Source organism: Geotrypetes seraphini, chromosome 3 (genome assembly GCF_902459505.1).
Source record: "Geotrypetes seraphini chromosome 3, aGeoSer1.1, whole genome shotgun sequence".
Classification (NCBI taxonomy): domain Eukaryota; kingdom Metazoa; phylum Chordata; class Amphibia; order Gymnophiona; family Dermophiidae; genus Geotrypetes; species Geotrypetes seraphini.
The window spans coordinates 362,718,250-362,790,338 of NC_047086.1; positions in this window are offsets into that span (position 1 = coordinate 362,718,250).

A 72,089-nucleotide genomic window follows, 5' to 3' on the forward strand; every position below is an offset into this window, starting at 1 on the left:
CATAAAGAGAGGTTGATCAGTACAAATTGCTGTTAACATATTTGTGTGTACATTGGCAGGCACCAAAATATTTGGTCGATAGTATTTTGCCGTATATGCCATCTCAAAACTTACACTCGGCCGCCTGTGGACACCCGTACATAACAACCAGGAAGTAAATTACATTACATTACATTAGGGATTTCTATTCCGCCATTACCTTGCAGTTCAAGGCAGATTGCAAAAGAATTATCCAAGATGTATTACAACAAGAACTTACAAAAAAAAAATAATAATTGGTCATTTTCAAAAAGAGTAAGCATGAGATTGCAAACAACTAGAGTAGGAGCTTTTTCCTGTGTAGGCCCTAATAACTGGAATAATATTCTGCTATATATAAAACAGAGTGACTTGAATACTTTTAAAAGATTTGCTAAAATGATATTTATTCTGTAAAATGAAATCTGGGTTTAGAACGCTTTCATTTTGCGGTTTGAAGCTGGACGTTGCGACAAAGGGGAGAGATTTATAACAATTTGCATTTATAGGGGATGTTTGCTATCTATATTATGGGTGTAACTTTGTAACCCACTTTGTTAAAGGTGCTATAAATGAATAAACTATGCTATAAATATAAATGTGATGCAAGAATTACTTGGGGATAGAGGGGTTATATGATTTTGTCGTTAAAAAAAAATGTTGCTAGTATAGAAGGAGTGCTATAATTGAATCTTTCAATCGTGTTCTGCAGCCCTTTTTTTATCTATAAGAGCTAACTGAGCTTTGCCACCACAGAGCCCCAAATTTAAATCTAATGTGCACAGATGTCTTTGAAATGGTTGCGCTAATTTTTCATCTCGTTCTTTACTTGCAATTAGTCTTTCCAGCCCACATTTCTATTTAGAGTTTAGCATCAGTGTATATTACAGTATTACAGGCTTCCTGAGGCAGCAGGGCTTCAAAAGGCATGTGACTCCTGCCGAGGGAACGGCCTCTGCTGTTCCTAGCTTCTCCGGACCGACATTTCTTCTCAGTGTTGGTTCTACAGACTGAATGCACTGTTCATAAAAGAATGGCGTTTCATATGTGCAAAAGTACGGTGGAACGTAGTATAATTCAAAGAATGAGAACGTGCCTATTAAGTTAACAGCAAAACCTAGTTGTGTGAGTTCAAATCCAGTTAGTCTTGACCTATTTAGTTATCTACTCTAATCATATCTCTGTGATTATTCCTTTCCTTCTTCCTTCCACCCTGTTTCTCCTTCTCCCAACCAAATCTCATTTACTGCCAGTTATTCTGGGGCCTTCATTCAATCACCAAATATATCTATTTATTTATTCGATTTTCTATACTGTTCTCCCAAAGGAGCTCAGAACTGTTTGTATGAATTTATTCAGGAACTTGAGCATTTTTCCCTGTCTGTCCCGGTGGGCTCACAATCTGTCTAATGTACCAGGGGCAATGGGGGGGGGGGGAGGGCTTAACTTGCCTAGGGTCGCAAGGAGCCGGGTGGATTTGAACCCACAACCTCAGGGTGTTCAGGCTGCAGCTTTAACCACTTGTCAACTGCATTGAACTGTGAGGTACTGCAGTCTTCAAAAAAGGTTATTATTATTATTAAGTGGGGATAGAACTGTACACATCAACCAGGGATACACAAGTAAATGAATATTTATTAAGTCAATAAAACAGTCTTTAAATCAAATATTGGTTGCAGACTCAACGAGGTTTCGGCTTTAAAGCCTGCCTTAGGGGTACAAAGATATCTAAACAAACAAACATTGACACATATTGATAAACATAGAGAAATGTATAATATAACACTGGCCAACATTCATTTTGGTGCCTCATATGTTAGACCTGTTTCCTGGTATATTTGACCTGCTGATTCAAAAAATGGCACCAGTTTTCTCCTATCAGCTCTAGATTATGAGATACAGAACATGTGCCATATAACACTCTTCACTCTGCTCGCCATTAAAAAATCTGAATATTTTAATATGCTGTTTAAATTAATATCTTCGCTGATTGTAAAGCGCCTCAAATTTTTATGGCTTTGGCGGTATATAAGAATAAAATTATTATTATTATTACTTTTAAGCATGAAGGAAACATATTAAAAATTAAAAGAAAAGTGTACAACATGAAAATCTACTTATTTCATACCAAAAGCACAAGTTTATGATATAAACTTTCCAGTTATTTGGCACACAAGAAGCTCCTTTTGTAAGATTTCCAAGAGTGGGATCTGCCAGGACAATCCCAACAATAATCTTCCATCATGTGTGCATCCCATCTTCCTTGGTATCCGGCTTCCATTGTTTTTATGTCTTGATGAAACCTTTCACCTACTCGCTTAAGTCACCAAGGTTCTCTGGAAAGCGATCTAAGTGACTGTGCAAATAATGGACTTTAACACTTATGTTACATCCAAGCCTGTTGAAATGAAAGAGCATATCCTCTACTAAATTGTGTGTAGTTGTCTGCCTTCTTGTTGCCAAGAGTTTTTCACAACAAGAACAAATGAAGACCAGGAACATGATATGATTTCATTCATTGATGCTATGAAATGTGGGTCATTTTGTAAGTTGTCTGATCTGCCTTCAGTTTTTCCATGATAAGTCCAGGTAACATATTACATTACATTAGGGATTTCTATTCAATTCATGAACCATCTTTATTCAAAGCCTTTACAAATTATTTCATCAGTCCTAGCTTTATATGTAGTAGTGGCAGTATAATTCTTTCTCGTATTACCAACGGTTGGTTCAATGATTACATTTTGTCCTCCAACCCTTGGGAGGCCACCGGTCTGTAATTCGCAGCCTCTGTCCTGCATCCCTTTTTGTGGAGTGGAATGACGTTAGCTGTTTTCCAGTCCAACGGGACTCTTCCTTTACTTAGGGAAAGATTGAAGAGCGCGGATAATGGTTCCACCAGGACATCACTCAACTCCCTAAGCACCCTGGGGTGTAGATTGTCTGGTTCCATGGCTTTGTTCACTTTGAGTCTTGATAGTTCACAGTAGACGCTGCTGGGCGTAAACTCAAAATTTCAAAATGGGTCTTCCGAGCTTTCCCTTATCTGCAACTGTAGACCAGACCCCGGCGCCTTGCAGGTAAAGACTGAGCAGAAGTATTCATTTAGTAGTTCGGCTTTGTCGGAATCTGATTCTACATAATTCCCGTCTGGTTTCCTAAGGCGTACTATCCCATCTGTTTTTCTTTTTCTGTCACTAATATACCTGAAGAAGGATTTATCTCCCTTCTTAATGTTCTTTGCTAGATTCTCTTCCATTTGGAGTTTGGCCTCTCTGACTGCTGTTTTGACAGCTTTAGACTTGGCCAGATAGTCTTCTTTTGTCTCCCTTTTTCCTGATTGTTTTCAGGAGATAAATGCTTTTTTCTTCTTTTTAACGAGGTCCGAGAACTCCGCAGTGAACCACTGAGGTTTACTGTTTCTCCGCTGTTTGCTTACTGTTTTTATATAGCGGTTAGTTGCTTCATGTAGGGTAGATTTCAGAGTTGACCACATTACCTCTACATTATCGGTTTCAGCTTGGTTTTGCAGCGCCCGATGGACAAAATCTCCCATGCATTTGAAGTTAGTGCCCCAAAAGTTGAGGACCTTTGTTGCTGTGTTTGATCTAATGAAACCTTTCCTGAGGTTGAACCATACCATGTTGTGGTCACTGGAGGCCAACATATCGCCTACCGAAACCTCTGTGACGCTTTCTCCATTGGTGAGTACCAGATCCAGTATCGCCTGATCCCTAGTGGGCTCCAATACCATTTGTTTGAGTCGTGCTCCCTTTATGGAGGTTAATAGCCTTCTGCTGCCGCTGGTCATAGCGGAAAGTTTGTTCCAATCTGCATCAGGCATATTGAAATTCCCTAACAATACTGTGTCCCCACGCAAAGTGATGTTCTCTATGTCTTCAATTAATTCTATATCCTTGTCTTCCTGTTGTCTTGGAGGTCTGTATACTACACCAAGATACAGGCATTTATCATTTCCCCTGACCAGGTTCACCCAGAGGGATTCCCCGGTGTACTTGACATCTGCGATTCTGGTAACTTTGATGTCCTTTTTAGTGTCTAGTGCTACCCCTCCTCCTATTTTGCCCTCTCTGTCTCGATGAAGTAAGTTGTATCCCGGTATAGCCATATCCCACTCATGTGAATCCGTGAACCAAGTCTCAGATATCGCCACCACGTCTAGGCCGTGTTCCTTATTTCCTTCTCCAATTCCAGAATTTTATTGCCTAAACTGTGGGCATTAACATACATAGCCCTCCATACCTTATGTTTGCTAAGTCCCTGTGGAGATTTTCCCGCCTGAGTTAGTGTGACTCCTATAGTATTGTTTTCAATGTGTGTAGTTACCTCGGACTCAGAAATGGAGTTGCAACTTACCTCGCCAGGATGGTTCCTTACCATGCCGGTACGTGAGTCGGTACCCTCCCCCAACTTACCTAGTTTAAAGCCCTACGAAGCAGGCAGGCTAGTCAGTGTCCAAAGATGTTCTTACCCCTTCTGGTCAGGTGGAGTCCGTCTGGTCCCTGTAGTCCCTGCAGTGCCTCTCCATGGTTTAGGAATCCAAAGTTCATCTCCTTGCACCATCCATGTAGCCACTCATTTGTCCTCTGGATACGTTCTTCCCTGGCTCTTCCCTTACCTCTCACTGGGAAGATCGAGGAGAAACCACCTGCGCTTCCATCTGCCTCAGCTTCTCACCTAGGGCTCCAAAGTCTTCAGGTATATTCTCCGGGGCATTCCTGGCAGTGTCGTTCGTTCCGACGTGGATGAGAAGCATGGGGAAGTGGTCTTGGGGCTTGATAAGTCTATCTAGGCAGGCGGTTACATCTCGGATTCTGGCTCCTGGTAGACAGCAAACCTCTCTTGATTGCATATCTGGTCTGCAAATTGGACCCTCAGTGCCCCTCAGCAGGGAGTCCCCAATGATTACCACTCTGCACTTCTTCGGGGGGAGCTGATCTGTTGTCCCCGGAACCGGAGCCATCTGTTGGACATCTTCCTGTACCTCATTGGCAGTTCCTTCCTGTAAAAGCTGGAATCTGTTCCTCAAGGTGATTTGTGGGGTTGTTGTAAAACTGCCCAGTTTGCAAGAAAAAGAAACAGAAAAAGAGGAAGGTCTTCTGTGCTTGCCTGTGGAGGAGGTTACCAGCTGCCAGGAGTCAGCGTCTCCAGGCTCCTCCTGTACCCCAATCGTTGGTTTCAAAGCTGTAGGTTTGGTCAGTTTGGGCATCTTGAGGATGGTCTTGTCTTGTCTTGCGCCTGCTCGGTGATTTGGGACAGCTCCTGGATGACTCCGTCGATGAAGGCCTCGTCTTCCCAGATGCTTCTCAAGTGCTTCACCTCCTCCCTTAGGCTCCTCAGTTCCTATAAGATGTCTCTGTCTAGCTGGCCCACCTCTTCTGTCTGTGTGGAGACTGTAGTGTACTACTGGGGGGTGGCCTCGGTCTGCACAGAGACCTCTGTCCACCGTCCTGGGTCATCCTTCGCCTGTATGTAGACCGTGGCCATCCCCTGGATCTTTTCGGTGACTGGAATGCCGGTCTTGATTGTAGTCTTGGTGCTTCTAGTTCTCCCTGCCATTTTCAAGTTGTTTTTTTTTTTTTCCTTACTCCTACTAGAGTGTCTGGTAAGGTCTGCCTGTCAGTTAGTTGGAGAGGACTGCCTGTTAGTTAGTTAGTCTGCCTGCTTGTTATTTAGGACTGCCTGCTTGTTAGTTAGTTAGAAAAATCTGCCTGTTAGATAGTTTGAAAGTTTGAAAGATTAGGGTGACTGGTAAGGTCTGCCTGCTATATAGTTAGAGAGGTCTGCCTGCTTGTTAGTGAGATAGAAAGGTCTGCCTGTTTGAAAGTTTGAAAGATAGATGGAAAGTTTAAAAGATAGCTTGAAAGTTAATTAATTAGTTGTATGTGCCTGGTGGTTGTACTCCGCCTTGTTGAATGCAAGCTTTTCTTCTTTACTTAGAAGGTTTACATTTAAGTGTAGAAAATAAGCACCAATGTGTGTTTTCACTTTCGGGTTTGCTCAGACTAGCATACATTTATTTCTCGGTACTGGCACTTGCAAAGGCCACACAAATTTTTAACTGAAAATCAAAAGAAATTCTCTCTTCAAGCCCCCAACGCCAGCTCCAAGCTGGTGGTAGGTTTCCAGTTGTAAAAGCGGGGCTGGCTTGTGAGCTGTTCCCTGAGTATTGGGAGGGCACCACAAAAGACTTCATTTACATTCATTTGACTACATTTAAATTCAATTAGTGGCCATCTCTGGCACACACGTTGTTTCCTGGGCTAAAGTCCTCTGAGCATTCTGCACAGATTAATGCATGCACCATGCCGGCTCTAACTGACCTTAATGCCGGCTGTAGGTTTTGAGCATCAGCCCCTGTGTCTACGAGAAGGCCCCGGACAGAGCAGGATGTCGTAATGTTATCAACAAGGAAATCCATGCATCTGATTGCATATGCAGTGTAATCACAGAAAGAAAGAAAGCTACAGAAAGAAAAACTGGCTGAAGTTTGACTCTTCCTGTAATGTCAAGAATTTTTTTCATGTGATAAGAAACAATTATAAAACATGAACTCCCACTCCTTTCATTCTTCCAAATTAATTTGTTTCAGCGATATTATTATCTAAGCTAAGGCACATTTTGGTTTTTGGAATTAGTGATCGCTTATGGATTTGCCGCTTGCAGTCAATTTCCACAATGTAATTACCCCGTGACCTTGCTTATCTTCCACTTCAAAAAGAAGATTTTGTGGTATATAAACAGTCTACAGAAAGTTCAAGTTAAAACTTACAAAGGCAAGCTGCTGTTGCTGCCATGATACTGTGGTCTTTGTTAGTTCCAACGCTGTCTTTTAGAAAATTCTAGGAATCCTTTCATGTTTTGGTCCTTAGAAAGGCATGGGCTATAATTTATCTTCCGCTGCTCCTTGCAGCAGTTCCTGACTAAGCAACAAACAAGTGCTCGCTAGGTTTCATTCTGCCAAGTTTGGAAGAATGTGCAGCCGGAAAGTTTGTGTCATTTCCCACGTCGTGTACGAGAATTTCCCCCCCCCCCCCCTCATTTTTTGCTACAGGAGCAATATCGTTGAGAACGTACTCTCTTTTGCAAAGAACGACGCCCTGTCGTGAAAAGTACGTGCCCTTCCAAAGGAGCGTGCGTTCTTTTGCAAGAGTGTGCGCTTTGCACTGGTTGCAAAGAGGACATACTCGTTCCCGGTAGTGCATGCATGTGTGAAGAAATGTGCACGCGCAAATAGTGTACATATGCTCACATTATTAGGAAACAGTGCACGTGCTTTCCAAAAGTGTCCACTCTTCACGGCGCACACGTTGGGCTAGATGCAATAAACGGAACTCGAAAATTGGAGCTGAAAAAATCGGTGCTCCGTGCTACTCTGCAATGGGCACTTAAAGATGAGCGCCCATTAAAGAATGGGTTTAAGTGCTGATTTTGGCAGGAGTGCAACCTCTGTAGAACCAGCAAGAAGACCAGAGACAGCAAAGGTGGTCCAAGGAGAGAGGTGTTTTTGTAAAGGCGTTCCAATGCAGAGCTAGCGTTTTCCGAGTTGCTTCTCGATACAGACCTCTTAAACCATATGTGATCCTCCTTCTTATTTCCAGATGTTTTAAGGAAAAAAAAGAGCCCCCATCTGAAGCGTAGCAGGTATATGTAACATAGAAACATAGAAATAGACGGCAGATAAGGGCCACGGCCCATCAAGTCTGCCCACTCCATTGACCTTCCCTATCTATCTTTGCGGATAGATCGCACGTGTCTATCCCATCTGGCCTTAAAATCCGGCACACTGCTGGCCTCAATAACCTGAAGTGGAAGACTATTCCAGCGATCAACCACCCTTTCAGTGAAGAAGAACTTCCTAGTGTCACTGTAGGAGGAAGTTTTTCCTTCTTTCCTGAGTCTCTTTCGTTGAGTCCAGAAACATCCTGATTTGACATCCTAGAAATGAAGTCTTTCTTTTCTTAAAGAAGATTCGGAGAAGCCATTCGCAAATCTGACGGCAGTGCCAGTGAAACCACTGGAGATGCATTTTGCACCAATTCAGGGTCTTAAGACTCAAGTACAGGATATCAGAAATATTGAGAACATCACTATCTTGACTGAATTGGAGCAAGTTGTGGTCTTCATTACTCCTTTTATTTTTTTTTTTTGGCAATAGACAAATAATATGTCTGAGTAAGCCGTGGTAATGTTTCCTGAGGTATTACGGTAATAAGATTTGTTTAAAATGGTGAATTTGCATGTCTCTTGCTATTTATTTATTTATTTAATTTTATTTTCTATACCGTTCTCCCAGGTGAGCTCAGAACGGTTTTACATGAATTTATTCAGGTACTCAAGCATTTTTCCCTGTCTGTCCCAGTGGGATCACAATCTATCTCATGTACCTGGCTGGTAGCTTGGGAAAATCTATCAAACACAAATTGGAATACCTCATAGCGTTTTCTAAATGTTCAAGTTTGCATTTTAATTCTGTATTTGCCTTAAGCAAATTTGAACTCAGCAATTGAGAATTTTTTTTTTAATAAGTTCAGCATACACCAATTTCTACCTGCACGTACGTGTAACATCGTGTGGGAGTGACACAATAGGTACAAACCCCTTCATTCTATAACTTGTCGTCTAAGGGCTCCTTTTATCAAAGTGCGCTAGAGGGTTTAGCGCGTCGGACATTTCATCACGCGCTAACCCCCACGGCAAGCCAAAAAACTAATGTCTCATCAATGGAGGCGTTAGTGACTAGCGTGGCAAGCGGTTTAATGCGCAGTATTCCGCGCGTTAAAGCCCTGCCGCAGCTTGATAAAAGGAGCCCTAAATGTTGGTGCCATTTGAGTGCCCAGATTTTTAGAATACTGTCATTTACTGTATGTGCTTACGTGTACACTTACATGCACAAATGGAAGCTGTGTACTCAGTGCTATTCTATAATATACATGAAGGTGTACCACTTCCTTAGAATGTAGATACAAGGGGATGTCAACAGGGGGGAGCAAGGGTGGGTCACAGGCATGTTATATGGGCAACTTATAGATTACGGTATGAACACAAGAATAGCCTTACTGGGTCAGACCAATGGTCCATCAAGCCCAGTAGCCCGTTCTCATGCTGGCCAATCCAGGTCCCTAGTACCTAGTCAAAACCCAAGGAGTAGCAACATTCCAGCATCTCAATGAATAGCAAGATTCTGGAACCCCAATAAGAGCAACATTCCAGAGCTGAGATTGTGATGTCATAATGCCTCATTCAACAGTGCCTCAGAGCCAACCTCATCAGTGATGTTACAATGGCTTAATTGTCCTATACTTGGCTCACGTAAGAACACAAGAATAACCTTACTGGGTCAGACCAATACATAGAATACATAGAGTATGACGGCAGAAAAGGGCCGACAGCCCAACAAGTCTGCCCACTCAAAGATCCCTCCCCCTAAAAGAACCCTCCCCTAAGCATTTCCCCGGAGTGAACCCACATGTTTATCCCATCGTTTCTTGAAGTTGAGCACGTTGCTGGCTTCAACTACCTGACGTGGAAGACAATTCCATCGATCAACCACCCTTTCAGTGAAGAAGTACTTCCTGATGTCGCCATGAAGTTTCCCATCCTTGAGTTTGAGCGGATGTCCTCTTGTTGCCGTGAGACCTGTAAGGAAAAAGATATCTTCCTCCACCTGACCTCACCTCAATGGTCCATCAAGCCCAGTAGCCCGTTCTGACACTGGCCAGTCCAGGTCCCTAGTACCTAGTCAAAACCCAAGGAGTAGCAACATTCGAGCATCTCAAAGAATAGCAAGATTCTGGAACCCCAATAAGAGCAACATTCCAGAACTGAGATTGTGATGTCATAATGCCTCATTCCACAATGCCTCAGAGCCAACCTCATCAGTGATGTTACAATGGCTTAATTGTCCTATACTTGGCTCACGTAAGAACACAAGAATAGCCTTACTGGGTCAGACCAATGGTCCATCAAGCCCAGTAGCCCGTTCCCAGGGTGGCCAATCCAGGTCCCTAGTACCTAGTCAAAAGCCAAGGAGTAGCAATATTCCATGCTACCAAGCAGTGGCTTCCCCCGTGTCTTTCTCAGTAACAGACTATGGACTTTTCCTCCAGGAACTTGTCCAAACCTTTCTAAAAACCAGCTACGCTATCCACTTTTACAACATCCTCACATAACTGACATATTTAAGAGGAGTGGAGAAGTAGCCTAAAGGTTAGTGCAGTGAGCTGCAATCCTGGGGAGTTGAATTTAATTCCAACTGCAGCTCCTTGTGACCCTGGACAAGTCACATAACCATCCTTTGCCTCAGATTTAAAAAACCCCACCTTAGATTGTAAGCCCACTAGGGACAAAGATGGTACCTGAATAGAATGTGTACAGTGCTGTGTAGTCTAGGAACACTGTAGAAATGATTAGTAATAGTATTTAGGCATGCCTATTTTGTGCCTAGCATGTGGGCATTTAGGCTCGCTGATTCCAACATGCTAGTAATCTATAATGCCAACTTGATGCAGAGAGGCTAAATTATGACCTTTGAGTTATGGAATTTACCCCATAATAAAAAGCAAGAAAAACAGAGGCAGGGTTCTACCCAAAAAACAGAACCACAAAGATGGTTTAAAATAAAATATATTTATTACAATGTGTATAATAAGACATTACCCGTGCTGAAAAGTTGATCTTGCCACTGAAAAACAGCAACAGAAAATGTGATGAAAGGGTTTTGGTTTGTTATGGGGAATTTTTTTTTTTTTCTGCTATTGCTATATTGAGACATCGATTTTTCAACATGGGATAATACAGTATTTTAAACATAACAGTAGATAAAGACCAAACGGCCTATCCAGTCTGCCCATCCACAGCATCCACTATCTCCTCCTTTCCCTAAGAGATGCCACGTGCTTGTCCCACGCTTTCTTGAATTCAGACTCAGCCTTTGTCTTGACCACTTCTACTGGTAGACTGTTTCACGCATCCACTGCTCTTTCTATAAAAAAGTATTTTCTTAGATTACTCTGGAGCCTATCACCTCTTATCCCAAAATTACTAGCTGCAGATACAAGACTCTTGCATTTCAAGTAAATAAGCATCAATCCTGATGGGGGTAATTGTATTGGAGTTACGCTGTCTTATGGCGCATTTCAAAAAGTAATTAAGTCAGCGTTGTTTGATAAATTAATTTCCTAAATGTGGATATTACTGTTAACAAAATTTTACATTGAACATTTTTAAGAAACTTGTTGTATTTTAATTATTTGTATTGCATTTCGCTGATTGTCCAGCTTTCTTTTGTGTAAACCGCCTAGAAATTGTTTGATTATGGCGATATAGAAGAATAAAGTTATGTTATGTTATCAGGTTTTTGGGGGTTTTTTTTTACCTTATAACCCATTGTATTATGTAACATCTTTCTTCTCTCATGTATTCTTTCACCATGTTTCTCCAATTCATGATGTAACTTCCTTCTTCTTGCATTTTGTAATTCGCTGATTGTCCAGCCTTCTTTCTATGTGAACTGCCTAGAAGTCAGTTTGACTATGGCGGTATAGAAAAATAAAGTTATTATTATTATTATTATTCTGTGGTCTCTCACTCTGGAGTTTCCTTTCAAATAAAAGAGACTTACCTCATGTGTATTTATGCCACATAGGTATTTAAACGTCTCTATCATATCTCCCCTCTCGCGCCTTTCCTCCAATGCATACATATTTAAGCTGTAGTGAAGAGGCTAAATGTGCTGTGCTTCAAAAGGAATCATTTTTCCAGGAATCTGAAGGAATGGAGACACAAATCGATTACTGGGAAGAGACAGTTAAGCTATGTAAGAGACTTGTACAGGCAGAATTACACCTCTTTTAGAATACCGCAGGGTCTGTAGAGTCCCAAGAGGCTTATGCATTCTGAAGGAACAAAAGATGTCCTTTAGAAGATGAAGAATTCACTAAAAGTTGGAATACAATACTAAACAAATGCTCCTTGGACTTTAATGGTTTTGCTTAGAAACACATCAAAGAGAAGAGCAGATGGTGTGGGGGGAAAAAATCTAGATCATGACATGGATTTCTTGAAAGAAAATGATCTTTGTTATGGTGTGTTGTTGCATGAGTATAAGAAGAAGAAGAGTTGTACTGATTTATGAATAAGGTTTCATCTGTTTTATGAAGTGGACAAAATCTTATTAGAACTGTAATAAATATATTTTATTTAAACCATCCTTCTTGCTTCGATCTATCTATCTATCTATCTATCTATCTATCCAGGGCCGGATTAACGGGTAGGCCCAGTAGGCATATGCCTAGGTCCTGAAACTGTCAGGGGGGTCCGCTGAAGGAGGGCACACTGACTCAGCTTTCCAAATTTTTAAAATTATTTTGGGCAACGGCAATGGGCCCTCCCCCCTGGCATCGACTGCAACACAAGACCCCCTCGGCATTGGTGATCACCCTGGCCCCCCCCCTGTCCCAGCATCGGCACTCCCCCCTGGGCCCCTCCCCTGGCATCAGCACAACTGGCAGGTTGCTAGTTACCCGATCCCTGCCGTCACAATTTCCTCTCTCTATAGGGGTGTCCAACCTGCGGCCCCGCTTGAGGGCGATGCAGCGTTTTCCTCTGCCGCCTGAGTGTTTAGCTTCTTGCCAGCTCCCTCCTCCGTCTTGCTGCAGTGTTCACTCAAAACTGCGGGCAACGACTCCTACGTGCCTCCTGCGGCTGACCCGGAAGCGTTCCCTCTGATGTCGTGGGTGGTTTGGGGCAGGGGGCAGTGGACTTGTGTGCCTAGGGGCCTTCGATGAATTAATCCTGCCCTGTATCTATCTATCTATCTATCTATCTTTACAGAAGAGCCAAAAATAGGAGAAGATGGTGTATTGGTTAGCGCTACAGTCCCAGGTTCAAAACCCACATTGTTCCTTGTGACCCTGGACAAGTCCCTTAATCCTCCCCTTCCCAAGGTACATTGAATAGACTGTGAACCCACTGGGACAAATAGGGAAAATGCTTGAGCACCTAATTTGTTTACCATTCTGAGCTCCTTGGGGAGGACAGGCTAAAAATATATATACTTGTAGTTATCCTTTCCGCATCCTTTTTTCTCTCTCCTTTTCTGGTTTAGTCATCACTGTCTCTTTTTCCACTCTGTCCCATGCCAAGTAAACTCCTGCTACTTCCAGCTTGAAGAATGGAGATCCAGGTCACAGATCAGAGGTCTCATGTGGTAGACCAGAAACTGTCACTATATGCAGCATCTTTGCAGTGTTACATTGGCAAAGAGGAAGAAGGCCCGTTCTGAGTTCTCTGGGGAGCATGGGATATAAAACCAAATAAAGGCAGTCTAGCGGTAAATGTACATCAAGTAGGGATTTTACAGATTCTGCAGATGGTACAATGGCTAGGCTAGAACAAGTTAAATGATCTTCCTGCAACCCTGCCTCGTGCAGAACCGCTAGCTGATTGGCTGTCGTACGTTTTCGCGGGACATGTGAGAACTTGCAGCAGCCAATTGCTCCTATCCCTGCTCCCGCTGGACCACCAGGGATTTGAAAAGTACACGGTCTTACCTCAGGCAAGGCATCGGGAGGGAGGAAGATAGAGGGTACAGGGCAGGGAGGGAAGAGAGGACAGGGTGCAGACTGCAGAGCCTGGCAGGGTTGGGAGGGAGGAGGCTGGGAGGGAAAGAGGGAGGGGGCTGGGTGCAGAGCTTGGCAGGGTGATGAGGAAGGGGGACTGAGTGCAGAGCCTGGCATGGCAGGAGAGTGAGAGGGGCTGGGTGCAGAGCCTGGCAGGGCAGGGTACTTGAATTTAACACACACCCCTGGTTTATATTCAAGTCAACCTTTTTTTCTCCTTTTTGGGGAAAAAGGTTACCTCGGTTTATATTCGGTTTGGCTTACCTGTTTGACAAATTTTATAAATGAATCTATTATTTGCTATGCTTGTATAGCTTTCTTTTATCTTTGTAAACTGCCTAGAACTGAGAAGTATGGCGGTATACAAGTAGATTTTTATATTATGTTACTAATACTGCTACTACTTAGCACTTATATAGCACCGAAAGACATACACAGCACTGTACATTTTGACATAGAAACATGATGACAGATATAGGCCAAATGGCCCATCCAGTCTGCCCATCTGGAGTAACCATTATCTCTTCCTCTCTCTAAGAGATTTCACATGCCTATCCCAGGCTTTCTTGAATTCAGACACAGTTTCTGTCTCCACCACCTCTTCTGGGAGACTGTTCTACGCATCTACCATCCTTTCCGTAAAAAAGTATTTCCTTAGATTACTCTTGAGCCTATCACCTCTTAACTTCATCCTATGGCCTCTCATTCCAGAGCTTCTTTTCAAATGAAAGAGACTCAACTCATGCGCATTTACATCACGTAGGTATTTAAACATTTCTATCATATCTCCCCTCTCCCGCCTTTCCTCCAAAGTATACAGATTGAGATCTTTAAGTATGTCATCATACGCCTTAAGACGAAGACCATGCACCATTTTAGTAGCCTTCCTCAAGACTGACTCCATCCTTTTTATATCTTTTTGAAGGTGCGGCCTCCAGAATTGTACACAATATTCTAAAGGAGGTCTCACCAAAATATTATACAGGAGCATCAATATTTCCTTTTTCTTACTGGCCATACCTCTCCCACCCTAGCATCTTTCTAACTTTCACTATCACCTTTTCAACCTGTTTCGCCACCTTAAGATCCTCACATACAAGTCCCGCTCTTCTGTCATGTACATAAGCTCTTCACTCCCTAATCTGTACTGTTCCCTCGGGTTTTTGTGCCCAAATGCATGACCTTGCATTTCTTAGCATTAAATTTTAGCTGCCAAATTTCAGACCATTCTTCAAGCTTTGCCAGGTCTTTCTTCATGTTATTCACACCATCTGGGGTGTCTACTCTATTGCAGATTTTGGTATCATCAGCAAAGAGGCAAATCTAACCCGACAGCCCTTCAGCAATATTATTTACAAAAATGTTAAAAAGAACAGGCCCAAGAACAGAACCTTGAGGCACACCACTGGTAACATCCCCTTCCTCAGAGTGATCTCCATTGATCACTACCTTCTGTCGCCTTCCACTCAACCAGTTCTTGACCCAGCCTGAGGGCACTCAGTTTATTTATTAGATGTCTGTGTTGAACACTGTCAAAGGCTTTGTTAAAATCTAAATACACCACATCTAGAGAACATCCTCTATCCAATTCTCTGGTCACCCAGTCAAAGAAATTGATCTGATTTGTCTGACAAAACCTACCTCTAGTGAATCCATGTTGCCTCCGGTCTTGTAATCCACAGGATTCCAGAAACTTGACCATTCTCTGTTTTAAAAGTGTTTCCATTAATTTGATTACCACAGAAGCTTGTAGTTTCCTACTTCTTCTTTACTTCAACTTTTGTGGAGAGGGATCACATCTGCCCTTCGCCCTCCGGTACCACTCCTGACTCTAGAGACTCGTTGAAAAGGTTAGTCAGCGGAGCTACCAGAACTTCCCTACGTTCCTTCAGCACCCTAGGATGTACACCATTCAGCCCCATTGCTTTGTCTACCTTTATTTTAGCTAGCTCCTCACGAACCCAACCTTCTGAAAATTGATCAAGGTCTATTACTCCTCCATCCCTATTCATGTTTGACTTCTGCAGTCCCGCTCCAGGCACTTCAGCCATGAACACAGAACAGAAATATCTGTTAAGCAATTCAGCCTTTTCTTTATCAGCTTCTACATATTCCTCCCCTTCACCTTTGAGTCTCACAATGCCACTTTTGCACTTCATCCTATCACTAATATATTTAAAAAATTTCATGTCTCCCCATTTTATCATGTCAGCTATTTTTTTCTTCCATTTGCATCTTTGCTTTCCTGACTACTCAACCAGCCTCTCTTAACTTTTCTAGATATTTTTGCCTATCTTCCTCTTTCTGTGATCTTTTGTAGTTTATGAAAGCTAAGCTTTTATTCCATACCTTCTCAGCTACTACTTTTGAGAACCTAAATGGCCTTCTTTTCCTCTTACTTTTACTTACTTGCCTCACAAAAAGGTTTGTCGCTCTTACAATAACTTCTTTCAGTTTTGCCCACTGCATTTCCACTCCTTCCAGACGTTCCCATCCAGACAATTCCTTGACGTAATCCCCATCCAAACAAAGTTAGTTGTATAAAAGGCTAGAACCTTTGCATTTGAATGAGCCCTCTCTATACCCATCTTTTTTTTTTTTAATATAAATCTTTATTAATTTTCAAAGCTAGTACAAAGTGCTATGAATTATACAAATATTAATAACAAAATAAGCACTTAAATTCCATTAATAACAATGCATAAGATAAATATCCCTCCCATCCAACAATTTAATCAAGAAATAAACCAAAAAGATATCCTTCCCATCCACCCACCCACCCATCCTGTCCTGGATATATATAACAATAAACAAAAAAAATTTAAACAAAAAAAATTAAATAATTTACTATGCCCCAACATATCCGCATTCATCTTTTCGTATTTGTACCCTAAACATAAACTGGCACACCAAAACGGAAAGTTGAGGTGATCGCAATTCTTCCAATTGTGTGTTATCATTTGCATACCTATCCCTGTCATAATCAAGAAGAGCCTGCCTTTGTAGCATACCCATCTATACCCATCTTAATATTAAACTGTACCATGCAGAGATCACTGGATGCCAAATGATCACCCACTGTGACATCAGAAACACTTTCCCCGTTTGTAATCACTAAGGGTTCCATTACCAACTGCTGGAATAGTTCTCCTTGTATAAGTCTGAAATTTTTTACAAGCTTTAACAATCTGTATATTGTAATTCGCTGCTTTTTAAGATTCTGCATACTGTAATTCACTGACTATCTGCATATTGTAACTCACTGACTGTCTTCAATGTGAACCGCCTAGAAGTCACATGACTATGGCGGTATAGAAGAATAAAGTTATTATTATTATTATAGGAAATCCAGGATCTCCCTACTTCTAGAAGACCCCTCAATAGGGATATCCCAATCAACATCCGGCATGTTAAAATCACCTATTAGTAAAACTTCCCCTTTTTAAGATATATTCTGAATGTCTACTATTAAATCTCTGTCCATCTCTTCCGTCTGTGAAGGAGGCCTGTATATCACACCAATGTAAATATATTTACCATTCCCTCTTTCCAAATTGATCCACAGTGACTCTTCCTTGCTCTGCAGATCCTGCAATTGTGTGGCTTTAATATGATCTTTAACATATAACGCTATTCCCCCTCCTTTTCTTACTACCCTGTCTTTCTGAACAGAGGAATTTTTTTAAATTGGAGACGCTAGCATTGTCTTGGAACTCTAATGGAATATTTATTTCATCTAAGACAATTTCTCTCGCATATTGGCGGCATATAGCAGGAGCATCAGGAGGGCGGAGCGACTCTCCCATGCCGGCCCAACCTCAACATCCAATCATTGGATGTTCTGGTTAAGCACTATTCTTTTTTTTTTTTTTTTTTTAATCTCTTTATTCTTTTTAAAACTTTCAACAAGTAATTCATTATACAATCATATACACTATAATAATACTTATTAATCATACATTCACTGAAATCAAACTATAACTTCGCCCTCCTATCCTTCTTCCAATATAATCATATAATTTTATACATATAAAATCCTCCCCCTCCCCCCCTTATACTTCAATAATCAAAAGGAGAAAAATAAATTATTAATTACTCAATTATAATTAATCCTTACAATAATTTGTTAAGTACTATTCTATAAAAAGGCACAAAAACTTCAGCGCTTTCTCTTGCAGTACATATTCCAGGTCCATAGCCTCCTTCGTCCTTGCTACCAGGGGCCACTTGGTATCATGTATGCCTCTACCCTTCCGCAATGCCTTGGCTCTTAGGCCTGAGCTGGTGCAGATGAGACAAACCACTCTACTACTACTATTACTATTTCTATAGCACTACCAGACGTACGCAGCGCTGTACAGAGTCACAAAGAAGACAGTCCCTACTTGAAAGAGCTTGCAATCTAAACAGCCAAGACAGACAAACAGGATGTCATGGATACAGTTAAGGGGAACGGTTAATCTGCTGGCTGGGTTGGAGGGCAGACGGAGTACAGGACAATCAAGCCATTGTGACATCACTGATGAGGCTGGCTCTTAGGCATTGGTGGAATGAAGCATTATGACATCACAATCTCAGCTCTACTTCCCAAAGACTGAAACTCTTCACACTACTACTACTATTAATTATTTCTATAGCGCTACTAGACGTATGCAGTGCTGAACAGATTCACAAAGAAGACAGTCCCTTCTCGAAAGAGCTTACAATCTAAACAGCCAAGACAGACAAACAGAATGTCAATTAAGGGGAATGGTTAATCTGCTGGCTGGGTTGGTGGGCAGTGGGGAGTAGGATTATGGATTGAAGGCCATATCAAAATGGTGGGTTTTCAGTCTGCTTTTAAACAAGGGAAGGGGTTTGGCGGACTAACTCAGATAATTTATTCCAGGTATAGGGGGCACTAGATGAAAGGAACAAAGTCTGGAATTGGCAATGGAGGAGAAGAGTACAGCTTCTCTGAGGAACGGAGTTCTCTGGGAGGTGTATAAGGAGAGAGAAGAGAAGAGAGATATTGAGGGGCAGCAGAATGAACACACTTGTAGGTCAGCAATAGGAGCTTGAACTGTATGTGATGGCAGATAGGAATCCAGCGAAGTGATTTAAGGAGAGGGGTGACATGAGTGTAGAGAGGTTGGTGGAAGATGAGTCGTGCAGCAGAGTTTTACACAGATTGCAGGGAGGGGGAGAGGCAGCACTGCGGGAAACCAGTTAGAAGTAGATTGCAGTAATCTAAGCGTGAGGTTACAAGAGTGTGGACAAGGGTCTGGGTAACATAGAAACATAGAAGATGACGGCAGAAAAGGGCTACAGCCCATCAAGTCTGCCCACTCTGCTTACCCACCCCCTGTCTATGCCCTAATGACCCAATTTCCTTATCTTGACCCTCGTAGGGATCCCACATGGGTATCCCATTTATTCTTAAAGTCTGGCACGCTGTCTGCCTCGATCACCTGCACTGGAAGCTTGTTCCAATGATCAACCACTCTCTCTGTGAAGAAATACTTTCTGGTGTCGCCATGAAATTTTCCGCCCCTGAGTTTGAGCGGATGCCCTCTTGTGGCCGAGGGTCCCTTGAGAAAGAAAATATCATCTTCCACTTCGACACGTCCCGTGAGGTACTTAAATGTTTCGATCATGTCTCCCCCTCTCCCTACGTTCCTCGAGAGTATAGAGCTGCAATTTGTTCAGTCTCTCTTCGTACGAGAGACCCTTGAGCCCCGAGATCATCCTGGTGGCCGTCCGCTGAACCGATTCAATTCTGCGCACATCTTTACTATAATGTGGCCTCCAGAATTGCACACAGTACTCCAGATGAGGTCTCACCATGGGTAGTGTTCAGAGAGGAAGGGGCAAATTTTGGCAATGTTGTAGAAATAGAAGCAACAGGTCTTAGCAATTTGTTGGATGTGCGTCGAAAATGAGAGGTCGATGTCGAAGTCGACTCCAAGGTTCCGAGCAGAGGAGACTGGAACAATGACAGTATTATTCACCAATGACAGTATTATTCACCATACTAAAATGAAGCATAAACAATATCAAAAAGATATAAAACATCATAAACCTGAAATTAAACCATATAACAGCAGAAAACATTTTCTTTCCATGCAGTAGAAAAAAAAGAGCATCATGAAAGATACTTTTTTTCCCTTTCAGAAAGATGCAAATCTTTTTTTTCATAATATTTTTTCCCCAAATCTTTATTTATGTAGCATCCTTTGAATACTTTTATATGAATTGCTAATAATTTCAGCAAGAACCATCAATTCTATTCTACGTACAAATTCGTTCATGGAAATGAGAGTCAAGAATCATCATTCCGGAGGGCTTTAAGAGTAATGGACTTGTTCCCGGTCTCTGGAATGACTACTGTGACAGCTGTGAATTGTGGTCACCTCTGTGTAACCCATCATCTCTTCATAGAAGCTGAGGTAACTCATCAATCCCCTAAGGTCAGAGGTGAGAACTCTTTTCCCAGGCTTATTCCCACCCTCAGTCCACAGCAGGAAGGTAAGCAAACTCCCCATGTGTTGTTTTCACTCAAAAAATCACTATGTTCTTGGAGGAGCTAAAGTGACAGATTCAACAATGCAGTAAAACAATGTGAAACCCCGTTAGAAAGCTGCAGAAAGTTAGGTTATAAAAGAACTGAAAAAGGATTTAGATCAGAGTTTCCTTAACCTGGTATATATTACATCCCCAATATACAGTATTCCAGTATAGTTCATGTATTTGAAGGTAGAAATCCTGAAACCCCCTGGCATTACTGTTTCCAAATTCCCAATCTGTGGAATTGAACCCTTTTAACTGAGTGTTATCATGTATCCCATATGTGATCATGTATTTTTCTGATCAATGACCTAACAGCAATGCCTGAAGTTTAATAGACCAGATAGCAGGCATTGTAACCTTTTGGCAGAAAAGTTGAAATTCATGGCTCAAATCTGCAGCTCAAGAGGTCCAAAATACCTCCAGACAGTGGTGAAGTTTCACATAACCAAAACGTCTTTATTCGGAAGGACAATTAATAAGAAAGACTCTCTGAGGTTTTGGTTGCTTACCTCAATGAGTTTTTTTCCTCTCCTGTTTGTCTCAAATCCACAGTTCCATAGAAGAGACAAGGAAGGGAGCGAGAAATGATGGCCTGGTCAGTAAACATTTACAAATAATGCAGTTGGACATCATCTGCTAAGAATTAAATGTCAAATCCAGTGCTACAGCAGTGCTGTTCACTGCTCATTCTCTTTCCTTCCTGTTCTGCTTAGGGACAGGAAGTACAATAGAGGGTTAATTGTGATAGCCAAACTTACATAGGAAGTTTTAAATCATTCTAAAGCAAGAACTAAATCATATCATGGCTTTTGTCCCCACCCCTTTCAACATCTTCCCTCTCTTCCAATGATATAGGAAAAATTAGATGTCTATTAATACTTCAAAGGTGATTTATGTCTGTGGAAAACTAGGATCCTAGAAAAAAAAAAAATTGAGAAACTTATTTGTTAACCTTTGTGAATCATATCTAGACAGTTTCATCTAAGATGTTGTGACCACAGGAATCTTTGGCTTAATTGTATTTAATTAGGGTCTGAAGAAAGGACTTGGGTTATTGTTGCAAACTGTGAACAACATATTTTGAAATGTAAATTAAATATTTAGGCTGCAGAAAGGTTCTGTTTCCCTGATATTCAGCTTGTGGCGGTCAATAGTTTTAAAAACCACCCACCTCCGTGGGCTGAAGTTAAGCAGGATAGTCGGTGCTGGAACCATATCCAGGCACCAGCATTCCACATCTGGTTCAGTCATGGACCCAGGAGTTTTGCAAGTGCCGGCAACAATATAGCTAACTGTGTAGAGATGGGTCTTATCTGGCTGCTCAGCTATCTGGGCGCCGGCACTCATTATAGCTGAAGCCTACATAGTGACATAACATAGTAAATGATGACTTTTATTTTATTTAGTTCTTATATTCGTTTTTCTATTTAAGATTCTCTGTGCTCTTAGCCCTAGCTATTTGAATGATTTTGTAATAATCTTTACACCCTCAAGATGTCGCTGTTCATTAACTGAAGTGAAGTTACTCTTATCTAAAGCTCTTCGTATGTTGAAAATGATGGAACAGTAGTAGGTAGAGGATCTGAGCTTTGGAATCTTCTCCTGATCCCTATTAGGAATATTAAAAGTTATATATCATTTTGTCTTAGCTTTAAAATCTGGCTTTTAAAATAAATATTTATTTATTTTACGTTCTATACCGTTCTCCCAAGAGAACTCAGAACGGTTTACATGAATTTAGTCAGGTACTCAAGCATTTTTCCCTGTCTATCCCAATGGGCTCAGAATCTATCTAACGTACCTGGGGCAATGGAGGGTTTAAGTGACTTGCTCAGGGTCACAAGGAGCAGTGCGGGTTTGAACCCACAACCTCAGGGTGCTGAAGCTGTAGCTTTAACCACTGCGCCACACAATTTTAATTGAATGATATGTACTTGATATCAATTCTGTGCTCCGTAATCCTTTTTGTTATATAATCCACTCAGAACTGTCCGATAGAGTAGAATATAAATATGTGGAATTAAATTCTTCAAGGGCACCTTCTGAATGAGAGACAGACTACAAAAAAAGTTAATATTCATGCATCTAGTCCGATTTATATGTATAAAATTGCCTCCTAATTGTGCAAGCAGAGTTTTCAAACTACTGTTACCAAATCACTTACATTGCACTACAAGATGCACACAAATAATTAACCCCCCCTTTTACGAAACCACGATGGTGGTTTTTTAACACAGGCCAGTGCACTGAATGCTCTGTGCTCCTCCCGACATTCATAGGAACTCTATGAGTGCCAGGAGCAGTGCCAAGTAGTGCTGCCTGATTTACGATTCGAATCGGTTCACCGATTCACTTCAGGTGAATCGATTCGAATCGATTTAAATTTAAAAAAAATCAGCTTCCCGATTCGGACCCTCTCCCCTTGTCCTCTAAAGCAGGAGCAGCTCTTGCTGGCTGGCCGCTGCCGCACCTGTTTTAGAGAGCGAGGAGGGAGGATCAGTCGGGAAGTCCTGCAGTCCGGCTTCCCTCCTGGCTTCCCTGAAGGACTGCCTCCCCACCCGAAAGACTGCCCCCCAAAGACTGCGCACCCTCACCTGGGAAGGCCTCTCCGAACCGTTTACCTTATTGCTGGAGCCTGCAGCTGAAGAACGCGGTTACAGCGTTTTTGTGCTCTGAGCTGTTTCCTCCACTGCGATCCTACCTCTGACGTCAGAGGAGGGCGGGACCGCAGCAGAGGAAACAGCTCAGAGCACAAAGACGCTGTAACTGCGTTCTTCAGCTGCAGGCTCCAGCAATAAGGTAAAAGGTTCAGGGAGGCCAGGAGCAACACGGAGGCCTTCCCGGGGGGGGGGGCTGCATAGTCTTTCGGGGGACAGTCCTTCAGGGGGTGGAACAGGCCTTGGGGGGGTGCAGGCCTTCAAGGGGGGAACAGGCCTTTAAGGGGGGGGACAGGCCTTCAAAGGGGGACAGGCCAGGGATGGTGGCATAGGCCTTCAGGGGGGAAAGGCAGGCCTTTGGGGGGGCAGTCCTTCAGGGGGTGGGGCAGGCCTTGGGGGGTGTGCAGACCTTTAAGGGGGGGACAGGCCTTCAAAGAGGGGACCGATCAGGGATGGTGGCATAGGCCTTCAGGGGGGAACAGGCAGGCCTTCAAGGGGGGGGACAGGCCTTCAGGGATAGGGATAGAGGCCTTAAAGGGGAGGTGCAGGCCTTCAGGGGGGGACAGACCTTCAGGGGAGGGGTGCCTTGATGTAGAAGTACACAGAGGGAGGGAAGGGGGGTTCAAAGAGACGTGCATATGCCCGACTTTGGGGGGGAAGAAATAATGGGTCTAAAAATAGAGGAGAGGAAGAGAGATGATGGACAATGGGATTTAGGGAGAGAAGGAACAGACCCTCAATGACAGTGCCCAGACATGGCCCAACATTGAATATCCAGGTCTAACTTAGCTGGTGTCAATTAGCATTTATAAACATACTGTCAGCCACCTTCTGAATATTCACCAATGTATTTTTTTAAGCCATTTTAGGTTGTGTCGGTTCAAACTTCCAGGGGACAATCTTCAAAACATTGTGCAGTTTCCTCATCAAAATAGATATAGTTAAGTGTAGAAAATAACATATCCACAATTGAAATAGAAATTGAGGAAAGATGGTGGGCATTCAAATTAAATGCCAGTGAATTAACTGGCTGTAAACACTGCTCCTGGGTCTATAAAACCTATCCAAAGTTTGTCTGCATTATTAATCTAATTACAGCGTAGTTAATTAATACTTTCCCTCCAGCTAGGGTTGTTCATCAAATCCTCACAAGTGGAAAATGTGATCAGCTGACGTGACACAAGTTGATAATAGTATTTAATAGGGTGGAAACATTAATTCCTAATGCCTATAAATAACTGGAGGACATATTTTTGCAATCAGTAATTTTCACTACGCACAAATATGGGTGAGTTGCATAGCTACTCTGTCTAGGCATGCCAGAGCAGGGTTGGTATTGAGCAGACCTGGTCTTCAGTATAACTAAAATGTATAGATGGGCCATAATATCAAAAGCAAACAAAAAAATCTACAAGGATAACAAACAAGTTAACAAAGAACTACTCAAAAACTGTTGTTATATCCATAATTTTGAATGCCATTCTCTTTCTCTTCCCCTCACCCCCTCAGATTGTTCTCCTGAGAGAATTTGCTAAATTTCATATGTGTAATTCACAGACTATTTTCCTAAAGAAATGGATATGCCTGAAATATTTAATTGGCCTCTGATCCCCCATAGGATTTAGATGCTGGGATAAATATTTTCTACATGGTTCCATTTCTCCTGGGTGCAATGCAAGGGAAAGTTATATAACCCCCTGGTTTAAAAAAAAAAAAAAGGATTAGTATCTCTTTTTCATTTTCTACCCTACTGGTAAGCAACCAGAACTCAAGAGGAGTGTTTGGATCTTCCAGTGAGAGATTATCAGGCAAGAGTATGCCTGGGACCAGAAAGACAAAACCTGCAAAGCAATCATCCGGCAGGAGGGAGTGGGCATCCCTCCTGATGGCCAACTTCACTGGGGGGATGGGTTCCCTGCTACAACTTCTGAACTGATCATTGCACGGAGATTCCCTTGTCATGATCGGCTCAGCGGCTGCAACTATTTGAAATGTAGAACATCATTTTGCTGGCATACATTTCAGGCGCCTATCGTGGCCCTAGGGAGACACCTATGGCCGCTTAAGTTCACCTAAGGCCACTTCAAGGCCAAACCACACCCACACCTAGCCTTGAGTGAGCTTAAGCGTCCCTAGGTGTCTCCCTCAACAGCGACTGACACCTCGGGATGTTTATTTTTAAACGTGCGTTCCGATTGGCTGGTTAGACAGTGGTAGGACGCCTACCACCGCCTACAATCGGGACACCATTTATAGAATGTGGCCCCAAGTGTATAGCCCTCGATGGAGAATGCCCCAACTTTGTTGGTTGGGCTGAGAACTTTTCAGCAGCCCTTCGTAGTTTAAAGAAAACTATTTTTAAATGGATATAAAAAAGTAAAATAGAGTCAAGTAATGCCTTTAGATGATGGATTTTTGAAAGAAATGGTATATTATAACCATTAAGAATGAAATTCATAGGACAATTTTCACACTTAACTCTAGTTAAGAACAGAACTTGAGTTTTAGCAACATTCAACTGGAATCTATTAGCGGCCATCCATTTTTGGATCAATCTAATATAGTAGAATGTGACTATGTTGGAAAGCATCCTCAATTGTTGTATGTACTGAAAAAAGGAATTAAAGATTCTCAGCATAGAGGTTGTAATGTAAACCTAAAGAAGGTAACAGTTTACAAATTGGAGTCTGAATGTTTTAGTTTAAAGAGGGGAGTTAGACAAGGATGTCCCATATCTCCTTTGCTTTTTGACATTGTTTTGAAACCCTTGTTGTTGGTGATTCAGCAGGCAAGGAAGATAGAGGGAATTCCATATGCAAGTCAAGATTATAAAGTTTTGGCTTATGCAGATGATATATTGCTTCATTTGAAAAATCCTGAATCAACCACCCTCATTTACTGGAATTGATTGATCATTTTGATAAATTTTCTGGTTATAAGATAAATTGGAGTAAATCAGATGTTCTTCCATTGAATGTACATTGTGTAAAAGGTTTATCCATTCCCATTCCTTTGGAAGGAAGAGGGAATAAAATATTTGGGTATAATGATTTCAAAAAACATTGGAAGATTCAATGACAGTAAATGAAAAATCTTTATTGTTGAAAGTCAAAGAAATGTGTGAGCATTAGAATCCATTATATCTTTCTTGGTGTGGGAGAGTTCAAACCATCAAAATGATGATCTCGCCTGTAGTTTGTTACCAAATGAGCATGTTATCAGTTTATTTTCAGAGTTCTTTTTATAAAAAACTAAATGGGATTTTTACAAAATTCCTTTGGCTTGGTAAAACTTCTAGAATAGCCTTAATATCTTTGAAAAAATCTCAATCGATGGGAGGGGTAAATTTTCCAAATTTTTACAGGTATCATCAAGCCTTTATTTTGTGTCAGGGTATGTATTGGAGCCTTCCTGAACTCATGGAGAGTCTGCTGGATTGGTTGATTTTGGAAAGTCATCTTATGGCCCCACTTCATCTTAGCCATATATTGAGTATCAAGTTTCCAAGAATATATAAGGACAATATTATTTTCCACTCAACTTGGATTACGTTAAAATGTATAGATGCCTTAACTCCTATTCTGATACAGCAAACCAAGTGTCAATCTCTGTGGTTGAACTCCATGATACAAATCGGCAAATCTAAAATCCTCTGGAAACATTGGTTGCAGGCATTCATACTCTAAATGATGTAATTTTAAATGGGAAAACAGTAGATTTATTACAATTACAACAATCATTTGGTATATCAAAGTCTCAATGGTTGCAGTTGAAGCAGGCCATTCAGAAAGGGTTCCTTGACTAACGCAACTTAAAAAATCAGTATAGCTTGCCGGGTTTATGTTTTCAGACAGATTTTCAAAGACATCAGGCCGCTAAGTGGTACAAATTAATATCTGAATATTTGGCGAAAAAACCTAAAACAAGCTTAAGAGATATTTGGAGTATAGAAACAAAGCAGCATATTTTTGCTACGCAATGGCCACGGATTTGGACTTGGAGAATGAGATGTACAGCGTCAGCATCTATAAGACAAGCTTGGTTCTTTTTGTTATATCAAATATTTTGGACTCCTGTTCATTTACAGAAGTTGGATAATTTAAAGTCTAATAGATGCTGGCACTGTCATCTTGAAGTAGGGACACTGGATCATCTTTTATTCTATTGTCTGTTGATACTCAATTTTTGGAAATCAATTTGGGGCAAAATTAATATGGTATTAGGTGTCTCTATGGTATTAGGTGTCTTATGATGTGGTTTTATTTGGGACATTGTTGAAACTTGAGTCCAATTGATACCCATAAAAATAGACTTCTTATTATTATGACGGGGGTGGCCATGCAATTAATAACTAGAAATTGGAAGAATTGGGATAGCTTGAACTTTTCTTTTTGGTGGGAAACACTTTGTCTGTGCTATAGCTATGAAAGAATGAATGCAGAACAATCTGGAAATGGTAAGGGTTTTAAAGAGATTTGGAGTCCATGGGAGGCATTTGTCAGGCAACAGAATGATTGAATCCTTAATTTCTGGATTTTCTTAGATTTCCACACTCATCCAGATAGGGAGAGAGGGAAAGGGAAGGGGGGGGAGGGTTAGGTTAATGTGTTTCAGTTGCTTACAAGAATATACTGTATTTTTCGCTCCATAAGATGCACTTTTTCCACCCCCCAAAAGGGGGTAGAAATAAGGGTGCTACCGATCCAGGGCAAGCAGTGGTTTTCTCAATAACAGAGTATGGATTCCAGAACTTGGAGGCCTGGTGGATGGCAGGCTAGTAGCTTAGCTTCCACCTCTAAGCATAACTATTTAAGATTTAAAAGAGAAATTTTTTTTTCTTCTAATAAAGAAAAGCTCTCCAGGATGACTTCAGTTAAGCAGAAGATCCAAGAGACACCTGTAAAATCTACGGGTAAATTGAAAAGATTAAAGGAAGATCCACAGGTTCCTAGTGGGAGCCCTCTCCCAATGGATGCACTAGATATAATTGAGGTCTTGGAGGAACTGAGAAATATCATTATTTCAATAAAAGAATTAAGAAAAGAAATGAACCTCATGAACAGTAAATTGGATATTATAAACAACAGAGTAGACAAGATGGAAATCAGAATTGAAAAGATAGAAAAGATTCAGCTAGACAACAAGGAAGATCACAGCATATTAAGGGAAATGAAAAATAAAATGACGGATATGGAGAATAGGTCCAGAAGACAGAACATATGAATTTTAGTGTTAAAGGAAGGAGTTGAAGGGAAAAATATACTTTCCTTTCTGGAAGAGCTAATACCAAAAATCCTGCCTTTGAAGCTTAAAATGCCTATGGAAATAGAAAGAGCACATAGGATTGGAATGAAACAATCTCAAGTTAAACCAAGGCCTGTGATACTAAGGCTATTAAGATTTCAGCAGGTATTTGAAATTTTAAAAACAGTAAGAGAAACAAAGAATTTGACATATAAAGACTCCAAATTGTTTTTTGTACCAGACTTTGCTCAGGAAACTGTACAAATAAGGAAAAAATTTCTACAATTCAGACAACCATTGAAGGACATTGGTGCCAGATATGGATTATATTATCCTGCAACGATGAGAATAACATACAAAGAAAAATCCTATCAATTCAGTGATCCTGATAAACTTAAGGAATTCCTGTCAGCACAAGAAACACCTATGAACTAAAGATCTTTATATGAATGGAAATATGTTTTTGAGGTTTTTATTTTTATTACCTTGATTTGAAAAATATGGGAAATACAGAATTAACTTAATAATATTTTACTGGATTTTTGCTATAAAAATGGTGGCTGTAACTGACTTTTAACTGTCATGGAACTATGGAAATAGCTTACATTTTAAAACAGTTAAAGATTCTACATTTGTTTACCTGACGTCAGAGGAGGCCGGAGATGGGAGAGGAGGAGGGAGATTCCGATTCGAAGTGGTGATTCAGGAAGAGAACCTTCGTGGAGAGATGTGGTGGCGTTGTGGAAATGCGAACTATGGGATCTGGTGCAGGTGTTGAAGCCACCGCCATTGAATATATGAAACAGGGCAGCGGCGGGTGGCCCACCTGCAGGTGGACGTCAAACTCCAGCTATGGCACATCCCATTGTCACTGTTGATATCGCAGGGGGATGCCGCCACAGCCGCCTGCGTCTGTTAGCAAGGTTGGGCCTGGTTCTGCAGCAGGATATTCAGGTATGGCGATGGGTGGAGTGCGTTACCACTGTTGGTGCCGGAAGAGGCCGCCGCCGCACCCGCATGTGTCTGCTGGAGAGGTTGGGCATGGGTTTGCAGCAGGTCATTCGGGTCTGGCGGGAAGTTGATTGAATTGTTAATGTTGACGCCGGAAAAGGATGTTGCCGTGCCCACCTACGTTTGCTGGAGGGATCGAGCCTAGTTTACACTTCAATTTGTCTAAATTCTCCCTCTGCGCTGGTTGAGGGTGAACTTGGATATCCAGGGGGGAAACATGCTATTGACTATGTAGAGATTGCAGCTAGAGAGAAAATGAGTGAAGTTCAAGTTCGGGTAAGACAATTGATAGAACAGGTGGAACAGATCCAGAAGGAACAGGACTACCAACAGTGGCGAGAGGAGCACTTCTGACAAACCAGCGAGAGAACAAACCAGCGAGTCCTCTGGTGGTCAATTTTGCAGACTCCTATTCTTGTTGTCATTGGCATGTGGTAAATGAAACACCTCAACAAGCTAGTATAATGGGACAGGAATTGAGAAATAGGCAATCATAGACCTGTGGTGAAAGAAAAAGCTGACACCTGGTATCTGGTATGATCCCAGTACTGTCCCCACTGCATAACTCCAACACCCCCAAAAATACTGAAATTACTACTGACATTAGAGTTGAAAGTGTAAAGGAAGTAGGCAGAGCATCATCTCTTCATTGCCAGTCCAAGAGGTCTCAGCTTTGGATTGTATTGATACCTTGTACTGAACCCTTCTCTTATTGTGTTTAAGGGTATAGGTTCTTCCCACTGGGCTAGGAGATTTAATTGTTAATGTCACTCTGTTAATATTGTCGCAGTTGCCCAGCTGACTTTAGTAGGTGAGACTCTGGAGGACAGTTCCTGTACTGTGTGTTGGAGAGCTATTGATGTCCCTATTTTCTGTGTTGGTTGATCTAGATCAGGGGTCTCAAAGTCCCTCCTTGAGGGCCGCAATCCAGTCGGGTTTTCAGGATTTCCCCAATGAATATGTATGAGATCTATGTGCATGCACTGCTTTCAATGCATATTCATTGGGGAAATCCTGAAAACCCGACTGGATTGCGGCCCTCAAGGAAGGACTTTGAGATCCCTGCTCTAGATGGTTGTTTTGAGGGTTATAAATGTTTTAAATAAATAGTATAATGGATATTTTGGGATCTTTAAGGGAAAGATGAATCCCTCATAGCTTTGGTTCAGATGTATCTATTTCCCTGTAGATTTCTGAACAGAAATGACAAAAGCTGTTACAGTTATACTCTGATGGAAATTGGATATTTGTTAAAGTAAATATACAATAATATAGAGTTATTATATTAGTTATGATATGAAATGGGGAAGATTTATATGAATTGACTGAAATGAATATTTATAGAATTAGTAAGCCTTAATATTTATGTAGACTTTTCTATGAAATATTCTATGAAATATTTATTACTTAAAGAAGGTTTTAGTTTATTATATTTCAGGGGGGGAACAAAAAAAAAAAGAAAAAAGAAATTCTTAGATTAATGAATTCTTCAATTTAGTAAGATCAAAAAGATATATTGTCATTTTGGAGGGATCATTAAATGAGTTATACCTTTTTAATATGATTAATGCATATTGAAACATAAATTAAATGGTATATTATTCTTAAGTAAGATTGTATATCTAGAGATAATTCTTTTAATCATATTGGATGATTGATTTTTATAGGTTGGAGGAAATTGTGAAGTAAGATGCTTGGGATGGGTAGGGGTTGCCTGTCTGATTTTATGTCTTTCAGCTGTCGCAATACAAGAAAGGGAGGGATAGGGGAGTGAATAGGGAAGGGTTTTTGGGATTTTAGAGGTATAATGTGTAATAGATCAAAGGAGGGAGGAAGATTTGAGAAGGGATGGTTTGTGAAAAATAGATATTATATTTTACATATTAATTGGGGGAAATGATTTCTAGACAGGAAAATCAATACTTGAATTATTGGATGAGATTTATGTGTTCTGTAAGTAAATTCTTTGATGGAGCTTAAAATATTCTCATTAAACGTTAATTGCCTCAACCATCCGATAAAGAGAAAGAAAACACTGTTGTTTTAAAAACAACAGAATGCAGATATATACTATATACAAGAGACTCACTTATCGGACTTAAGAGTCTCAAAAACTAAAAAGAGATTGGGTTAAACATTGCTTTTATGTCCCAGCTGTGAAGAAAAAAAGCAGGTGTAGCAATTTTAGTGAATAAAAGATGCAATACTATGTTCAAATTGATAGCTGCCGATCCTTCAGGAAGGTGGTTACATGAAGACATGAAACTGGAAAATGCTACCCTGGCACTTTTCAATGTATATGCACCTAATTCGAATCAAATTGAATTTTTTAGATCTCTACAGCAATTGTTACTACCATTGGCTGCTTCTAATTTAGTTGTGGCGGGGAATTTTAATGCTGTTATAGATCCTTTAATGGACAAAAAACCTAGTAGAATTATGAAATCATTAAGATTAGATAATTTGGTACAAAATTGTGATTTGAAAGATATAGGCGGATATTTCATTTTAATGATAGGGAATTTTCGTTTTGCTCCCATGTTCATAAATCGTTTTCCAGAATAGATTATATATTTGTTTCAAGTACAGTAGTTCAACAAGTTACACAAGCCTCCATAGATCCAATTATTTTGTCTGATCATGGTGGGGTGTGGATTAAAATTAAAATAATTGACCAGGATGATAGTAGATCTGTATGGAGATTTGATAATGCATTGCTTGTAGAACCAAATTTTATAGAAGAAATTCAATTAAAAATAAATGATTATTTTCAAATTAATAACACAGAGGACATCTCAATGGAAACGTTGTGGGATGCTTTTAAGGCAACCATGAGAGGTCAAATTATTTCTTTTTCAACATATATTAAAAAACAAATTAAAAATAAATTTTCTAGATTAGAAGATATAAAGATATTGGAATCGAAATTAATTGATAAATGGGAATATTCTACACTACAGGATCTCTTGAAAGCTAAAGGGAAATATGAGATTTCTTCTAAATTGATAAGAAAAGATTTATTTTTTCAACAGGCATTGTATTATGGGAATTCAAATAAGGCGGGAAGATTATTAGCAAATTATCTAAAAGCAAAAAAACGGAAAACAAAACTTGTGGCGATAAAAGATGATAAAGGGAATACTTATTCTCAAATTGGTCCTATTCTAAAACAATTTTTAAAATATTATAAAGATTTGTATTCTTCTGAGCCTTATTTAGATAAAGAAAAGGATGGATTAGAATTTTTACAATTAATTAAGGGACCAAAAATTCCTGAGCATATAAAAGAAAGTTTAGAAAAGCCAATATCAATAAATAAGTTGCAAACAGCATTGAAGTCCCTTAGAGTTGGATCCGCTCCAGGTGGGGATGGTTTTACTGTAGAGTTTTATAAATCATTCCAAATTACCCTATTACCATATTTGTTAAATTTATATCAGACTCAACTAACTAAAGGTTGTATTACAGGTACCATGGCAGAATCATTAACTATAGTTTTTCCAAAGCCAAATAGAGATCCCACACTGGTTTCAAACTACTACTAATTAATGTAAATGGAAAACTTTTAGCTAAAATATTGGCTATACGTTTAGTTAAAGCTCTCACTTTTATTATTGGAATACACCAAACAGGATTCGTTGCTCAGAGACATTCTTCTAACAACACTAGACTGACCTTACATATGTTGAATTTGTCAAAAGCCTTAAATGATCCAGCTTTTTCTGTATCCCTGGATACAGAAAAGGCCTTTGATCGAGTTGAATGGACATTTGTGTATCAAGGGTTGGAATGGTTTGGTATAGGTTCAGGATTTATACAAATGATTCAAACGTTGTATAGCTCCCCTCTTGCTAAACTGTATATTAATAATAATTTTTCAGAAGGTTTTAGGTTGCAGAGGGGGGTTAGACAAGGCTGTCCTTTATCTCCTCTGCTTTTTGATATTGTATTTGAACTCTTGTTATTAGCTATTCAGCAAGCAGAGGAGATACAGGGTATTCCTCGAAGAGATTGGGAGTATAAAGTCTCTGCGTATACAGATGATATACTGCTTTATTTGAGAAATCCTGAGACAACCATTCCTTGCTTACTTGAATTGATTGAGAAATTTGGAAAATTCTCAGGATACAAGATAAATTGGAGTAAATCAGAAATTCTTCCACTTAATGTCCATTTTCCATTTATTATGACCTTTTGGAAATCAATTTGGGACCAAATTAATTGTTTATTAGATCAGTGATTCCCAACCCTGTCCTGGAGGAACACCAGGCCAATCGGGTTTTCAGGCTAGCCCTAATGAATATGCATGAGAGAGATTTGCATATGATGGAAGTGATAGGCATGCAAATTTGCTTCATGCATATTCATTAGGGCTAACCTGAAAACCCGATTGGCCTGGTGTTCCTCCAGGATAGGGTTGGGAACCACTGTATTAGATAACCCAGTGGCATTATCATATGATACTGTGCTTTTTGGTATGGCAATGAGAGCAAAAAGTCAGATTTCTTCAAATAATAACAAATTATTACTTATAATGACTGGGATTGCCATTCAACAAATTACGTATAATTGGAAAAACTGGAGTAGATTAAATTATAATTTCTGGTGGAATTCCTTGTGTCATATTTACAAAATGGAAAGATTTATTGCAATACAGTAAGGATGTTTTAAGAAATTTCAAGATGTGTGGGAGCCATTAACAAAGTATTGTACTGATTAGATGATTTTATTTCCCCTTAAATTTATAGGTTCAATTATGAGGGGGGAGGGGGTAATTATATTATTACATATTGTACAAGGTATTTGATTATATAATAGGAAAGGATGGGAATGGTGGGAGATAAAGCATATCATTTGTACTATTGATAATTATTAAGTGATATATTTATTGTTAATCTGTTTTAACATTGACACACTTATTGTAAGTTTGAAAATGAATGAAGATTTAAAAAAAAACAGACTATGGACTTTTCCTCCAGGAAATTGTCCAAACCTTGCTTAAAACCAGCTATGCTATCCGCTCTTACCACAACCTCTGGCAATGTATTCCAGAGCTTAACTATTCTCTGAGTGAAAAAAAATGTTCTCCTATTGGTTTTAAAAGTATTTCCCTGTAACTTCATCGAGTTTCCCCTAATCTATATAATTTTTGACAGAGTGAAAAATCGATCCACTTCAGCTTGGGAAAGAAGCAGTTAAGTGGGGACAAGATTGAGGTCTGCAAATTTTATTTATTTAAAAATTTATATACTGTATATTAACTACATGGTTAATAAAAATTACAATCATAACAAATTAAACACCACATAAAGACACATTTGCAGAACAGCCCTCATTTTAAAAAAAACAAACACAGAAAAGCGCTAACAAACAATTGATTTTTCAGCGTTTTCTTAAAATTCATCCTCCCAGCACAGTATCACAAAATTCCAGGCAACACATTCCAAAGCTTGGCACCTGCCATAGACAGCATCAATTTTTCACCCTTTCCAAAAGTACAAAAACCAAGGGACACTCAATGAAATTACATGGGAATACAGTAAAACCTTAAATTGCAAGTAACTTGGTTTGCAAGTGTTTTGAAAGACAAGCAAAACATTTGATTAAATTTTAACTTGATATACAAGCAAGGTCTTGCGATACAAGTACATACAGTATACACACATCACAACTGAGCCGATGGTTTTTCTCTCTCTGACACTGCAAGAGTGTAGTGACTGTTCTAAAGGAGCAAGGTCTTGCAATACAAGTACATACAGAATACACGTGTCACATCATCACAACTGAGCCGATGGTTCTTCTCTCTCTGACGCTGCAGGAGTGTAGTGACTGTTCTAAAGGAGCAAGGTCTTGCAATACAAGTACGTATAGTATTTTGTATTGTGGAACAAATCGTCTGAGTTTCCTATGGGGAAATTCGCTTTGATATATGAGTGCTTTGGATTACAAGCATGCTTCTGGAAAGAATTATGCTTGCAAACCAAGGTTTTACTGTACTTTTAAACAAATAGGAGGAAATTGTTTTTTTACTCAATAGTAACACTCTGGAACTCATTGCCAGTTGAGACAGTGGTTAGCATAGCTAGATTTAAGAAAGCTTTGGACAAGTTCCTGAGAAAAATTCATAATCTGCTATTGAGAGATATGGGGGAAGCCACTGCTTGTCCTGGATCAGTAGCATGGACTGTTGCTACTATTTGGATTTCTGACAAGTACTGTGATCTGGATTGGCCACAGTTGGAAATGAAAATGTTTTATTCTAATCTATTTTTATAGTGAAAGCTAAAGACTGATATTTAGACAGAGCTTTTGTGAATAATGCTTATTACAACCTGTAGGTCTTTTTTTCTATTGATGTTTCAAAGGTCTCTAACTTTAAAGAGGTAGAAAACCATGGGGCACAGTATTGACAAGTTTTACATATTTTCTTTAAAGGAATAATTTGTTCAAATACTTGTACATAAGTCAAGGAAGAATTCCATTGGATAGCACATCATTAGGAGGAAGGAGTGGCCTAGTGATTAGAGCTACAGCCTCAGCACCCTGAGGTTGTGGGTTCAAATCCCACGCTGCTCCTTGTGACCCTGGGCAAGTCACTCAATCCTCCTTTGCTCCACATATGTTAGATAAATTGTGAATACACACACTAACACGCAGATAAGTTTAGTTTAGTTTACTTTTGTAGTTTAGTTTTAAATGTTCATAATAATAATAATTTTATTCTTATATACCGCCATACAGAAAAAGTTATAGGCGGTTCACAACAAGCAGAGCTAGTACATGCGATGCAGATAAAATACAACAGATTAGAATAAAAGATACTTATTAACAGTTAAAAACAGAATGCATTTAAAATACCAACCTAACAGGCCGAGCTGGTATGTACAATGCAGATAAAATACATCAAGTTAAAATCTTTAAAAACTTGTTAAGAAATAAAACAGGATGCGTTAAGATACCAACCTATCGAAAAGTTTTGTCTTTAACAATGTTCTAAAATCAAAATAGGAAGAGACCTCTAACATAATTTTTCCAAGCCATAAATTCAGTTTGGTGGCCTGAAATGAGAGGATTCTCTCAAGGAACTTCTTGTAGCGACAAGATTTTATGGAGGGATATGTAAACAAGTGCAGTCTGTATGTAATTTTATTAGCGTGACTCAAAGAAAAATGAGGCACAAAATAACCTGGTGACAAACCAGAAACTGATTTATAACAGATGCATGAAAATTTAAATAAAATTCTAGACTCTATCGGTAACCAATGTAGTTTCAAATAAAAAGAAGTAATATGCTCCCATTTTTTTAAACCAAAAATGAATCACTCTCAATTTTTTAAGAATTTTCTTAAAAGCACCTATATATATATAATATTACAGTAATCAAGAATACTTAAGATAGAGGACTGTACCAATAAACGAAAAGAGGTTTCGTCAAAATACTACTTAATGGTGCGAAGCTTCCAAAGCGCCGAGATACATTTCTTAAACAGTAAATGCGTATGTTGTTCCAGTGTAAGATGTTTATCCAGAGTCAGACCCAATATTTTTATGGATTGTTCTATATTATAGTCCAAACCATTCACAAGTATTATTGTTTCTTTAATCTTATCGTTGGGAGTTGCTAAAAAAAAATTTAGTTTTTTCCGCATTTAGTTTCAATTAAAAAGCAGTCATCCAGAGCTCAATCTGACTTAAAATGGTCGCTAAAGAATTTATGAACTCAGGTGAAAGACAAGTTAACAGGATGACCTTCTCACCCCCCCCCCCCCCCAAAGGTTCAGAATAAAAACGTACATACTTGTCTCCAGAACATCAGCACTTAGTATAGGAAAGCCTACTGGAGATGCAAATAGGTCTCTTAAATAGTCTGGGGGTGGGCTAGTGAACCATAGAGAGGAGAACCCAGGCCCATAAGCCATTCTAACTACTACATTCAAAATCTGAGGAAATCTCAGTCTTAATTGAATGCAATAAATTTCCATATCTCTCCAAGGTCCCCTTTTATCAAGCTATGTTAGGGTTTTTTTTCATCACTGGCTGCTACGGTAAAAGCACCGACACTCATAGAATGTGTGCTCACCAAAACCCCCCCAAACCCTACTCTACTGACATATAGGTGCCACCTGCAGCCAATAGGGCTATTGGGGTTGTAGACAGTTGGGTATGGAGGTGTTTTGGTGGAACTCACCATAACTTATAAGGGAGTTCTAGTGAGATGTTTATCTGGCATTTTTTTGTGAAGTTCACAGCAGTGCTCTCTAAGGTGCCCCACTGTTTTGTTGCCATGTCTGGGTGGCCAATTCATGACAAGACTGGCCCCTCCCATGTCCAAATGGTCTTGTTCTGGGTGTTTGGGACTTGGATGAAATTTTGGTTGAAAATGTGGTATAAACATAAATGTTCTGGTGGTCTGGACAAACAATAGCCTGGACGTCCAGATAAACGATTTTCGTGAAAAAAAAAAATTCTAGATGTATTTTTAGAAAATGGGCATTTTCCCACTGCCGACTTTGGGCGTCTAGTGCCATATGCCCGAATTGGACTTAGACGTATGTTTTGATTATGCCCATCCATGTCACTTGCCAAAAGCAGTTCCTGACTGGTTAAATAGTGCTGAATATCGGGTGGTTGATGATTAGGGGGAGAGAGATTTAAATCTATAAAACTGAGTCCGTTTCTGTCAACCAAGTTTCCATAATATAAAGAATATCAATATTACATTCTCAAATATAATCATGAATAAGAAACAATTTGTTCTTAATATAGTGACAGAAAACTCTTTATTATTGTAACTAATGTGTGAGAAAGATTTGTGGTAGTAATTTCAAAATCTGAGGAAATCTCAGTCTTAATTTGAATACGATAAATTTCCATTTCAAGAGGTACGGGGAAGGGAAGCTTTCTGTGTGTGGCAGGAGGGGGCAGAAGAAGGAGTGTGTGGAGGTGGAGGGCAGAGAAGAGAGTGGGGAGGGGCACCGCTGCCCCGGGCGCCTCTCACCCTCGCTACGCCACTGGGTGAGGTAGCACTAAAATTGTCTGGAACAATCCCAAAGGACTTGGGCCCCCCTTTTATCAAGCCACATTAGGGTTTTTTTTATCGCCGGCTGCTGTGGTAAAAGCTCCAAAGCTCATAGGAATTCTATGAGCGTCGATGCTTTTACCACAGCAGCTGGCGATAAAAAAAAACCCTAATGCAACTTGATAAAAGGCAGCCATCCTGCTGAACATTGGACTTTTTAGGGTTAAAACACGATGGCACATTTTTATGTGTCAGTATTATAGCATCAACTAAGGCTTTCTACCATCCTAGTATCCTTGGAAGACTGAAAACAGATGTAAAAATGTTAGCATTGATTGTCTTTTAATTAGGCCAGTCTTCTTATTCAGAAGTTAATGCTCAACAGAGAGCATGGAAAGCCTCCAGAACCAGTGTTACTTTAGTGAAAGTGCTGATAGCCTTGGAATTCTATGGATGAGAAGTGGCTTCAAAATGAAGCTCATAAAAAACCTTAGATAGCTTTAATATCCACCACCCCACCCGCCCACCCACATAACATAGAGAAGATCCAATCAGTTTCAGAAGCTCATTTGCATATGTCAGCATCTTTTCCCCCCCCCCCCTTAAAGATCTGAAATCCTAGTGGGCCTATAGATAACCAATTCATCAAAGCCAAAACGCAAGCTGAATCGGAATCAGATCAAAACAAACTCATTCACTGCTTCTTTTGGTAAAAGCAAAGAAACAAACAAACAAAAAAAAAAAAGAATTATTTGTGTATACAATAGCATTTAAAGCTAAGTGGCTATCAAGGTATTAAAAAGTGAAAACATTTCTCCCATGGGCTTCACAGGTCATCAAAACATAGGCTACAGTCGTGCGTTATTGTACTGTAGTATACTGTTGTGTCTCACTGCAAACCACTGCAAATAATGTAATATCCATTACAATTGCAATGTCACTGTGCACTCTCCCAACAAGCCTACTTTTTAATAGCTCCTTTCATTTGTCTTTCACAGTAAATTGCACATTCAGAACAGCGTGATTGAACATGGTTAGGCGTAGCTGAGGACCATGGAATGGTAAGCTGATTATAAAAGATACCACATAAAAGGAAGTCTTTCAATGCTGTACAGTAACATTTACTCGGCTGTGTTTAAGCTGGCAGTTATTTATTACATTTCGTTAAACAAAAATCCCAGACAGAAAAAAAATCTGGGCCTAAACTCAATAGGTGCCAAAATTCACAGATGGCTTGTTTCTCATATATAAAGAAACATATCCCGTGGTTAACAGCAACTTGTCACTATTTTTTTTTTTAATATACAAACATCCTTCTGTCAGATAAACGTATTCAGATCATGTGAGTAAAGAGGCTCAAAAATTCATATATGAGGGGGTGCGGAAAAGTTCTCTGCCCAACCAACTTCCTAAATTCCAATCGTTATTTTGTCACTGTAGCTGAAAAGAGTGTTATTTTATTTTACAAAGAGCCAATTTGCAGAATCCTAATGCTATGTTTTAACATTGTTTCAGATCATTGACTGAACCATGTCAATGAAGAGTGTGGAATTTTCATGAAGTTCCTATTTCTGAGGGAAAAAAACTTCAAAGAAAATCCATGAATGTGTGATGCATACATTGAGCGACAAATGCCTATCATACTCCACAGTGAAGAAGTGGTGTGCACACTTTCAGCATGGAGATTTCAAGGTCAAAAATGCAGTAAGGTCTAAGAGGCCTCAGACGGTGTCAACTCCTGAAATTGTTGACTATGTCCATGATCTGATCAGAGAATACTGGCTAAAACAATTGCTGAGATATTACCGATATCCAGGGAACATGCTGCATGCATAATCTACAAGCAGCTGGCTATGCAGAAGCTGTCAGCCAAGTAGGTGCCCAAATGTTTCAATGTTGATGAGAAACAACATGGAGTGGACACCTTCCAGTGACGAGTTTCTGTGGATGAAAAACGGTTATACCACCATGATCCTGAGACACAACAGGCCATACAGCGGTAGCACTCAGGTTCTCCAAGGCCAAGGAAATTCAAGACCCAAAAGTCAGCAGGAAAGGTCATGGCCACAGGGTTTTGGGATCAGGAAAGTGTTGTAATGACTGACTATCTTCCAAGAGATCCCAGGCTTTCTTGAATTCAGACAGTCTCTGTCTCCACACCTCTTCCGGGGGACTGTTCTACTCATCTACCACCCTTTCTGTAAAAAAGTATGTCCTTAGATTATTCCTGAGCCTATCACCTCTTAACATTGGAGCTGTTACCACCACGACAGGTGCTAAAAACCACACTACGGTTTTGTAAAAGGGGGGGAGGGTATGTTTTAATTAGAATTTCAATATTTTACCAAGCAATTAAACTTGTACAGAAAAAAAATATATGCTATTACAAATCAAGGAAATATAATAATACAGGAATTTAAAGTATATTTCTCAAGTCCAATAAATGTGGAATCAAGATTACGAGTGGATTAGGAAATTAAAAATAAAGAAAAGAAGAAAATAACACCTAACATCAAGAGGCTAATTTATTAAATTACGAGAGCTAAACGGGAATAGTAACATAGTAACATACCTCCTCTTTTATTAAGGTGCGCTATGCTTTTTAGCACATGTTAAACATGCACTAAACACTAATGTGTGCATGTTATCCTATGGATGCGTTAGCGGTTAGTGCATGCGTTGATTTAGCGTGCACTTAATGTGCGCTAAAATGCTTAGCGCACCTTAGTAAAATAGGGCCATAGTAAATGATGGCAGATAAAGACCTGAACAGTCCATCCAGTCTGCCCATAAGTTATACCCATTAAAAAATACATGATTAGATTAACTTGTCTCTTCTTTGATATCTGGGCCGTAGACTGTAAAGTCTGGTATTGTCCTAGGTTCTAAATGCTGAAGTTGCCATCCAAGCTCACTCCAGCCTATCCAACCATCCCGTTGTTTGCAGGACATCTAACGTAAAGTCTGGCCAGTAACATCCTCATGTTCCATATTAGTGGAGTTCCCATTGATGCCCACCCCAACCCATCCTACACCGAATCACCATATATGGGACACAGACCGTGCAGGTCTGTCCAATACCGGCCTTAGTTCTTTAATTTACATCCTTCATTTTCTAATTAGAGATCCTCTATTTTTATGCTATGCTTTTTTTGAATTCCATCATTGTTTTCCTCTCCACCACTTCCCTTTTGAGGACATTCCAGGCATCTACTACCCTCTCTGTGAAGAAGGTGTTGGTAGAGGCCTGGAATGTTCATTCGATTTCCTTCAATACGCTTTGCCACCAGAAATACTGTAAGATGAGAGTTCAAAGAAAACATATTTCATAGTTTGATATCTGATTATAAATTTGCAGGGATATTGCAAATAAAAAGTTCCTCCTATCTAGGTAACTCCAGGTTTTAATAATAAAAATTGATGTCTTTTCCTTTGTTTATCTCGAGAAACATTGGGAAAAATCTGAAACTTCATCCCCAAAAACAATTTATATCTATTCTTGAAAAACATATTTAAAATCCAAATCTTATCTGATGTTAAAGCTCTAGTAGCTACTAATGTGGAAGCTTAGTTTCATAAGCAAATAATACACATGTGAAAAAGGTGGTATCAACTTCTCAGGAACAGTTAAAATTTTCCCCAAAATATCTCTTAAGCATTTCTCTAGGTGTTACAGAAAACACCTACTAGAAATTCAGAAATTGCAGATTATTTTGTGCATTATTTTCCAGGGATTCAACCTTTTTCCTTAAATTTGTAACATCTTTAATAAGTACTTCTTGTGTTACTCTAGTTTCACTATAATCTTTTTTGGCTTTTGTTAAACAAATATTCATAGCTTCAACATCAGTTTCTAAACTTATCAAGCTTTCTTCACATTTCTTAATTCTTATTTCTAAAGATTGTATTTGTGGGCATAATGATTTCCCAAGATTTGCTATTTACATCCATAAAGAATCTAAGGTTACCTCGGGGGCGGGGCTATTCACAAGAAAATCTGGCAAATGAAAACCAGATAGTTGATTCAAGGAACAAGATCCCTCTACTTCAGTCCTGGAAGTATCTTCAATCTTCCCCTTCGACAGAGAAAACATGATGGTCAATATAAGTAAAAAATAATAGTTATATTAAATTCCAAATATAAAAGGAACAAAATCTGAGAGGGGGTGAGGAAAATAGGACACTAGAGTGGGTAAGCATCGTGGGGAATCTATCAAGAAAAAGAGGAGTAGAAGTTAAGGAGTTGGAAGGTTTGGGGGTGACTGCTGAGAAGACAAAGAGGATATTCCATGTACTCTGGAAACTGCTATTAACACAAAGATGATAATAATAATAACAGCTTATATACCGCAGTACCGTGAAGTTCTATACGGTTTACAAAAGATTAAGCAAAGGTACAAATTGACTGACTACAAGAGGGGTAGAAGAAAGAGAATTAAAAAGACAGGAAATTCATTGTTGAGGAGAAAGTGATCAATAGGACAAGTTAATCGCTATTTAGGGGAGAGAGATAAGTGGATCAGTTGTCTAGATGCTTTAGGAACAGGTGTGTTTTTAGACGTTTCCAAAAATGTCAAGTATGCACCTCAGATATCCTATCTATTCTCAAATATACCCTCTGCATCCTGTCCTCCATCAAAGCCATCTGTTACTGGATCTTCTGCAGCTCAACAGGCACTATCATAGGAGCCAACTTTTCAAAATGATTGGGGATGCTCCGCCCCAGACCCCACCCCCATAATAATAGTACTATTTGTAGAGCCATTTTTTTCTATTCATTTTTCATATATACACACAATATAATCTTATTAACAAAATGTTTAATCACAAAATTAAACTACACAAAGCACACTGTATGGCGCTTCTCAACATCTATTCCTACCAGAACACCTGGCCTTGGTCACACATGCAAAACACAGATAAACTAAAAGTCATAATACACACAAATGAAACCCTAAAATGCCAGACTCTGCATGCAGTACAACACCAGAGAAATAGAAAGAAATTTATTTCTTCCTGAACAATGCAAAATATAGAAAACAGATGCAAATTCTCAAAACTGCCATATTTCAGTCACTAAATTGAAAATAAAATCATTTTTCCTACCTTTGTTGTCTTGTGATTTTATTTTTCTAGTCATCTTTTTCCAGTCTCTGGGAAACTGCTTGAGTACCTGAATAAATGCATGTAAACCGTTCTGAGCTCCCCTGGGAGAACGGTATAGAAAATTGAATAAATAAATAAATAAACTTCCTTCTGTCTGTCCTTTTAACTGTGTTTCCAGGCCCTTCTTATTTGCTGTTTTTCTCTCCTTCTTTATTTTCTGCCCTACATCCATCTTTGTTAAGAAGGCATACAGGAACTCATATATAGACGCTAGTCAGTAAAGTAATTGTGATGATAGGTGAGAGACTGACTATGGTAATAAATACCAGTGGGGAGAGAGCAAATGCCGTCTAGAAAAACGCTCAGAAAAAGTGAAACTCTAAAGGGGGGGTGAATACCTCCCCTTGGTAAAAGAGTTTACCATCCAATCATTGCATTCACTTTATAGAACATCACTCTCTGACCATTGGTAAAAACTTTGATAGTTTAAGTGCACGGTATAGTGATAGTTTAGTTTAAGTGCACGGTATCATTTCTTTCATTAAGCAAGAGAGATTTTTTTGTGTATGACAATTTTGAACATTTTTGTCGATTAAGCAATTTTATTTAAACTATCAAAGTTTTTACCAATGGTCAGAGAGTGATGTTCTATAAAGTGAATGCAATGATTGGATGGTAAACTCTTTTACCAAGGGGAGGTATTCACCCCCCCTTTAGAGTTTCACTTTTTCTGAGTGTTTTTCTAGACGGCATTTGCTCTCTCCCCACTGGTATTTATTACCATAGTCAGTCTCTCACCTATCACTACATCCATCTTTGGCATTAACTTTTAATATTCAACTCTCTTCAATTTTTCTGCTTCCTTCTGTCACACCCACGCTCTCTGAGAACACCTTGAGCCGTCGGGTAGTGACATGAAGCTTGTTACTGGCGTGGTCCCTTTAGAATTAGGATCACCTTTCAAGTTGGTAGTCCCTGGCAAATGCCCAACTAAGCTTATTCTTCAAGGGTTTTGAAAAAATCACACTTTGTCAGAATGGCCTTGGTGAAAACATAAGCTTTTATTCGGCCACCGGCCGTGGAATTACTGTGCCGCTCCAGGTTTTCCTGGTAGCATGAACATCATACAAAAACAACAGAAAAAGTTCATCTCACTCGTAGTCACCCAGTAATCAGCTCTGGACTGGGTTAATAAACCACATACAGTCATTAATATTCCAGGAGGTTAGGAGGTGAAACAGTTAGCCACAAATAACTCTCCATTGTAGCTTTACAGGAGAGACATTCTTGTTCAGGATTGAGAAATATTCTGTGCTGTCTTCCAGTGCTCTTACACTCTCCAGCTGGGCTGGACTTTCTCCCTAGTCCCAAGCAGGCTTTTCCCTGAGAGGGTTAATTTCCTTATCCCTATGAGGCAGGCAGACTAATTGAATTAGTTAGTTGCTAAGGCACTATCTTTACAGCTGGGCCCTTTCACGGAGTGTGGAAGTCAGGAAATTCTGGGCTTTAAACTAGCCATCATTACACCCTGGCTTTTGGTTCAGCTGTGAACATAACCTGAAGAGGAGATTACTGTAGCCTTTCCAAACTCCAGCAAAACAGCATGTAAAATTGCAATACAGGATTATTTCCCTAGTAACTCCCACAGTCATTAGTTCACAGAACAAGCAGAGAAATACAGCCAAGACAAAACCTCTGTTCACAGATCTTTTCAGGATATTCAGCTCTCCATCTCCTCTGAACAGCTTTCCTGTATAGCCCCACTTTCCTCCAACACCATGGGTTCTGGGGGAAGGGATTCAGTGGCCAAATTACCAGCCTGTTCTTCAGTCATTTCCCAGTCAGTGCTGAGGAACTGCTCAGCCCCGTCCTGCCTCTGCTCTACTGCCAAGCCTCGTTCTGCTCCTCCTCCTTCCTCCCTCTGCTCTCTAACAAGCCTGGCTTTAAGCTGAGGGGAAGAACCACTCCCCCTTGGCTTTGGATGGGGGAAGGGAATTCCTTCCTCAGCCCATGCCGTTTCTCTGAGGGGAAACTGCTTGTGAGCTTTTTGCCTTACAGGCAATGGCCAATAGCAAGGCAGCTTCTTCCTGCCTGGCTCTGGAACTGCTTCAGGTAAGTCTAAGCCTTCCTGTTCTATTTCCATTTCATTGTCACTCACCAGGTAGTCAGCTAATTTATTGTCCTGGGCACTGACCTGGTCAGCCCTTCTGCACTGGGGTTTATATACTTTCCTTAATTTCCCTGTGGCAAACCTTGGGGAAGACGTCCGTTTGTCACACTTCTCAAACCTATCTACTGTTCCATGTCTTCTCTTCCCATCTATCCATGTGTACCATCTCCACCCCTCCATCCATGTATAGCATCTCCTCCGTCTTTCTTTTCCATTTTTCTTCTTTTCTTAAACAGCATTTCTTGTATCTCTCATCCATTCCTATCCTTGTGAACCATCTCCTCCCTCTATCTCCCCTTCCTCTCTATTCCTGTGTAGCAACTCCTCCCCCCCACCCCCCGGTGGTCTGACATCTTTCTCCTCTCCTTCTCACAATCTGGCATCTGTCTCCCCTCCTTCCCTTCCCTCCTCTCCCTTTGTGGTCTCACATCTCCCTGTCCTTCTCTTCCACCTCAGTCTGACATTGCTCTCCTTTCCTTTCTCCCTTCTTGTGGTTTGGTATCTCTTCTTCTTTCCTTCTCCTTCCTACCATGGTCTGGCATCTCTGTCTTCCCCTTCCCTCCCCCGGAGGTCTAACAACTTTCCTTTTCTTTGTCTCTATCCTTGCAGTCCAGAATTTTTCTAATGCCCCCCCATCCTCCAGTGACACCCCCGCCCCGTGTTCCTCTCCTCCATGGGATCCAATAAGGAAGCTACTGTTGTGCTCTTTGGGCTACCCGCAGTATAAGTAAAGTAATCACGCTGCCTTTGGCAACCCAGACATTTTCCCTCTTATACTGCTTCACGCTTAAGTGGGGCCAGGAAGCAGTAGCAGAGGGAAAGCGTCTAGCAATGGAAGGCAGCGTGTTTACTTCACTCACGCTGCTGGCAGTCCAAAGACTGAAAAAGCAGCTGCAGCGATGGATCCCACCATCCACAGATCCACCACCTCTCCTTTTCTCAACTACCCTTTCATCCACCATCTCTCTCTCCTTCCCTACCATCACAGAGTCTATCATCTCTCTCCCTTTATCTTCCCAACTGCCCTCCTATCCAGTATCTCTATCACCTCACCCTCCACACCCCTTGGGTCCAACTTCTTTCCCTTTCTTTCCTCTTCCTCCATCCCATTGTCCACCATCTCTCTCCCTCTCCTCTGTTTCAAGAAACATTTTCTTCCCCTTCACCTCCCCCCACCCTCAGTCCAGCATATGCTCCTCTTTTTTAATCCCTCCCTCCCTCCCTCCATGTACTTCTAATAGCTACACCAGGGGGCCCCCGAAAGCCGGCATGTTTCTCCCTTCTTTCCACTTTCACTTGGTGTCCCCCTGGCCTCCCGGTCTCACTTTAAAAACCAATTACAGCCTGCAGATGATCGCCTGTGCTGTAGTGATTCTAGCAGGCTGCCTGTGGCTTATGCTGCACGTTCCCTCTGCTGCAGCCCGTCTCTCCTCTGACGTAACATCCTGTTTTGGTTTGGTGGCAGAGGGAACGTGCAATGGAGGCTGCCGGCAGCCTGCTAGAATCGCTACAGCACCAGCGATCCTCTGCAGGCTGTAATTAGTTTTTAAAGTGAGACCAGGAGGCCAGAGGGACGATGGATGACAGTGAAGAGAAGGGTAAAACATACCAGCCTTTGGGGCCCCCTAAAGCTGTGGGGCCAAGGGTAATGTATCACGTAAGGTCCCTAAAATATTGGGGGTGCTTGGGCACCCACAGCTCCCACAGAGCTGGCACCTGTGGGCACTGCTCCATCTCTGCTGGGCCAAGGAAAGGAACTGGCACTTCTCCCATAGAAAATGGTGAAGAGGCTGTGTGAGGAACAGCAGACAGCAGCTGTGGTTGTCAGGGAAGGGCAGGACCCACACCTGAACTTCATCTTCCTCACTGTGGGCAGAATTGAGCAGGCCTTCAAGGACAGAGGATGAGGGATAGAGAAGAACAGGGGAAGCTGCCTCTTCCTGTTCTCCTGCAGCCTCTGCAGTTGCTTTTGTGGCCTCAGCTTCTGCTACTAGTGCCACAGGTGTTGGGCCTGTCCATGTGTCTGTGGAATCTGTTATTCACCTGATAAATGAGAGAGAACGGGGCTGAGTGGGTGTAAAGCTCATTCCGGATCCCTGGTGATTAATGGGACAGGAGTAATATGCACTCGTGCCCTCCTTGTGGCAGCCAAGATCCAAAATGGAGGCTTCTGGACAGGATCTCAGATTATTTGATCAGGTAATTCTGAATTACAAAGAGAATTTGCACTGGGTGAAAAAAAAAAAAAAAAGGACTGTGTAAGTTTTTCTTTGGGCAGTGTGATTTCATCTTAGTTCTAATCAAGGCTGGTTATGAAAGGATTTGCTATAAAAAGACACTACTGCAAAATAATTAGAAAGTGAGAGAGTGGAATGATTTTACTGAGATGCCTCTAACTCCCAAACATTTATGACCTCAAAGTAAAGTACAGTAAAGTACCAGCCACAATTATAGTGCCATTGCAGAATTCCACTGAAAGGCAACCCAGAAATAGGGAACAGACTGAGGCAATGCAAGTACTTATTGAACTAAGGTTTTTTGCCTTTTAGAAGGTGATTTTCACACTACCTGCATTGCTGGAAAGTTTGGCACACACTTGAACCTATATTTTCTGTGGTTACCAGTACCCTTTCCCAGTTAATCAACATGTGTAGTCTTCAAAATTTAAAACCATGCATGCTGTAGTAATTAATCTCTGTTCCCAGGAACATCTCAGAGTGTAGGTAAAAAGTCCACATGTTGTAGAGCTCATGTACTTCTTTTATTATATAAATATTGTTATTTTCTTTTTTATATATATATATATATATAAAAACTTTATTGATTTTTAAAATCAATCATAATGCAGTAGCAATTGAACACACATATAACAGTACAATAAAAGCATTTTACACTAACAATTATACCTAAGCATTTTAACCCTCCCACCCCTTTAGTTAATAATCTATAAACATTAATACTTTTAAGACTGTCAATAGTTTTATCTTATTTAAAATATCCTTGTAAATCCCCACCCCACCCACCCCCCTGGATGTGTATAATAAAATGAACAAAACTACTACCACTCCTTACAGTAAGTTATCAATGGATCCCAAACCTTTGAAAATGTTCTATAATTTCCTTGCTGTACAGCCAACATCCGCTCCATTTTATTATTATGATATCCATATTATTTTCAAATTAAAAAACAAGTCCATATTAATGAGAAAAAAAATAAAAAATAAGACAATATGATGGGCAAAGCATCATTCTAGGTATACATCTGGACGTGTCTGTGTGAGTATTTTGCACGACAGATGACATTTGGGGTCCTTTTACTAAGGTGTGCTAGCTGTTTTAGCGTGCACTAAACGCTAACGTGTCCATTATATTCTATGGACGCGTCAGCCTTTGGCATGCTAAAACTGCCAGTGCGCCTTAGTAAAAGAGGGGGATAGTGTTGATCACTACATGCCCATGGCAGCACCTCCAGTCCTTCTGGCCTCCTCAATCACAGCTTCCAACCCCGTCCCTCCCCCCCAACTTCCCCAATCATAACACCTGACCATCTGCAATCAGCATCCAGCCATTCTCCAGCTTTACCCAACCCTTTCCCCCAAGAGATCTTAACTATCCCCAAACAACAGATGGGTATCTCCGAATATCACCTGCCCCCCACAGCAGCCAGTGCCTAGCAGTAATAACACAATATTACCATTACAGTTCTCAGTGGATAATTTGATGGACAGAAGAACACAAGGTGAGAGCAAGTGAGCAAATTGTGCCTCTGAACCCAGCCCCCTAGAAAAATAGACAAATATACTGCAGCAGACAGAATTTGATCATAAGAACATAAGAAGTTGCCTCCGCTGAGGCAGACCAGAGGTCCATCTCGCCCAGCGGTCCGCTCCCGCAGTGGCCTATCGGGCCCATTGCCTGAGCAGTGGTCCTTGACTATTTCTATAACCTACCTTTGATGTCTGGTGATTTCTGGTTGCACTAGATAATTCTTTCTTTCCTTCCTTACTTCCTCAGGCCCAATTATCTCTTTCTATTCCCTCCCTCCCTCCCTCCTTCCTTCCTTCCTATGTCCAGAGTTTTTGCCCCCTCTCCCTCACTGCCTTCCAGCCTTTGTTCTTCCTCCCTCCCACACCAAAGCCTGCCTGCCTTCCTCCCTCCTGCACCGAAGTCTGCCTCTCTCCCACACTGCAGCCTGCCTGCCTTCTTCCCTGCTGCGCCGATTCCTCCACCCTGGTCTGCCGCTCACCCACTGCTGCCACAAATCCATGAAGTCTGCCTTCTTCCCTGCCACACCGATTCCTCCTCCTGGTCCGCTGCTTGCCCACTGCTGTGTAACTCCACGAAGGGAAGGACCGGTGGCTTGCAATCAGGCCTACAAGCCTTCCCCCGACGTCAATTCTGATGTCAGAGATAAGGTATGTGCCAGCAATTGGCTGGCCCGGACTTTCTCTCCAAAATCAGAATTGACATCGGGGCAAGACTTGTAGGCCCGATTGCACACTGCCGGCCCTTCTCTTCCTCTCCTGCGGTGGCGAGCGGATAAGAGGGCAGTGAGCAGCACCAGCAGTGATGGGAGTGGGGGCAACAATCAGCAGCAGAACGCCGAGGGGAGAGGGGGGAGGCGTATTCACTCCATAACATGCACCCCCTTTTCCAAAGTGCGTCTTATGGAGCAAAAATACATTTACAAGGGTACAGGAGAATGAAATAGCCCTCATTTGTAGCATTTTAGGTCTTACAAGCAAAATCTGTTTCCTTTCTCCCAATAAACATCTGGAAACATCCAGACTTTACAATTCAAAAACTGAACCTTTTGTATTTTAAAATACAATTTCAAAAGTCATTTTCTATCAGACGTTAAAGCAAATCACATAAACCAAGTTACAGGTAAAATAGTGTCATCTTCCAAACATTTGTAAACATCAGTTCATTCCTTTTGTATAGACACATTCACCCTTCTCCAGTCTTCTGGGCCATTCCTGCCACTAGAAAAACAAAAGGTTAGCCAGTGGAACCAGGCAAAAACTTACATAGGGTATGTGACACCTGGGGCCCATTGTTTTTTACACTCCCTGCCATCATTTTTTACACCTCCCAATGTAAAAAATATTTTTAGTAATGTTCCCCCAGTTGCCAGCCATGAGGGGGGTGTTCCCAGCCTAGGAGTCATGGTCCGGGAACTTCCCTTCTCACGGCCCGGTGCCAAGGCTCTGAATAGTCCCCGTGGCCCAGCATGTTCCCAGCCTTTTCTCCCTTCACCTCCCATGAAGTTGAAAAAACTGCCGGCCTCGGCAGTGATTCAGCTACGTCGCTCTCGGCTCCCCTTCCTGCTTTCCGTGTCTGCCTCTGCAATCCACCCGGGAGGAAACAGGAAGTTGCATCATTGGCAGGTTAAAGGAAAGGTTGAAGAGATTATGGCTTAGCTTAGGAAAGAGAAGGGTGAAGGAAGATATGATGAAGTGAATGGGTAAAATTGAATCGATTGTAACTTATGGTATGTCTCATAGTCTTCATAGTTTTTGAAGGATTAAACAAAGTAATACATTCAAATAACATAAAATATTTTTTCACTCAACATACAATTAGAGGAGCATAATCAAAAGATACTTCTAAGTCTGATTCGTATATATGGTGCTAGACGCCCAAAGTCGGCAATGGAAAAATGTCTATGCTCGAAAAATATATCTAAAATTATTATTTTTTTTAATCATCTATCTGGATGTCCAGGCTATTGTTCGTCCAGACCACCAGGTCGTCTATCTGTATACGACATTCCTGACCAAAATTCCATCCAAGTCGCAAATGCCCTGAACAAGACCTTTTGGATGTGGGAGGGGCCAGCATTGTGATGGACTGGCCACCCAGACATGGCAACAGAGCAGTGGGGCACCTTATAGGGCACTGCTGTGAACTTTACAAAAAAGGTGCCACATAAACATCCCACCAGAACTTCCTTACAGGATATGGTGAGCCCTCCCCAAACCCACTATACCCCCTTGTCTACAAACCCACTAGCCCTTATGGCTGCAGGTGCCACCTATATGGCAGTAGAGTACGATTTGGGGGTGTTTGGTGGGTTCACATTTTCCACCATGAATGTAGTGGTTAGAGTGGCTTATGGGCTTGGGTCCTCCTCTCTATGGTTCACTAGCCCACCTCCAGGCTATTTAAGAGACCTGTGTGCAGCTCTACTAGGCTTTCCTATATTAGGTGCTGATGTTCTGGAGACATGAATATACAGTTTCTTTCTGATCTTTGTGAGGGTGTGAGGGGGTCAGTGAACACTGGGGGAGTGTATGGTGGTCTTTACTTTGTCTCTGCAGTGATTATCTGGTCACTTCGGATACTTTGGGGGCACTTATACCTGTTTTTATATCGTCTAACTCACAACATATAAGTTCCATCCACAAAGTCTTATGAAACTTTCGATTATCTCTGCAGGACGACTAAGTCTAGGTCAGCCCACATCCCACCCCAACCACTCCTCCAGATATGCCCCTTTTAGCTCTGGGTGCACAGCGGCATTCAGAGGCCTAAAAAGTCCCTGGATACATCCAAGAAATAGGCTTGATTATTGGCACTTGGATGACCTGTCTTTTAGGTGGTCCAAGTGTCGACTTGGGTGGGTTTTTAGACGTGTTTAAGTTTTGATTATGAGCCCCTTAAGCTCTGGAATACATTGCTGGAGGATGTGATAAAAGCAGTTAGCATAACTGTGTTGAAAAGTGTTTGAACAAGTTACATTACATTACATTGGTGTAGTTCTAGGCGGTTTACAATAGAATTGGCCTGGGCATTCCCAGGGAGATTACAAGGTTGATAGTTGGAAAATGCATTAAGATCTGGGGAGTTGGGAAGATTTAGTTAGATCAATTGACAAATTTCTTGAATAGCATAGTTTCCTGAAGGTTTTGTAGGTGGGCATTGTGGTCATCAGATTGGAGAGGTGGTGGTCTAGTCTTGCTGCTTGGGTTGCTAATAGTCCGTCATGTGTTTTTTGCTTTGTATGCCTTTGACTGGGGGTGGGTAAAGTGGGCCTTTGTTCTCCTTGGTCTGGATGTCTTGCTCCTGATTAGGCAATTGTTTAGATAACTTGGTCCGTCTCCATTCAGGGCTTTGTATAAAAACATGACGGCAGATATTGTATGCATGCTTGTACTGGGAGCCCGTGCGAGTCTTGGATTGCGGAGGTAATGTGGTCATATTTCTTCAGCGAGTATATCAGTCTGAGAGCTGTATTTTGTTCTGTTTGTAGTTGTTTTAATATGTTGGCAGGGCATGACAGGTAAAGGATGTTACAGTAGTCCAGGAGTCCGAGGATTAGGGACTGGACCAGGAGTCTGAATTGTTCGTTGTTGAAATATTTTCGGATTTGCCTTAAGTTGCCTAGGTGGTTCACAACCTGACATAACACAAAACAACACCTGCCTCAGATCTTATAACATGCTAAACAGGCAAAATAAATGCCCTTGCAAACAGTTGAATTCTCTTAAACTTCCATCTAGCATAAGCAATAAGACTGTCAATGTTCATTTCTTGTGGGATGATTATTTATTAATATTCGCCTTCCTTTACAAAGCCGTGCTACCGTTTTTAGCTCCGGCCATAGTGGTAACAGCTCATAGGTTCATAGGCAGCCGGCGCTAAAAACACTAGCATGTCTTTATAAAGGAGGGGGATTATTAATTGGAATTGGGGAGAAGAATGAAAATGAAACTCAGAGCTGAAGTTTGGATTCTTTTTCTGGACTTTTCTAAAAAAAAAAAAAGCATTATTAATCATGAGAAGATATGTCCCAGACTCAATCACTTGTCTGACTGTTCCAGTATGCAAAAAAAAAAAAAAAGATAAGACAACAAGGAAAAAAATATCTCCTGGAAGCTCCTTACATGGGAATGTGTGGTGGCCCAGCAGAGATCTCTAGCAATGCATCCTCTATCCGCCCTCTTAGGGCTGTGTTTCATGTTCCTGCAGGGAATTACTAATGTGCTGGGATTTCTTTTTATCCCTTCACTACCCTTTATAACCGGTCATGGCCATCCTCATAAATCTGCCAGCATGTTGACAACCAGAGGAGGGCTTCACAAGGAGCTCAGGCAACTCTAAGTGATATTCCTTCTGTTCCCAGCTCTTTTCAGGACAGCCATTGATTTAAGAAAAAGGTTTTCTTTTATTCTCTGAATTAAACAGTGTAAAAATAAATAAATAAATAAATGGGCGGGGAATAGATAAGTGCCACTAGGCTCAGCTGTGTTGAAATTATGGTGGCACACGATTGTTTTCTTTGAGAAATAAGTATCTTGGGACGAGAGGAACACACAGCGATGGAATCCACAGAAGGGAAATAGAAGCAAATCATTCCATTTGATGAAAGCAGCATCTTTGCTTCCGCCAACAATGCTCTGCTTTAGAGCATTCTACCCCGTTCGAGGAACAATACGAGGGGCCGCTGAAAAGTTCTCAGCCCAACCGACAAAGTAGGGGGCAGTTTCCATTGAGGACTATACACTTAGTCCAGCGATTTTCCACTTTTTTCGTTCTGTATTTTTCTGACAAAACGAAAAAAAAGTGGAAAATCACTGGACTAACCCCCTCTTTTATGAAACTGCGATAGCTGTTTCTAGCGCGGGGAGCCGCAAGCCATTCAGTGCGGCTCCCCGCGCTAGAACCTGCTATCGCAGTTTCGTAAAAGGAGGCCTAGGTGTATAGCCCTCGATGGACACTGCCCCAGCTTCGCTGGTTGGGCTGAGAACTTTTCAGCATAGTTTTATTGATGTTACCTTTCATAGACCTATGACATATTAGCCAGTGAGTGACCAAAAATATGTTTCTCATTACATGTCTTCAGAACTGCAAGTGTACAGTATACCTGTGTATGCATTTTTGCATTTTTGCGGTTAGGAATTAATATGGTTAGGAAATTATCCACTCGGCATCTGTGCCAGCTGATTTGGGAGGATTTAGTTCATTTTTCCTTTGTGTGGGGGGAGGTAGAATTCTGATCATGACTTCATCAAAAGGAAGAGATTGATTACTCTGAAGGAGGGAGATTATAGAGAGCTCTGGTCAAATTAGAATTATTGTCTTGAGCTGCATACTCATCCCTCTCTAGAAATTGATGTGACGGAAGTTGACTTGCCAGCCTTGACTCAGGCGCCAGAGTTTGATCAGACTGAGGTCGACCTACTGGCCTTGACGTCTTCATCTTCTACTGCCATTCTGGAGCTGCAAACCTCTCTCTCTCTCCAGTGGTTTGATTTGCCAGAAGTTCACCTTGAGTGATACAGTACAGCCCTGGACACTTGTCTTTCTGTAAAGCTATTTTTTCCTCAAGCAATGTTTTCATGGTAGTGTACCATCTCTTTTTTTTATGTCTGTTTCCTAGTCTGCACTGTAGCACCTCTGAACTGTTTTGTCTTAGTGGTGAGCATACTAAGGACCCCTTTTAAAAAGCCCAATAGAGTCTCCCAGAGCAGCTAATGCGTTGCATTGGTTAATGAGCAGACTACTGCAATTGCTTACTGTGGTGGTGCAAAACTGAATTTGAAAAACGGGGAACGGAGGGAAAATAACCATACAATGAAAAAAACTCTCTGTTGAAATTACACCAAACCATCATCTGTGCACCATCTGGAGTATTGCGTTCAATTCTGGTCTCCTTATCTCAAGAAAGATATAGCGGCACTCAAAGGTTCAAAGAAGAACAACCAAGATGGTAAAGGGGATGGAACTCCTTTCGTAGGAGGAAAGACTAAAACAGTTAGGGCTCTTCAGCTTGAAAAAGAGACGGCTGAGGGCGGATATGATTGAAGTCTACAAAATCCTGAGTGGAGTAGAACGGGTACAAGTGGATCGATTTTTCACTCCGTCAAAAATTACTAGGGGACACTCGGTGAAATTACAGGGAAATACTTTTAAAACCAATAGGAAGAATTTTTTTTTTCACTCAGAGAATACTTAAGCTCTGGAACGCGTTGCCAGAGGATGTGGTAAGAGCGGATAGCGTAGCTGGTTTTAAGAAAGGTTTGGACAAGTTCCTGGAGGAAAAGTCCATAGTCTGTTATTGAGAAAGACATGGGGGAAGCCACTGCTTGCCCTGAATCGGTAGCATGGAATGTTGCTACTGTTTGGGGTTCCGGAATCTTTTGTTACTCTTTGGGATTCCAGAACCTTGCTGTTCTCTAGGATTCTGAATGGAATATTGCTACTCCTTGGGTTTTGGCCAGGTACTAGTGACTTGGATTGGCCACCTTGAGAACAGGCTACAGGGCTTGATGGACCATTTGGCCTGACCCAGTAAGGCTATTCTTATGTCTTTTAAGAGAAAGAAAAAGCCTCAGATAACTGAAGAGGTTGACCCACACTCTACCACCCTTGCATCACAGGCAAAAAAAAAAAACTTTTGCTAATAGAAGACAATAAGGTGAAAAAAACTAGTGAAATTGGTAAAAAAAACAAACTAACCAAATCAGTGGTAATAGAAAACTAAATTTCTGAGTAGTCACTACAAACAGTGTGATCCCTGTGATCACGTTGTTCGTAGTGACTACTCGGAAATTTAGGGCTCCTTTTACGATGGTGTGCTAGGGCCTTAACGCGCGGAATAGCACGCGCTAGCCGCTACCGCCTCTTTCTGAGCAGGCGGTAGATTTTTGGCTAGCGCGCGCTGATCCGGTGCGTGCGATAAAACCGCTAGCGCACCTTCGTCAAAGGAGCCCGTAGTTTTTTCACCTTATTTGGTGCAATACTATATAGTACATTCCTGTATTTCGTTTTCACCACCGTCGTTTGCAATTGTTTTTGCTTTACAGCATTACTGTACTTCTGATGGTGAGGACACCGTGGTGCATTGCATTGGTTAATGAGCAGATTGACTGCTTACTGTCGTAGTGCAATGCCGCACATTTCTCTATTTTCTAGCACTGTCCTGGGCAATTAATTTAAGAGTGTTACCGCACTTCTATAAGCAGTGCTTCAAATATTAAAAAATATGTTTGCAGCATTGTAAACGTTCTACTACTATGAAGGAACCTAGCCCTAGTTTCCCTGTAGGATCCATTATTCACTTTATGCAGTTTTGAGGCGTAAAATGTACTGCCGGAACCTAACCTCTATCTTCCCATAGATTCAGCATTTTGTTATTTGCGATTTCACAGTTCGTGGACTTTCCCGAAGAATCATGCTACCGTGAATAATGAGTACGGACTGTATATCAAAACCCCTTTACCTGAGTAAATACCAATATTCTGGCTACATGTTATCCTATAAATTGGAACCTAACCATCTCGCCAGCCCTCCTTGCAGAGCATTGGCTTCCAATTAACCAACACTGCGCATTCAAGACCCTGGTAATAGCACATAAAAGAATTTATGCCACCACCCCTGCCTACATAGAATGCAAGCTAACCCTGTATACCCCCACACGCCCCCTCCGCTCGGAAATGGAGAAACACCTATGCATCCCCCCAGGAAGATCCCTCCTGTCAGAAACCACCCGCAAACGCTCCTACTGCCACTTCATCCCCCAACTCTGGAATCAACTCCCCCCCCCCCCGCAAACCAGATTACAGAACTCATTGATGACCTTCCGGAAAGCGGTAAATACCCTCCTCTTCAGCTAAAATTACAACCGCAATCTACCCCTCACCCCCCCTAAACTCCCCCTCCCTTCTACCCTCTCTTCTCCATTCTGAACCTCTACTTAAATTGCTTTATAGTCCTTGTACTTAAACTACCGTATAGTCTTTGTATTGTCAAAATTTCCCCACTATGAATGTTTGCTTGTAGGCCGTTCTGAGTTACTGGGAGGACGGGATAAAAATCTAAATAAATGTGTTGTCACATCATTTAAAAATGGTAATACATACATGTAGACACTGGAGAGAAGCCCGAGAGACCTCTACAACAAAAGCAGCAAAGCAAACACAGGATTCTTGAGAGATAGAGGTTACCAGCTCAAGCGTGGGTCATTCAGGAGAAACTTTATTGATAGTTGCAATAGTTGACTAGACACTAACAGTGTTTCGGCAAGGATTGCCTTTATCAAGAGTCTAGAAAAGCCATAAATAATCATAAGACAAGTTAAAACCACATAAATACAGTCAAACCTCGGTTTGCGAGTGTTTTGCAAGAAAAGCAAAACACTCGAGCAAATCGTCCCACGCAAACCGAGCGCTGGCTCGATTTGCAAGCCTCCCCCCCCAAGAACCGGCATCCCCCGCCCTAACACAAGCCCTTAACCAGGTATGGCACCAGCACATAGCACCAACCCACAGGATGTGCCGGTGCCGGTGCCGGTGCCCAAAGATCCTGCCTCTTGCCTGGGGTGGGCCTTGAGCATCTGCGCATGCTCAAGGCCTTCTGGCTCCCTCTCTCTCCGAGATTCACGGTGGCATGTATTTTACCTGTTTCTCTAGCGCAAACGAAACTAAAAGTCTGCTAGATTAGGTGTCACATAGGTGCCCTCTGAGCCCTAATATATAAGTACACTTCTATACAATTGCCCTTCACATACTTATATAGTTTATATTTTATTATTTATATTTCGCCTTTAAACAAGGCGGATTTCAACCAAACATACACAATTAAAATAACAAAACAAACATGTCAAAAAACATTGAAATTGCCAGATCATATAAAAACCCATCAACTATCATACTTCATCTTGCATGACAGATGATGTTTTAACAATTTTTTTAACTTTACACAAATCTTTTTGTTGCTTGATGTATTCTAGCAGCCTGTTTCACTCAGCATAATCTGGAGGCGTAATTTCTTATGAGTTGGAATAACCAAATTACAATGTATAGCAGAGCGCAATGATCGAGAGGGAACATAGAGCGTCAGAGCGTCACACAATCTTGTAGGTAGTTTGGTGATAAGTGACACTTAGATAAATCAATAGTAATAGCTTATACTTCACTCTGTACTACATGGTCAGCCAATATAATGATATGAAATGTGAAGTCACATGTTCATATTTCCCAATCCCAAACAAAGTTCAAATAATAGAGATTTGGACAACTTGTAGCACAAGCATGTCAGAAAATGTCAATTTGCACCCAAGAGTGCTCAGAGAATTGAGCGATGTCTTGGCGAAACCGTTGGCTGAGCTATTCAATCTCTTCCTAAGTAAGGGGAAAGTTCCCCTGGACTGGAAATTAGCTAATGTCGTTCCTCTGCATAAAAAGGGTTGCAGGGCAGAGGCTGCAAATTATAGACCGGTGAGTCTTACATCAATAGTGTGCAAACTCATGGAAACACTAATTAAAAGCAAATTGGACACGATCTTGAATGAAGGGAATCTTTGGGATCCCAGTCAGCATGGATTCACCAAGGGTAGTTCCTGCCAATCCAATCTCATCAGCTTCTTTGACTGGGTAACAAGAAAGTTGGACTTGGGAGAGTCTTTGGACGTCGTGTACCTGGACTTCAGTAAAGCTTTTGACAGTGTCCCACACCGCAGGCTGCTAAGCAAGATGGAATCGATGGGGTTAGGAGAGACACTAACTGCATGGGTCAATGATTGGCTGAGTGGCAGACTTCAGAGGGTGGTGGTTAATGGTACCCTCTCTAAAACATCGGAGGTGACCAGTGGAGTGCCGCAGGGCTCAGTCCTGGGTCCACTCCTTTTCAACATATTCATAGGGGATCTGACTCAAGGGCTTCAAGGTAAAATAACACTATTCGCCGATGACGCCAAACTATGTAATATAGTAAGTGAATGCAGTTTACAGAATTATATGGCGCAGGACCTGCTTACATTGGAAAGTTGGTCCTCAACCTGGCAGCTAGGCTTCAATGCTAAGAAATATAAGGTCATGCACCTCGGAAGCGGAAATCCATGCAGGACGTACTTCTTGAATGGAGAAACTTTAACTAGGACTTCAGAGAACGAGGTTTAGGAGTAATCATCAGTGGAGATATGAAAACTGCCAATCAAGTGGAGAAGGCTTCATCTAAGGCAAGGCAAATATTGGGTTGTATCAATAAAAGTTTCGTCAGCCGAAAGCCTGAAGTCATAATGCCGTTGTACAGGGCCATGGTGAGACCTCATCTGGAGTGCTGTGTGCAATTCTGGAGGCCACATTATAGTAAAGATGTGCGCAGAATTGAATCGGTTCAGCGGACGGCCACCAGGATGATCTCGGGGCTCAAGGGTCTCTCGTACGAAGAGAGACTGAACAAATTGCAGTTCTACACTCTCAAGGAACGTAGGGAGAGGGGAGACATGATCGAAACATTTAAGTACCTCACGGGACGTGTCGAAGTGGAAGATGTGTGTGGCGCAGTGGTTGGATCTACAGCCTCAGCACCCTGGGGTTGTGGGTTCAAACCCCGCGCTGCTCCTTGTGACCCTGGGCAAGTCACTCAGTCCTCTATAGCCTCAGGTACGTTAGATAGATTGTGAGCCCACCGGGACAAATAGGGAAAATGCTTGAGTACCTGTTTGTAAAAACCGCTTAGATAACCTTGATAGGCGGTATATAAAATCCTAATAAAAAAAAAAAAAGATATTTTCTTTCTCAAGGGACCCTCAGCCACAAGAGGGCACCCACTCAAACTCAGGGGCGGAAAATTTCATGGCGACACCAGAAAGTATTTCTTCACAGAGAGAGTGGTTGATCATTGGAACAAGCTTCCAGTGCAGGTGATCGAGGCAGACAGCGTGCCAGACTTTAAGAATAAATGGGATACCCATGTGGGATCCCTACGAGGGTCAAGATAAGAAAATTGGGTCATTAAGGCATAGACAGGGGGTGGGTAAGCAGAGTGGGCAGACTTGATGGGCTGTAGCCCTTTTCTGCCGTCATCTTCTATGTTTCTATGTTTCTAAATACTGCAATAAACTGAAGAAGCTTGTGGGTACCTAATTGTTAAATCAAACACTCAGAACCACTACTGAAAACCAAAATGGCCCTTCAGGTATTCCATATACACGGAACAAACCTCAGATTGTGGAGCTTCGCACACTTCGGGTTTTTTAAAGAAGAGATTCCCAATCTCCTGCTCCTCTTTACATCACCGGCTTTTTTTCAATTTTTATTGAGTCTTTTATTAATGTAATAAAGCTAATCTAAAAAAAAAGTCTCTCTAATTCATTATTTATAAACTTATTATGGACTTAATAAACTTCAGAAACTCCTTTCTAAAATTAATTAACCTAACAGCTCATTTCAGAAATCAGAACCGAGAGATTAATGCAAAAATTGTACTTATCTTAGAAAAGTGCACTGATGCTCCAAAGTGCTTCAATCCCTGCTCATTAAGTCCATAATAAGTTTATAAATAATGAATTAGAGAGACTTTTTTTTAATTAACTTTATTACATTAATAAAAGACTCAATAAAAATTGAAAAATGATAAATTTAGTGAAAGGTAGGTAGGATGGGTTCAAGCCGGAGATGTAAAGAGGAGCAGGAGATTGGGAATCTCTTCTTTAAAAAACCCGAAGTGAGCGATGCTCCACAATCTAAGACTTGTTCCCGTGTAAATGAAATACCTGCAGTGTCATTTTGGTTTTCACTAGTGCTTCACTAGTGTTTGATTCCTAAATACTGTACACAGTGTTAAAGTAATCCAAACCAGCTAACACAACAGATTGAAGAATTAATTTAATACTACAACCTGACAAATACATCCAAAGTTTACTCAACATCTGCAACTTAAAATAAGTCTTTTTAATCACTTGTGAATGTATGTGTATCTATAAAAAATGAAAAGTATGTTTCAAGATATATTGTACATATATTTTTTACTATGCTCTCTTAGTAGTTATTGAACTGTATGTTATATAGTGGGTGGTCCAAAATCTATCCGTTTGGGGCCTATTTTGGACTATAACAGCATCCTGAGACTACCAAAATAATTTAAATTATAAATCAAACTTCTGTACATTTTACAGTCATAATCTTGCAAATACGGTATTGTGCTTTTAAGCTCCTGTCTTCTTTGTCTTGTAGTCCTATGCTTTACCACTACTATGTATCATTTCTATAGTGCTGGTAGACATAGGCAGCGCCGTACATTAATCGTGTAAGAGACAATCCCTGCTCAATACTTCTAGACACATGATGTCCCAATTAAGAGATTGCAGTGGGGCTTTATTTCATGATACACTTGAAAATCAACAACAAAGGTGACCAATGGTGTTCAGCATCTTTTTTATTGTGATTGACTCGACACGATCGGGTTTCGGCCCACAAGGGGCCTGCCTCAGGAGTCTTGTAGTTAAGTCATGATAGACAAAATTACAATGCTCATTTACTCATCGTGGAAAGTACTACTCCGTATAAAACCTGCATATGCGGCTGAACTGCTGGCTTGAAGAGCCGACATGTGCTTCTGTCGAGTCAATCACAATAAAAAGAGACTGAACACCACTGGTCACCTTTGTTGTTGTTTTTTGCTATTCACGGTTGTGAAGGCAGATTCTCCTGTTCGTATTCCAACACTTGAAAATCATCCAGGACACAACAGTGGATCTAGACCTATGGTTTAGGAGCTCTTCTTGTGTAGGTTGTTTAAAATATAACACTAGAATTCGCACCATCGTTCAGATTAACCACATAAAAACACCAACACAGATACAGTGGCAGAAAATGGGCCGCAACAAAAACTGCGACCACCCCACCACCCCTCTACCACAAAACACCCCAAATAGCCAGCCCAGCAAAGGGATGGGAAGGGTGGGAATTTTCCACCCACCAACCTAACCTTCCCACATCCCCTCCAAACCCCTAATGCTGAATTGCCCGCCAATTCTCCTCACATATTCCACCAATCCCTGCCAATCCTATCTCCTTTCCAACTAACCACCTATCCCTCAGTTTCTTCCTTCCATACCCCCTCCCTTTCCTCACCCTGATTAACAACCCACTACCCACTCCACATCCCTTCTTGCTCTTACTAATTAACCCTTTCCTCCCTTTCCCCACCAATCGTCACTGGTTCATCCAGTGTTATCTGCCCGCAGGTTAATCTGCAGACGTCCTTAAATATAAGTTACCTTGACATGTCAGGTTTAGTCAATCTCTTCCGGAAGGACTAGGTTAAAGGGAGCACAGCTTTCACCTACAGTGTACATCTACTGCAGCTGCATGAGAAAACCTTTTTGTTTTGACAACTTGCTCGGTGTTATATCTGTGAGGTTATTTGTGTCAAAGGGCACAGATGGAAAACATATAACATTAAGGCAGAACTCCAATATAAGAACCTGTGCCGTGAGAACAAGGGCAGAGTGTAAACAAGCTTGAGGACAGGCACAGGTTTATACCTGGTACAGGTAATGTTTTACCCATAACACGCTTGTATTGTCTGGGAACATGTATTTAATCTTTCTTTAGAGGCAACATCAATTCATGTGGGGAATACAGTAATAGATGAGGGAACAGATGTTACTATATAGTCTTTCACATTTGATAAATCACTATAGAAACAAAATGATAATTAAGTGAAATCATTAATTTACCTGTAGGTGCAAAGAAACAATTTTTAACCCAAATGCGTTGTGTATAAGGTGGGAGAGATGGTATATATTCACTCACATACCTCCTCATTCAATAACCTTAATGCCCAAAATGTAAGAGCTATTTATTCACTAAGGGGTCCTTTTACTGAGCTGCAGTAAAAAGTGGCCTTAGCATGTGTTTCCTGCATTCTAAGCCATTTTTCCTCCAGGAACTTTGTCATTAATCCATGCTTATGTACAGTATATGTTCTGTCATTTTATTCTTTATAATACAGGCAGTCCCCGAGTTACAGACACCCGTACTTAAGAACATGGTTGCAGCTTCATTGGATTTCACTGAGCAGTATTTCCAGCGTCATGGACTTCTACACTTCTCCTGCAGCAGATTCAGGAATGATGCCTGGCCACCTTAAGAACAGTGTGTGGTTGTGTATGCTATACCTTAGAGGGAACACTGGTAGGGGCAGTTGGCCCTTTTGTCAGCTGGGAGCAGAGGTAAGCAGCAAGAATCTTAAAACCTACATGCTATGAGTTACATACAAATCCAACTTAAGAACAGCTTTAAAAACGTAATTTGTTCTTAACCCAGGGATAGAGAGTTGCATGGGAACAGAAATCCCACCCATCCCCACCCGTCCCCGCCAGGATCCTCTCCATCCCCACCCGTCCCCATCAGGATCCTCTCCATCCCCACCCATCCCCGCAAGGAATTACCTCCATCCCCGCCCGTCCCCATAAAAAGCAGCAATTACTTCTGACAGGATCATCAATTCCACAGTTTCTTTTGTGTTTGTGCTGCTGTTTTCCTTGTGGAATCTCTTTGCTGGAACCCTTTTTTTTGTTTTCTTTTTAGGTAATTAACTTATAAACCCCCTCTTTTACTAAGGCTGACATGTCCATTATATTATATGGACGAACCCTGCTTCCAAAGCCTTCCATCCCCGTGGAAGTCCCGTTGGCTAGAGGGGGGTCCCTGTGGGAGTCCCGTGGGCTAGAGGGGGGTCCCCGTGGGAGTCCCGTGGGTTAGGGGGGATTTCCGCGGGAACCCTGCAGGACCCACGGGATTCCCGCGATCCCCGTTCCCGTGCAGACCTCTACCCGGGGACTGCCTGTACTCTCTACCATTTTGCCCAGCACTTTGTCTTTTAGTTTAGCTAGCTCTTAACAAACACAGCCTTCTGAAAATTTCTTAAGATCTTTCTCATTTCCATTCCTTTTTATGTTTGTCTTCTGTGGTTCTACTCCTGGCTCTTCAACAGAAATATTTGTTAGGACATTCCTCTTTATCCTTTTTAGCTTTTGCATATTCTTTCCCTTCACCCCTGATCTTCACAATGTCACTTTTGCACATCCTCCTATCACTAACATGCTTGCAAATGGTCTTGTATCCCTCACCCCCCAATTGTTCCATTTCCATCTTTGCTTTTCTGACTATTTTACCAGTCTCTTTTGGCTTTTCCAGATACAAATTATTGTCTGTCTTTCTTTATCTGCAATCTTTTGTAGTTTATGAAGGCTAACTGCTTTTCCCTTACCTTTTTATTCTGGCATTACTCTAAGAGGAAGTGGTTTAAATCAGAATAACACAAGATAAGAAGCCTAAAACAATAGAAAGTAGTCTGAAGAATGTACTGAGTATGTTCAGAGTTTTTTCTAGATAAGCAGCAAATAAACTCTTTAGTAAATGTCATCGCAGAAACAAAAAGACTGATATTAAACATGATGGCAGATAAAAGGCCAAATGACCCATCCAGTCTGCTAAAACTGAATAACTTGTTTGACTAAACTTAACTGGAATATTGCAGTAAAAGTTAAATGCAAAAATATTTTTGGTTAACTTTTGGACAGGGGATTGCCCCAAACAGCCAGGCAGGGGCATTTTCAATATGCCATCTAAATCAAATTTTGGGAAAAACATTCACAAATGGGTTTTGTGGCTCAGGACCACTGCCTTGCTGGTGTTTCGGGACGGGCAGAAGGGAAGGGGGTTTGTAGCTTCTTCTGGGCTTGGGGGCTTGAGGAAGGGAGGATTTGCAGCTCAGGATGATGATGCTGGTGCTTCAAGGGAATTTTTTTTTCCACTGATTATTTTTTTGCCGGTTGTGTTAGAGTTCTGGTTAACTAAGACTCTACTGTATATAGAATGAAGAGTGACCCAGTTGAGGAAAGACTACAAAAAGGTTAGGGCTCTTCAGCTTGGAAAAGAGAAGGCTGAGGGGAGTCATCTTCTTTCCCTAGAAAGAAGGTTTATCTTTAAAATCATCAGTCCAAATCTATGACACTCCGCTCCACATGGTCACGAGCATAAAAATTCTCGGTATGATCTTAGATCAACAATTATTGTATAGCAAACAAATCAGCTCAGTAGGCAAAAATTGTTTTTACAAACTTCGAATGATTAGGTCTATTGCAAAGATCTCAATACCCTTATTCACTCTCTCGTTATATCTAAACTGAATTACTGTAACTCTCTCTATAAAAACATCACATAGAAACAAATAAGATGACTGCAGTTAATCCAGAATACTTCCATAAAAATTATTACAAATTCAAAAAAATTTGATCACATAACACCTCTTCTACGAAATGTACATTGGCTCCCCATTCAACATCGTATAACCTATAAAATACTACTTCTCTGTTTCAAAATTCGCCAGGTCAACCTTCCAGCCTTTCTTGACAGACTACTAATTCCATATATTTCCCTTAGAACGCTGCAATCCATTGATCAAAACTTACTTCTAGTGCCCTCTAAAAATAATTAATACAAGATGTAAGAAAATATTCACAGTATATGCTCCTCAAGTATGGAACTCTATGCCTTCTTTTCTTAGAAGCGTGCCATCTTTAGACAAATTCAAGAGTTCCTTAAAAACCTTCTTATACAAAGATGCTTTTGAAGTGTAAAACTCTGTTCGACTCTTTTTCTTTTATCTTAAAGGACACTTGCCTAAATTCTGATATAAAGAGGCCATGCTCTTTTTCCCTTTACCCAATAGTACTTCCCCTTACATGTTACTTTTCAATAACTAATGTAGTTCTTCTCTGTTTTCCTTCTGTATCATGTTAGTCCTGTCTGAGTCGGTTTAAAAAAATTTTTAAGCTGTAACATAATGATTTTGTTTTATTATGTACATCGCCTAAAAGCCTTGTGGAGGGGCATAATCGAAAGGGACGTCTAAGTCCATTTTCGTCTAAGTTGCAAGTCATCCAAAGTAAAAAAACAGCCTAAGACACATTTTCGAAAAATACGTCCAAAATTTTTTTTCTTTAGAAAATCGTCTAACTATACGTCCTGCCGATCTGATCGTCCAAATCACTAAATCGTCCATCTTTATACCACATTTTCGGCCAACTTTTCATCCAAGTCCAAAACGCCTAGAATAAGCCCTGTTGGACGTGGGAGGGGTCTGCAAAGTGATGGACTGAACACCCAGACATGCCACCTAAATAGTGAGGTACCTTACAGGGTACTGCTGTGAACTTTACAAAAAGGGTGCCATGTCTTCTCCTCACTACAGCTCCCTTATAGGTCATGGTGAGCCCCCCTAACCACCTCCAGAATCCCCTAGACCCACTTATCTACCACCCTAATAGCCCTTATGGCTGCAGGAGCCACTTATATGCCAGTACAAAAGGGTTTTGAGGGTGTATAGGGGAGTACACATGTTTAAGAATCAATGCAGTGATTACAGGGGCTTATGGGCATGGGGCCTCCTCTCCATGGGTCCCTAACCCAACCCCAAGACATCTTAAGCCGCCTCTGTGCTGGACGACTAGGCTTTCCTATGCCAGGCTGCCAGGTGATGATGGTCTGGAGGCTGAATTTTAAAGGTGTGATTAATATTTTTATGGGGTGGGGGGGGGTCAGTGATCACTGGGGTAGTGTGTGGGGGTCTATTTTATGTGTTTGCAGTGCTTATCTGGTGACTTTAGGTGGGTTTTTGTGACTTAGACCATGTTTTAGATGGTCTAAGTCACAACGTCCAAGTTCCGTCAATCATGGGCTATATAACTTTCAGTTATACATGCTGTACGACTAAGTCTAAGCCAGCTCACGTCCTGCCCAACTCCCACCCTCGACACTCCTCCCGAAATGCCCCATTTAGCTTTGGTCATTCAGCGGCACTATGAAGGCCTAGGTCATAAACAAATGCAAGGTGATGCATCTGGGAAAGAAAAACAAAGAACACGATTATAAGATGTTGGGGGTGACATTAGCAAAATGCGAACAGGAAAGGGATTTGGGGGTACTGATTGACAGTACCCTAAAGCCATCGGTACAATGTGCGGCGGCAGCGAAGAAAGCAAACAGGATGTTAGGCATAATTAAGAAGGGGATCACGAGTAGATCGGAAGATGTCATAATGCCACTTTATAGAACAATGGTCAGACCGCACTTAGAATTGTGTCCAACACTGGTCTCCATACCTCAAGAGGGATATAACTCTGTTGGAGAAAGTGCAGAGACGAGCCACGAAACTTGTCAAAGGAATGGAGCATTTGAGCTACAAAGAACGACTCAGGAAACTGGGACTGTTTACCCTCGAGAAGAGAAGAATGAGAGGGGATTTGATAGAGACTTTTAAAATATTAAAAGGATTTGATAAAATAGACCAGGAAGCAGCATTGCTAACATATTCAGAGGTGACACGGACAAGAGGTCATAGCCTGAAACTGAGTGGCAGCAGGTTCAGGACAAATGTCAGGAAGTTCTGTTTCACACAGCGAGTGGTGGGTGCTTGGAATGCACTCCCGGAGGAGGTTGTGGCAGAGACCACTGTACTGGGATTCAAGCGCAAGTTGGATGCACACCTTCTTGCATATCATATTGAGGGATACAGTAAAGTCGGGTCTCCAAAAAAGAGTACCTAAATGGGCCGCCGCGTGTGCAGAGCACTGGACTGGATGGACCTCTTTGTGATCCGGTGAAGGCGTTTCTTATGTTCTTATGTTCTTATGTCATTTAGAAATACATCCAAAACCCATTTTTATTATCGGCACTTAGACATATTTGGGAAATGTTCGTCCAAGGGCCGACTTAGGCTGGGTTTTTGGATGTTTTTCTCTTTCGATTATGAGCCCCTTAGGCAATACTATCAAATTTTAAATAAATCTGAAACCTAAAACCAGATATGATTGAAGTCTACAAAGTCCTGGGGTGTAGAACAGGTGCAAGTGGACTAATTTTTTACATCATCAAAAATTATGAAGACTAGGGGACACTTGATGAAGGTACAGGGAAATACTTTTAAAAAGGAAATATTTCTTCACTCAGAGAATAGTTAAGCTCTGGAACGCGTTGACAGAGGATGTGGTAAGAATGGATTTAAGAAGGGTTTGGACAATTTCCTGGAGGAAAAGTCCATAGTCTGTTATTAAGACTTGGGGGAAGCCACATCTTGCCCTGGATTGGTAGCATGGAATGTTGCTACTCTTTGGGTTTTTGCCAGGTACTAGTGACCTGGATTGGCCACCGTGAAAACGGGCTACTGAGTTAGATGGACCATTGGTCTGACCCAGTAGGGCTATTCTTATGTTCTTTTGATCATCAAATCACAGGGACTGTCATTTTGAAATATCTTATAAGTGCTGTAGATGGCAGTGGGACTTCTCCTATTAAGTTCTTTATCCATAGCAATGGGGAAAGCCTTTCTTTTTTAGAAATTAAAAAAAATGTTTTGTAGAGAACTTCAAAAGGTAGAATCCATTTTAAGCATAAAAAAACATATGTTTATGCCAAATGTCTCAGAGGATAAATGAATGTTCTTCCAAAGATACCTGCTAATTTATTCCACAAAGTGGCACTTTGACTCTCTGAAAATGTTCTGGGTGTGCTGCTCTTTCTTACCCACAGCAGACCCGTGATACTTTGAGAACTGTTGTTTTAATTGGCAGTGATAGAGTCTGCAGGACGACAATAAGGAAATACACAACAGTGTGATCTTAATTTTGGTTTAAACCAAAAAAACTCTGTGGAGTGACGATGTTCCTAAATGGACTTTATTTGAAAGTATCAAAGTTCCAAAGGTACCCTAAAATCATCCACATAAAATAATTCCATCCACATAAAAGTAAACCATCCACATAAGAGCCTTAAAGGACCTAGTCCACTAGGGATACAGGACCCAACACGGTCCGCGTTTCGACAAAAAGTCTTCTTCAGGGGTCACCACTCAATTGTTTCCCACATACTCACCTTTATAGGACCCCCAGGGACCCCTAAAGAAGACTTTTTGTCGAAACGCGGAACGTGTTGGGTCCTGTATCCCTAGCGGACTAGGTCCTTTAAGGCTCTTATGTGGATGATTTACTTTTATGTGGATGGAATTATTTTATGTGGATGATTTTAGTGTACCTTTGGAACTTTGATACTTTCAAATAAAGTCCATTTGGGAACATCGTCACTCCACAGAGTTTTTTTGGTTTTCTCTGGATTTTCTTCTTTGTGGATATTTTGGGGTCAATTCCTTTTGTTTTTTTTTCTTAATTTTGGTTTCTCAGAATTACCTTTCGTTGTTGTTGCAAGTCTACACACTGATGCCTCGTTATTTTAAGGCTGATTTGATTTTGGCATGAAACAGTAAGAAGAAAAGCCACTGCTATAGGTGTCAACATTTCAAAATGATCAGGAGCACCAAACGCTATATTAATTACCCCTCCCTGGGTAAAATCATCATTATCATCATTCATTTATTTGATTGACCACAAGGTACCACACAATAGGGTTTCTATGTTGTTAAAATAAAGTAGCTGCGGGGAAGGGAACATGGGAAGGTAGGCGGTTTTAAAGAGCAGTGTTAAAGGCTGAGAGAAAATGAAGGAGCTTGCTCAGTATTACGGGATGCTCAGCACAGAGCTGGCTCCTATGGTCACTCCTTTAGAATTTGCATCAGGAAGTGTGCAGCAACAGACTGCTGATTGGACACAGACAGCGGCAGACTCCTGCGTCTGTTTCCTTAGCTGCTAAACTATGCTGTATTGGCGACTGCAACAAATGAAAAGTAACTTGTTCAAAAATTTGTGAAATGATTTCACATTTTGTTTTTAGCTCTTCCTAAATGTAAACTTAGGAAAGACGTTGCTTGTAGCCAAGCATAAAAGTTGGCAGATTTTGTTTTGAAAAAGCCGGTGGGGGTGTAGGGGGTGGCACGTTGGCTAAAAAGGCTACAGTGCAGAAGTTGAGGGTTTAATGAAGTAGCCTGTGAGAGAATGGAAGGGGACAGTCCTCACTGCACAGATGGCTCTTTGTCATGGCTGACACCTGCCATCTGCTTATTTGTTGAAATGATGTTGGAGGGGGTATCGTGAGCTTCCAATCTGCTAAGCTGCCCCCACCAGCTTCCAGTGACCCCCTGACCTCAGTGTCAGACAGGTCCAAAGAGTCTGTTCTTTCAGCTCAGTGGGTTCTTCCTTCTCTGTGTTTACAGCCTCTTCCCAGCCATAGAATACTCTGCAGCAGCTGGCTTTGGCCTATAGCTCCCCACACTCCAGGAGCCAGTGTCTGGATTATGCCATTCACTAGTTTAGGAAACTTATCATCATACACAGAAATAGTGATAGATTTGTGAGGCATACATGTATAAAGAAAAAAATTCCTTTAATGGGGGTATTCACGTGTTTATACACAAGGCAGAGTAATTAGACAATGTTCAAATGAGAAAAAATATACATTCAACAACTAGTATATACTAGTTTTAGATTTGTCCTCTCACATTTGTCTTCTTGTCCTCTCACATTTTTTGTCACCATTTTTAATACAAATTCCTTTTAATGTAGATTATTACTCTGACTAATCGCTATCACTCTATTACTTGTTTGCCTCCAGTACACAGTACGGGATACAAAGCTCAAATTTGTAAGTGTATAAAACTTTATGACTAAGGTTGTTGATTTTTTTTTATTATTAATATTTTTTATTTTACAGCATCAAGGATATTTTGCAAAATAATTAAGAATAAAAAGCATACACATCCAGGGCGTGTGGGAGGGTTTTGCATTGGAATTTCATTCGGAGAATACGTGGAGGTTTCCTGTAGATATGTACGGTACTTTTTCTGATTATTTGATTGGGGGGGGGGAAATGGTTGTACATTAATGTCTGTAAGTTAATGTGCATTTCGTGTAAACTTATGTATATTGAAATTGTTTGTCTGCACTATGGTAGTTTGGAAATTTAATAAGGATTTACAAAAAAAAAAAAAAAAAAAAGAATAAAAGGCTATGAACAGAAATGGCTAGGAAGATGTTTTGGGGATTTCTGTTTGCTAACAATTTAGGGGATTAAAGTGCCATAAAATGAATGATGCTATTTGCAAAATCAAGAATATGGAGGCATTAATGATGACAACAAATTCTAAAATGCTTACATTTTTCTTTTATGACATTTTTGATGATAAATGCAAAAATGGATAAGTTTGGATATCGTATTTGCAGCTTCTAGGGCATGCAGGATTAAATCATCCCGATGGGGTCAGCAGTTAGCGATATCTGTGCATGGAATACCTCAGTCAAATGGAGGTGCAATAAAGCAATTAAGGGATCCTTTTATTAAGGTGCACTTACTGATTTAGCACACGCTAAAGATTAGCGCACGCTAAATGCTAAAATGCTCATAGGAAATACTGGATGCCTTAGCATTAATCTTTAGCGAGCGCTAAATCGGTTAGCCCACCTTAATAAAAGGGCCCGTAAGCGAGATATTTTCTGAGAACAGGGCTCTGTCACTGTCACCACCACCGTATGACCAGAGGTTATATTTAATATATGGTGAGTACATAATTAAAAGGTTGCACTTATTTTTGGCTTTAAAATGAATAAAGATTTTTTTTTTTAAGGTAAAATTGTAGCCTCTATTCAGCTTACAGTAAATGAATGAGAACAGAAAGCAGAGGGTTAGCATAAAAGGGAAATTCTCGGACTGGGTAAATGTGACTAGTGGAGTGCCCCAGGGCTCGGTTCTTGGGCCTATTTTGTTCAATATTTTTATAAACGATCTTGAGGAGGAAACAACATGCAATATAATAAAGTTTACCGATGATACAAAATTAAGTCGGTCGGTTGGCTCTCAAAGGGACTGCGAGGAGCTTCAGAAGGATCTGAGACAGCTGGAAACATGGGCGACAAAGTGGCAGATGAAATTTAACATTAATAAATGCAAGGTGATGCATCTAGGAAAAAAAAATAAAGAACAGGAGTATAG